Raw genomic sequence first — 72,089 nt, 5'->3', positions numbered from 1 at the left:
TAAAGGTTCTATTGGCTCTTAAAATACCCTTCCAAGATAATTAATTACCATTTCCCACTATGGCAATAAGCTGCAGCAGTCCCAAATCATGTGAAAGAATGCTCCCATGTAACTGCATCCCCTAAAACATTTATCTGGTTCACTTTGTCCTAACTTGATCCTTACTGCACTGGTGTAATAGATTCTGCATAGGATTTGTAAATACATAAGCCAAAGCATGCACCTGATCCCCATTCCTCTCTAACCCTCGAAGGCCTCAGCCCACACTTCATCAGGTAGCCCACACAAATCTGCCACTCACTTTTCACCAAGTCCAGTTAGTGCCCACTTCTGTAGTATTTTCTTTGCATACATAACGATATTGTTTTTCTTAAGAGTAGATCAGTTAATACCCTATCCTCCAAGGGACTGAGTTATATAACATAGCTGTCTTTGGATATGAAAGTTGCTAGAACATACCTCAGTTGCAGGTGTCTAAACACATCTGCTTCCTAAACAACCAGTAAATGCAGTAGGAGACCAAGCAAGGCAGCAGTCATGTCCACCACCCCAATGGCCAGCACAGGGGACAAGGGTCCCCTGGGCATGGCCATTGCACCCTGTGCCATGTATGGGGGCCATTTCAGGGCCCCCTATGGCATTAAAAAAATTAAAATGTAATACTTACCTGTATTTATCTGTACTGACCTGGGATGGTGTCTTCCATCCTCTGCAGTTCCTCTGGTGTGGGTGGGGATGCCCCTGGGGCCTCAGGAGGGCCCCCAGGCCCCCTAACACCCGCCCTGAGCCAGGAGTTAAAAACAGGGCAAATCAAGCTTTGCACCATTTTTTGACCCCCTCCTCCCTCTTGTGCACCATTTTTGCACGGGAGTATAAATATGGCGTTAAGGCCATAGAGTCATTTTTGCACGGGAACGCCTACCATGCATCTCATTAAGGCAAGGTAGGTTTCCACTTCCAAAAGCGGACTTTAACTCCATAAATTTGGCGCTAGATGGGTCTAGCACCAAAGTATAAATATGGAGTTAGTTTTGCACCTAATTAGAGTAAAACAATGACGCTAATTCGGTGCAGAGTATAAATATTCCCCCAAAGGTGTAGTTGGGTTCACGTTTGGGACTATAATAGAAACTGGAGTAGACAGTCCCAAGACAGTTTCTGTCACACCTGGTGGCATTGGCCTTGTCACCTTGGCTGGTTGTCCCCTTAACATGGATAAGTACAGGCAGTCAGTCTTAAAAAATGGTGTTGAGACCCAGGCCTACAGGGACACAGGTGCCAGTATCACTTTTGTGACTGAAAACCTGGTGTCACCTGCACAACACCTCCTTGGGCAGAAGTACCAAGCTACTGATGTCAAGAACTCCACTCAGTCTCTCCCTTTAGCTGTAGTTGAACTTGGTTGGGGTGGAGTTACTGGCCCTAAGCAGGTGGTGGTATCACCCAGCTTACCTGTAGATTGTCTCTTTTTTTTTGTAAATGTTTTATTGAAATTTAAGAAAAGATACAAAACAATATGAGATACTGTACGCAGTACAGGGCAACTTCCGTTTGGGTTTAACATAGGTTAAGGTCTCAGTTGACATGCCCATTGTTTTAGCAGAGATAAAACATATACATTGAATATATTGTATCTCAGAATACGAAACATAAAGCATAAAATAAGATAGAGTGAAGGGACGTGTGAGGGAGGGGAAAAAGAAAAGGGGAGGATTGAATTAGATGGAGGGGAAGCGTGATGGTAGAATGGGGGGTGGTAATGCGCAGGAGGGAGGGACGGAGGGAGGGAAGGGAGGGGGAGAGAAAGAGGGAGGGTTTGGTGAACAGAGAAGGGTTTGTACGTCAAAATGGCATAGAGAATGTGATACTAATTTCTGTTGATTTCTGTTGTGATGCAGGCTGACATAGTAATTATTATGTGAATGTAAATGTAGTTACTTAAGGTGTAGAAAAAAAAGAGAAAAATAGAAGTCGAAGTGGTGGAATAAAGTAATGATTGGAGAAGTAGTCGGGTAAAGCCTACATGTGTGTCTTCGAATCGTGCAAGGTTCAAATGTACTTGTGGATTAGTCCTATAGGTCAGTATTAATGTATCTACAAGTAGATTAAGTATGGGAAGGGGAGGGAATTGGGGAAGAGGGGGAAAGGGAGGGAGCGGGGGCTCTGCGATTCTGAGGGAAAAGAGGGGGTAGTAGGGTTATTGATTACAACTTAAAGTGTCTCCGAAACGGGGAAAAAACGCCCAATATGAGTCGGATGTCTGAGAAGAGAAGGGGATGGGAGAGATATCTTAGAGTTTGCTGTTCTGTATTTATATATATATAGAGGGGGAGAAGGGTGCGGGGGAGGGGGAATGTGAGGGGAGTAGGATATGCTGGCCTCCATCAGCCATCCAGGAGGAGGTAGTGCAGGCAGTGGGGACCCCTACAGTCCTGACAGGAAGGGATTCCAGACTTCCATGAATAGAGCCGCTTGATCTTGCAAATTGTAGATTACATGTTCAGGCATGGCAGTTTGTATCATAGCCATCATCCATTCTGCCGGTGTGGGGACAACGCTTGATCTCCAATGTCGAAGTATACAGATCTTGGCTGTGGCCAGCGCAGTGTGCAGTAATCTTTGTGGTGGACGCGATATAGGGGGGTACGGGCGCATGCCGTGGAGGAGGATAAGCGACGATGGAAACGGGTGTGGTATCTGGAGGGTATCCTTTAGAGCATGGCGCACAGTATCCCACAGGGGTTGCTTCGAGGGGCAAAGACATAATATGTGCACTAGGTCGCATTGAAGGTCCGTACATGTCCAACAGCTTGCCTGCAGCATTAGACCTGCCCTGAGTAGCCTCATAGGGGTCCAATACCAGTCCTGTAGGATTTTGAATAGACAAAACTTCAGCCGGGCTTCTCATACACCTCTGTCGAGTGATTCCAGTATGTCTGACCAGTCTTCCTCTGTGTATGTCATTCCCAGCTGGTCTTGCTATCTGCGGCGCAGACCGTTGAGGAGGGGTTGCGAATACAAATGATTGACTAGTACTCCGTACAAGCCTGCCATTATGCCTCTGTGCCGGCCCCACTTCTGCAGGTAGACGACAATTGGTGAGGTTTTGACTTCCCTTGAGGGGGTTCCCAGTATTTTGTGTAGACAATGTTTGAGCTGTAAGTATCGCCATTCCTGACTCTTATGTATGTCAAACTCAGTTCTTAGAGTGGCGGAGGATCGGAGTTGATCACCATTTACGGTTTGGGCTATATTGTTAATGCCAGCATTACTCCAATGGGACCATTTTAGGGTATTACCCCCAATTTTAATGGCTTTTTTCCCTTCTATAGGGGCTTGTGAGTATAGAAAGGGGTGTATTCCCAGAAGACGGTGGGCCCTGCGCCATGCCGCATTTGTTGCCGTGAGGACCAGATTTGGCCGTCTGGGGAGGTCTGCATACACTCCTTCCAGTCCTTCGCTGTTTCCTCGTAGGAGGTTCTCTATGATCACCCATTGTAGGGGGTCGGTAGTTCTGGGGAGTAAGTACGCCAGTTGTGACAGCTGTAAGACCAACGAGTAGTTCTCCACCGAGGGGACGAACAAACCTCCGTGGGACCTCCTTGCTAGTATTTTTGCTGGTGTCAATCTCGGGTGTATAGAGCCCCATACGAAGGTTCCTATTGAGGCGTCTATTTCCCGGAGCAGGGTTAGAGGGACATGTAGAGGAAGCATGCCTAACATGTATGTGAAGCGTGGAAAGGTGACCATCCTGACCGCCTGCGTCCTGCCCCACATAGAGAGTCCTAGTTGCGACCACTTGGCGAAGTCCTGTTTCATTCTGTATATAAGGGGGTCTAGGTTGTCCTTGATCATGTTTTCCAAGCCTCGGTTGACAAGTGTCCCCAAGTATTTGAGGTGTGACGGTGTCCATTTAAATGGTAGCCCGTGGATTGCAGCCCTCGTTGTCATTCGGGAGAGGGGTAGTGATTCGCTCTTGTCCCAGTTCACACGGTATTCTGACAGGGATGCAAAATCCCCTATGATCGAGAGTAGCGCTGGGAGAGAGCTATCCAAATCAGATAGGGTGAGCAAGATATCATCCGCATAAAGGTAGATTTTGGAGGTTCCTCCTGTTAAGGGGATGCCTTGTATCTGTTGAGAGTTTCGTATGGTGGCCGCTAGGGGTTCCATTGCCAGCAAAAACAATAGCGGTTTTAAGGGACAGCCCTGCCTCGTGCCTCTACTAATAGGAAATGGGTCCGACACGAACCCCCCGCAATTTACTTGTGCTGTGGGGTGGTCGTATAGTAGGCGGACTTTGGAAATGAACTGTTCTCCGAGGCAGGACTGCTTCTTGGTAGCGAAGAGATAAGGCCATTTGATGCGGTTGAACGCCTTCTCTGCATCCAGGGACAGGGCCAGGGCTTCAATCGGCATGTTGAGAGATTCGTGGAGAGTGTGGCAGAGGGTGCGCATATGATTTCTGGAGGTGCGGCCCGGTACAAATCCCACTTGTGTGTTATGGATCAGGGATGGTATTACTTTCCGTAAACGGGCTGCCAACACACTGGCCAGATGCTTGATGTCCCCGTTTAGGAGAGAGATAGGGCGGTAGCTACCACATAGTAATGGGTCCTTGCCTGGGCTTAGGTAGGACAGCAATGGTGGCCTTATTGGAGAGGGCACCGAAAGAGCCCTCCTCGCATGCTTCCATGAGAGCTTCATGCACTGCGGTGGTCGCCTTCTCTCCCTCCCATCTATAGAACTCGGCCGGGAAACCATCCTCACCTGGGGATTTGTGGTAAGGGAGGGTTTTGATAACTTGTGATATTTCTTCCCTGCTTATATCACCCTCCAGGAGAGCCCGGCCTGCCTCTGAAAGGTAAGGTAGGTTAGCCGCAGCAAGGAAGGCCACTGTTTGTTCCGTGGTAGTTGCTGTTTCGGAGGTATAGAGGTGGTGATAAAAGGCCACAAATTTATTTGCTATTTCTTTTGGTCGAGTTATCACCATTCCTGATGGGGACGTAATCGGCGGGATGCTGGAGGCAGCTTCTCCCTGTCGAAGTTGTGCCGCCAGGAGTCTGCCCGTTTTCTCGCCCTGCTCATAATGACGACCGCGCAATCTTTGTAGTGCATACTCCGCCTGCGAGGTATATAGCTCATTGTGATTCATGCGGGCTTGTTCAAGAGAACGACATAGTGCTAGGAATGGTTGTGCGGTGTATTGTCTCGTGAATCTACAGATGTCCTCCTCAAGGGTTCGTTGGCGCAGTTGCCTCTCTTTATTCCATCACGCATCATGCTACCTCTAAGGGTTGCTTTTGCCGCGGCCCATAGGACCCGTTTAGAGGACACAGTGCTGACATTGTCATCCATGTAGGTGGATATATAGGTCCTCAGGTGTTCTTTTCCTTGTGGGGAGTGGTACCTATCTACCGCAAATCGCCATGGTTTACGACCAGGGGAGGTGAGACCTGTCCGAATCTGAAAGAGGACAGGAGAATGGTCGGAGAGTCCGCTTTCAAGTGTTCTAGAATCGTGAAGTTGGGGGACTATATTTTGTGACACTAGAAAATAGCCCAGTCAGGATTTGGTGCCGTGGACTAAGGACAGGTATGTATATTCTTTGTCTTTTGGGTGCAACAATCTCCAATAGTCCGTCAAGCCTGCATCTGCGATGAGGTCTGTGAGCAGTGCTCGGTCATGATTATTGCCCGTGTCAAGAGGTCCCATTTTATCCAAAATGGCGTCTTGGGCTTGGTTCCAGTCCCCTCCTATAATATAACGGGTAGTCCTTATTTCCGTCAGGAGGTGGTTGAGCCATAGAAAAAAGGATCGCTTAAATCCAGTCGGGCATAGACTGAGCCTACATATAGGGATATGTCTCCTACCTTCAGTTTTGCACATACATACCTCCCCTCCGGATCATTCCATGTTTTCATAGTTGTAATCGGGAGGGCTTTTGGTATCAAAATCGCTACTGCGCATTTACGGGGATACCACCTCCGGGCTCTCATTCTGCTGCTGCGCAGCAACTGTAGGAGACCCTTCCCACCCAATCTCGGCGGAGCTTACTGGCTTCCTCGTTGTCCAAGTGGGTCTCCTGTATCAGGGCTATATCTGCTTTTTTTCGATTGAAGAAAGGACAGTACTTTTTTCCTCTTTATGTAATGCGTCATACCATGTACATTCCATGAGATGACTCACAGTGGGTGGTTCGTACCGGAAGCAGCTCCCGCCATATTAGATATGGCTGTACAGATTCACCAATGCAACATAGAATGTTGGGGGACGTTTAGGTCGCGCAGGGGCAAAGGGAAGGGGATGGCCGTAATATTAATATTTTAGGGGGAGGGAGGAGGGGAACAGCCGGTGGACACAGGTAAATCTCTCGGGAGGGGAGGGGAAGGGAAATGGAGGGATCGAAGAGGTTAAGCGGTAAGGAAAAAGGGATAAAGAAGATCTAAGTGAAGAGCTAAAGAAGAGGAAGTTTGGGGAAGAAGATAGAAGAGTTCCCCTAGGGAGGTTGATCTATAGGCTACGGGTTCCTTTCCTATAGGGGCTCCTGATGCTATCGGTCGGGCAACTAAGGGGAGGCGAGGGGGGCCAAGACGCAGCACTTCCGTCTTTTATTGGGAGGTCTGCTATATGGCACGCGGGGGAGGAGGATGGAGTGTGATAAGTGAAGCACGAATGGAGCATGTGGAGAGATGATCACGCTGGGGTCGCTGTTCGTTTGTTTGTTGATAGGGGCAATGGGAGGGGGGAGGGGAAGAAAGGAGAGGGGGAGAAAGTAGGGGGAAGGACCAGTGAAGGGAGGGGGGGCATATTCGTTTCTGGAAGCTATCTAATTAGGGCCTTTCAATATCAATGGCGAAGAGGGGGACAACAGCTAGGTGTGGTCGAAGATGAGATAGGAGAGCTATGCCAATGACGAAGGAAAACCTTTTCTATGTGAGTACATGCACCTTGGCCTGATTGTGTAATGTAGGATCTTCTTTTCGTCTTTATGTTATTTTTATATGAGTTCTATGTTGTGGAGGCAGTATGGCTGATGGGAGAGGGGGGAGGGAGCAGGAAAGAAAGGAGGGGGGGAGAGGGTCAGGGTGGGGAGAGTGAATCGGTCCAGCATTGGAACAAAGGAGGGGTTATAGGGTATTCAAACAGTCGCTTATATATATACATTGCAATACATCCCATGCCAATAACATTTGACTTTTGTTTCTTATTATCATAGCTTTGTGTGCATAGTATTGGGTTGAGTTTCGGGATCTGTAATAACTACAGACAACTCACGGGTTCTGCTTGGAAGATGTTCATTCATCAACTCCTCACAATCCAGTCGCAGAAACCCACTTCAACATTCTACCCCAAGCTCCCGGTGATTCCAAGTGTCTCAACATTCTAGCAAGAACGGAATGTCCCATATTATTACTCGTGGTTTAAATTTAGTATAAATTGATGACTAACTGTGTTTCTACGTTAACTGATATCATGTGAAATATATATATATACATATTTACATTGTCAGACAGTGTCTTATTAAATCACTGCTTATAACAGGATCTATCCGAGGTCCATAGGTAGATGAATGATCAGTGGAGGGCACATCATTTCTAAATCGTAATATAGACAATTTAAACAATGTAAACAACTTTGACTCCTCTATAGGACATAAATAAGTTTTAATACAGTATTACCTCATATATTGAGGGGAAAAAGTAGGGGCTAGCAAACAATAGTATCTCAGAGTCTGTGCCGAGTATAGTCCGTAAGCCTGTGCTGTATGTGGGTAACAGTTACCTCTATGATCTGACCTGGATATTGCAGAAGTGTACTTTCTTTTTAGGTCCGATCATACCCCAGTGCCTCATCCTATACTTGTAGTGTCTCCCTGGGTTTGCCCCATAAAGGTATTTAGAGAACCTTTTAGTGTGTATTTTAATGATGGTCTCTAATCTACATACAAGCTTTAAGGATCCCTATTTCGTTAGTTTAATATAAACAATAGGGGGTCAGGCTTAGGGTCACATTCAGCGTTTCCGTGCCTGACAAATCTCAGTCTATGTTTGAATAGTCAGTAGCTGGGAAGCTGAGCCTGTCTACTATTGATAATTTTACTAGGTCAGACCATGGATGGATACATTATGACATTCTAACATTCTAGCATTGCCCTGCAAGGCCTATTGGCTCACTAGACCAGGGAAAACGTATTAGCAACATGGTATCATTTGCATCAAAGGCTATGAGGGATATGCTGAATAACTACATAGGGTCCGAACAAATACTCATCTGTCCGCTGAGTAGGCGGCCATCTTGCTCCATGGCCCTTCTCGTTGTCTCAATGAGACCCCTCTGTTACCCCTGGGGTAAGACGAAAGTTCGTTCACGGGGGTGTAAGAGTCGGTTTCAATGGCGAACGGGATTTGTCTCTTTACGAGAGCTGAGTGTGTGTCACCACGGCGTGCAGGACTCGGCCTCTGTCGTCATGAGCCCTAGTTAGTCTTTCCAGGTCTCTGCCTCTGGGGCAAGTGGCTGGATCATGCCAGTCTGTGTTTCCCTTCTCAGACCCAGGGAAGGGTGCGTGTCCGTCTTCTTCCATAGTGTCCTGTGACCAGTTCGGGGCAGCTGGTTGTTTGGTCTGAGTTTGAAGGGAGTCCAGAAAGAGTCTTAGGTCCTCTGTGTTGCAGAAGTCTCTGGAGACCCCATTTTTGGTGATCCAGATTCTCGCGGGATCGAAAAGACCGTATTTTACCTCCAGCTGACGAAGTCGAGACCTTAAGGATAAGAAGGCCTTCCTGCATTCGGTGGTGTCTTTGGAGTAGTCGGCTGTTATGCGGACCTCGAGTTTGTCCGTCCGAAAGGGCCCGTGGGTTAGTGCTACTTGAAGGATCTGGCGGGTGTGACGTAACAAGCAGGCGATGATCGGTCAGGGTCTCAGGGCCCCGTCCTGGTGCTTCGGGCCCACTCTGTTTGCTCGTTGAAATTCCACTGGTGGTTCAAAGGCCAGTGATGTTAGTTTGGGTATAGCTGAGCTGAGGAAGGCCTGTATGTCTGTGCCTTCTTCATTTTCTGGGATTCCGAGGAGGCAAATATTGTCCCTCCTGCTTCTGTCTTCCAGGTCAGTCACTTTGCTTCGTAGATAAGAAAGGTCTCGGTCTCTATCCTGGGCTGTGGACATATGAGTTTGCAGAGTCTCCACGCAGTGCTCCAACTCCATCACCCGTGAGTGAAAGCCTGCGATGTCAGCCCGTATGGATTTGGTTTCCAGCATCAGAGAGGAGATGGAAGCATCCATCCCCTCTATCCTGTGGCTGACAGCAGTGATTTCCTGCAGTATCCGTTCAATAGTTGCAAGTTGGTCTCTGTCTGCCATCGCTGAAGTTGGGTTTGACTTTGGGGCCGTAGTCGGTCCTGCCGTTGGGGACACAATATGTTTGTGTTGGAGCGCTTCTGAGAATAATAGTTGACATGCCGGTTTACCTGCGGGTTTTTGACCAAATTTGTCTCCAGGCATCTCAGTGTTAGTCTGTGGGGCAGGCTTTGTGGATTCAGAGGCCCTTGTCCCCTCTGTTCTGTCTCTTTGGACGATTGATGGGGGTGAGGAAGCGTGATCTGACCCGGGTTCAGTCCCCCTATGGGCGTTGCAGATTTATGTTCTCCTTATTGGGACTGTTTTTAATATTGGGTTGTTTTTTCCATCTTACTTTGTGCAGCTACACAGGGCTATTCAGCAGGGTCCACGCCTTGCCTCGCTTTTAATTGACCTTAAGGATGGTGCTTTGCTCGCCGCGTAAGAGCCGTGACAATAACAACAGGGGTAAGGAACGGGGGCTCCGGTCGTGGGGTTGATATTCGTGCCCTTATAGTTGCGTGATGGGTTGAGATGCTGTGAGAAAAGATCAACGTTAGTCCAACTGGGCGGCTCCACTACCCCTTTGGGGGTATCCTTTCCCTCTCTAGTCGCCTTTTACAATTAACTGATGAGAGGGGGGTGTCAGATTATTGTGCTGGGATATGCAGCGCTGCTGGGCAGTTTACTGGTGCTGAGAGAGGGCAATGGTCCCCATTCTTGGAGAGTAAGTTTGTTCCAGCCTCTGGGATTGTGGCATTATCCTCTGTCCCAACCCCTCGTTTCAAGGCGTTGCGGCTCATTCTGGTCAGGGTCTGTGTCTCTTCACTCGAGGTCGGGACCTCCTAGGATGTAAGTAGTAGGAGCCTTTCCTCCCTCCTCTCTCCCCCCCCAAGTGTTTTTAGTTGTTCTTAGTTGTCCTTGTTTGTTTTGTTTTGTTTTGTTTTCCCCCCTTCCTGTAGGATTTCCAGTTATTGCCTTCTGTGTATGGAGGGAGCACCAGGGGTGATGCCATGTTGTTTTTTGCTAACTGCCATAAGTCCACCTTCCTCTACTCTCTGACTGGCGTTGATTGGCAAGCTCCCGGGGGGGGGGGGCAGCGCCAGGAGGAGAGAGCGAGCCGCAGATAAGAGAAGAAAGGGGGAGGGAAACTCTGTGTCCGGGGGGGGTCGTGCAGTGTGGCTTCTCAAAGCCTCGTAAAGGCGCTCCTCAGGCCCCAGGAGATGCACCTCTTTCCTCTGGGCAGAGCAGGCCCCGTCCGGAGAGACACGCGTCAGGCATTCCCGCTGCCCCTCGCTCCGTACCTCTCAGTCCAGTCCCATTGTAATCCCAGCGAGGCGGTGAGGCGGGTCCCCTCGCTAGGCCAACTCTCGCTGGGCCTCGCTGGATTCCAGGACGCGGCTCCTCCCCTGGCACAGGCCTCATAGTCCCGGTCGCACTACAGCCTCGGATCTCCCCCTCTGGTTCTGACTCTCCCCCTCCGATTCTCCAGATCCTGTTGCGGAGACATTCGAGGCACCCGTGCCTCAGGAAGCCTCCGGAGGACAATAGGTGTTCCCAGCTGCCGGTGCTCGGCCCCCGCCACCCCCTAGTGTCCGACCCGACGCGGAGCTCTGGGGTTAAGCAGCCATCTTCGATCTCGATCCGGCTACGCCCCCTGTAGATTGTCTCTTAAGGAATGACCTAGAGGCCTCAGTTTGGGCTGAGGTCGAGTTTAGTGCCCATACATCCATGCTGGGTATCCCTGAGTAATTGCTTCCTCTCATTTCTGGTTAAATGAAAAAGCAAAGGAGAGAAAAAGGCATGAAATCTCAGGATCCCTCTCCACCAACAGGTAAGTAGGGTATCAAAGTATCCCATCCCCACCCTGCCACTAAGGATACCATTCCTGTGGTGGGATACACCTCTCCTGGGGTGGAACATGTACCAAAGGAGCAATCAGCTAGCACAGCTGGACTCCCAGAGGTAAAAGTACCTCTCTGTGGAACTACTAAGCCAGATGGGCAACATTGCACCATTTTAGTAAATATGGAGCATCCCTCCAACCCTCCCAGAAAACTTTAGTGCAGCAGCCCTGCACTACCTCTAAACACTTAGGACAGTAGCCCTGTCCTAGTGTGGAGCTTATAGAACAGCAGCCCTGCCCTGCTCCAACTCAAGAGAAACAGCAACCTTGTTGTCTCTTACAGCATATGGACAACGTTTTGCCCAGCTAGGGCTTTATTGAGACAGCATCCCTGTCTAGCATTTACTGCATTTGACATAGGCCCAGTGGACCAATCCCTCCCACTGTTCAACTGTAAAACATACTAATAGGAACTCTGAGAATTTACACCCACACTGCTGGTTAGGTACAAATTTCCACACAGGGTAGTTTACATCCACAAAGGGAAGTAACCTTACAGTGGATGGTAAAGGGAGTAACCACTCTATTGCAGATATGCTCTCCACTTATCACCACTTAGACAATAAAGTCTCAACTGGCCAAGGTTAGCCTTATTGTCCTTCGTTTGGAGGGGGGTTTGTGTAGGAAAGTAACCTCTTTCTAGCAGGTTACCCCCACTTTTGGCCTGTTTGTGAGTGTGTGTCAGTGTTTTTATTGTGTCACTGAGATCCTGCTAGCCAGGACCCCAGTGCTCATAGATAAAAAACTATATGTCAGTGTGTTTTGCCTGTCTCATTGGGATGATGCTAACCAGGACCCCAGTGCTCATAGTTTGTGGCCTAATGTGTATGCCTGTATAGTGCCTAACTGTGTCACTGAGGCTCTGCTAATCAGAACCTCAGTGCTTATGCTCTCTCTGCTTTTGAATGTGTCACTGTAGGCCAGTGACTACATTCACCAATTTCAATTGGCAATCAGGACCCCCCTTATAAGTCCCTAGTATATGGTACCTAGGTACCCAGGGCATTGTGGCTCCAGGAGATCCATATGAGCTGCAACATTTCTTTTGCCACCCATAGGAAGCTCAGACAAACCCTTACACAGGACTGCCTCTGCAGCCTGTGTGAAATAGTGCACATACTATTTCACAGCCATTTTCACTGCGCTTAAGTAACTTATAAGTCACCTATATGTCTAACCTTCACTTGCTGAAGGTTAGGTGCAAAGTTACTAAGGGTGAGGGCACCCTTGCACTAGCAAAGATGCCCCCACATAGTTCAGGGACATTTCCCCGGGACTTTGTGAGTGCGGGGATGCTATTATACGAGTGCACTACATATAGGCTGTTAGACCTGACAGCCTTAGGGTAGTCACCCCTAACTTTTTGCCTGCCTCCCTCCACTTTGTGGACACTGTTTTTGCTGGTTTTTAGACTCTGCGCACTTTACCACTGCTAACCAGTGCTAAAGTGCATATGCTCTCTCCCTTAAAACATGGTAACCTTGAATCATACCTGATTGGACTATTAATCTACTTATAAGTCCCTAGTAAGGTGCACTTTATGTGCATAGGGCTGGTAAATTAAATGCTACTAGTGGGCCAGCAGCACTGGTTGTGCCACCCACTTAAGTAGCCCCTTTTCCTTGTCTCAGGCCTGCCATTGTAAGGCCTGTGTGTGCAGTTTCACTGCCACCTCAACTTGGCATTTAAAAGTACTTGCCAAGCCTAGAACTCCCCTTTTTCTACATATAAGTCACCCTTAATGTGTGCCCTAGTTAACCCCTAGAGCAGGGTGCTGTGTAGGTAAAAGGCAGGACATGTACCTGTGTAGTTATATGTCCTGGTAGTGTAAAACTCCTAAATTTGTTTTTACACTACTGTGAGGCCTGCTCCCTTCATAGGCTAACATTGGGGCTGCCCTCCTACACTGTTGAAGTGGCAGCTGCTGATCTGAAAGGAGCAGGAAGGTCATATTTAGTATGGCCAGAATGGTAATACAAAATCCTGCTGACTGGTGAAGTCGGATTTAATATTACTATTCTAGAAATGCCACTTTTAGAAAGTGAGCATTTCTTTGCACTTAAATCCTTCTGTGCCTTACAATCCACGTCTGGCTGGGCTTGGTTGACAGCTCCTTGTGCATTCGCTCAGACACACCCCAAACACAGGGTACTCAGCCTCACTTGCATACATCTGCATTTTGAATGGGTCTTCCTGGGCTGGGAGGGTGGAGGGCCTGCTCTCACACAAAGGACTGCCACACCCCCTACTGGGACCCTGGCAGACAGGATTGAACTGAAAGGGGACCTGGTGCACTTCTTAGCCACTCTTTGAAGTCTCCCCCACTTCAAAGGCACATTTGGGTATAAAATAGGGCCTCTGCCCTACCTCATCAGACACTTGCTGGAGAAGAAACCTGAACCAGAAACTACATCCTGCCAAGAAGAACTGCCTGGCTGCTCAAAGGACTCACCTGTCTGCTTTCTACAAAGGACTGCTGCCTTGCTGTTGGCCTGCTGCCTTGCTCAACTCTTGTCTGGCTGTGAAAGTGCTCTCCAAGGGCTTGGATAGAGCTTGCCTCCTGTTCCCTGAAGTCTCAGGACCAAAAAGACTTCTCTCTTTCACTTGGACGCTCCGTGCGCCGAAAATTTTGACGCACAGCTTGTTCCGCGGCGAGAAAAACGCTGCACACCGACGCTGATCGACGCGACGCTCTTGGGACAACCGAAAATCCAACGCACGGCTTCGCAAGGACAACGCCGCCCGACCTCTAGAGGAGAAATCGACGCGACGTCTGCCGTGAGATCGTAATTTCGACGCGCAGCCCCGCAGAACGACGTGCAGCCGGAAAACAAGCAGGAAAATCCACGCACAGACACATGACATCTGGTAATCCCCGCGATCCACGAAAAGAGACTGTCCGCGCGCCGGAAAACGACGCACGACTTCCCTGCGTGGAAAATAACGACGCAAGTCCGTGTGTGCTGGGGAGAAATCGACGCACACACCCTTTTTCCACGCACCTCTTCTTTTGTGGCCCTCTGAGGAGATTTTTCCACTCCAAACCAGGTACTTGTGCTTGAAAGAGACTTTGTTTATATTCTAAAGACTTAAGACACTGTATATCACTTTTCAGTGATATCCCTACAATTTCCCATTGCAAACTTTATTCTTTTTGACCTACAATTATCCAGATAAATATTATATATTTTTCTAAACACTGTGTGGTGTATTTTTGTGGTGCTATATGGTGGTATTGTATGATTTATTGCACAAATACTTTACACATTGCCTTCTAAGTTAAGCCTGACTGCTCGTGCCAAGCTACCAGAGGGTGCGCACAGGATAATCTTGGATTGTGTGTGACTTACCCTGACTAGAGTGAGGGCTTTTGCTTGGACAGGGGGTAACCTGACTGCCAACCAAAAACCCGATTTCTAACATAGGCCAATACCTATAAGTAGCTTCACAATTGTAACTCCAAATATGGTCATGTAACATGTCTAAGACTATGGAATTGTCCCCCATTCCAAATCTGGTATTGGGGAGCCAATTCCATGCATCCTGGGGGCTCCAACATGGACCCCCAGTTCTGCCAAACCAGCTCTCTGAGGCTAGCACTGCAGCTACAGCTGCTGCCACCTCACAGACATGGTTCTGCCCTCCTGGGGTATTGGCACCCCAGTCCCAGGAAGGCAGAATACATCATTTCCTCTGAGAGAAGGGTGTTACACCCTCTCTCTTTGGAAATAGGCATTACAGGCTGGGGAGGGGTAGCCTCCCCCAGCCTCTGGAAATGCTTTGAAACGCACAGATGGTACCCTCCTTGCATAACCCAGTCTACACCAGTTCAGGGACCCCTTCTCCCTTGCTCTGGTGGGCAACTGGACAAAGGAAAGGGGAGTGACCACTCCCCTGTCCATTACCACCCCAGGGGTGGTGCCCAGAGCTCCTCCAGTGTGTCCCAGACTTCAGCCATCTTGCTTTGCAAGGTGTGGGGGCACTCTGGAGGGCTCTGAGTGGCCAGTGTCAGCAGGTGACATCTTATCCTGATCGGTCCATACCTGATAAGGTAGACAATCCCCCTCTTAGGGCTACTTAGGGTCTCTCCTGTGGGTTCTCTTCAGATTCTGCTGGCAAGTTTCCTCTAGGAATCCTCTGCAACAACTTCAGCATCCTCTGACTGCGGATCAACCGCAGCCTGCTCCAAGAAAAGCTGTAACTGCAACAAAGTGTGTACAAGAGACACTTTTCTTCAGCAACCTCAACTCCAAGTGAGCAACTGCAACAGTTTCCATTGTGTGCATGCTCTGGGGACTCCATTTCTTCATCCTGCACCAGAAGGACTGAGGAAATCTACTGTGGAGTGACAGACTCACTCCCCTGATCCAAGCAGGCCCCTTCTAAGGCAACGACTGGTACCATGGGACTCCACTCACGGCAACGAGCATGCTCCTAAGGACACAGACGGTGGACATCATCGACATAGACTGTCCTGATGACTAGCTGACACAATTTTGAGGAGGTAAGACCTTACCTTCCCCGAGAATGACGGTACCCCTTTGTTTTGTGTCTGCTTCACCTCCTGAGGCCTCTGTGTAGTCTTTGCAAAATTCCTTTGTGCACAGCCTGGCCCAGGTCTCCAGCATTGCACCCTGTGACGCTCGACTTGCTGAGTTGTTCTCCGGCAGCGTGAGACCTTCTTTTGTTGTGCTGCATCAACCACATTTTGCACCTCCTTTGAATATGGATCCTCCGGCTTCTGGGGTTGCTGGCTGGCATCCAGAGGGCTCTCTAAAGTGCAGGTACAGAGTTGAGGCCCCCAGGTCCCTCCTGGGTCCATCCAGCACCATTTTGATGAAAAATGCACTTTTGCCATAGCCAAGGCTTGTTGGTGCCTTCCAACACGAAATCTCATCTGAAACAATCCTCATGTCGTGGGACATCTTTTGTATCATGCAGGAACCCGCTGGCATCTTCCTAGGGTGCATTTCTGCAGTCTTCAACTAACCGGGGACTCTTCTTTTGCACCCTCTTCTGGGTTGGCAGGGGCTCCTTTCCTTCCTGGAACTTCTTCAGACTTCTGTACTTGGTCCCCTTCCTTTGCAGGTCTTCAGGTCCAATAATCCAGCAGTTGTGCTTTGCAGACTTGGTTGGTTGCTGCAAAATCCCCAAAATGAGGTGTAGTGTCTCCTAAGGAACCTTGCAGACTTTAGTCCTGCTTTTCTGGGCTCTGGGGTGGGGTAATTTATTTTACTGTGTTCTTTTACTGTATTCTTACTCTCCCAGCGATTCTGCACACACTACTCTAGGGGGGAATTTGTGATTCACATTCCACTTTTTTAGTATATGGTTTGTGTTGCTCCTAGACCTATGTTCTCCCATTGCATTCTATAGGATTTCCCACTGTTTGCATTATTCTATGACTATTTACTTGTCTGATGTTGGTGTCTAGTGTATATATTGTGTATATTACTTGCCTCCAGAAGGACTATTGTCTCTAAGATATTTTTGGTACTGTGTTACCCAAACAAATACCTTTTTGGTAACACTGAGTATTGTCTTTACTTGTGTATCAGTACTGTGTAACTATAAGTGGTATTGCATGAGCTTTGCATGTCTCCTAATTCAGCCTAAGTTTCTCTGCTATAGCTACCTCTATCAGCCTAAGCTGTTAGAACACTCCTACATTCACTAACAAGGGATAACTGGACCTGGTGTAAGGTGTAAGAACCCACGGTACCCACTACAAACCGGGCCAGTCTCCTACAGTAGACTACAGAGGTCTAAATGCAGTCACTAAGACTGATGTTCACCCCATACCAGATTGCCCTAAATCCAGGAGCTAAGGAGAGATCATTTTTTTCCACTCCAGAGCGTCACTTTCAGTTCAAAGTGCTGGCCCTTGGCTTGAGAACTGCCCCTGCCTCCTTCCAATGGTTGGTGAACAGAGTCTAGTCTGGGTTGGTATCTTTCAGTGCAGATTATCTAGATAAAATAGCTGTATTCATTTCCACCTGGGGAGATCACCTGGTCCACCTGAAGGAAGTGCTTCAGGCTCTGCTGCAAGCTGGCCTAACTATCAAGGAAAGCAAGTGCCAGATAGGGCAAAGTTCAGTAATGTACCTGGGCCACTTGTTGGTGGAGGCCATGTACAGCCTTTCCAGCCCAAGATCCAGATTATCCTTGATTGGGAGGCTCCTAAGGCCAGAATCAAGTCAGGGCCTTTTTTGGTCAGACTGGGTCTTACCAGAGGTTTGTTCAGAATTATGGGACCACAGTGGCACCTCTGACAGAACTCACCTCAAAGAAACAGCCCAAGAAATTAATGTGGATCCCAGAGTGTCAAAATGCCTTTGCCACTCTGAAAAAGCCTATATGTTCAGCACCAGTGTTACTGCCCCCTGACTACAGCAAATAGTTCATAGTGCAATTAGGTGCTTCAGAGGAAAGGATTGGGGAATGTATGAAAGTAGCCTCTTTCTAGCATGGTTAGTACTGCTTTTTGGCCAGTTTGTCAGTGTGTTTGCCTGAGTTCACTGGGATCCCAGTGATTATACTCTCTCCTTTAAACTTGGTTGCTCGAACATTTTTCACCCCACATTTGGCCTAATGATAACCCCCATGTAAGTCCCTATTGTATGGTACATAGGTACCCAGGGCATTGGGGTTCCAGGGGAACCCTATGGGCTGCAGCATGTATTATGCCACCCATAGTGAGCCCATGCAAAATGTTCTGCAGCTTGCATGAAAAGATACCTGTGTGTGAGGTCACTAGCAGAGGTACCACCCACAAATTCCAGATCTATTTTCCTGGACTTTGTGAGTGCGGGGATGTCATTTTACACATGCACTGGACATAGGTCACTACCCAGAGATCTAGACATGTTTGGTATCAAGTGTTGGTTGCATGATTTCATGCACTCTGGGGGCTCCTTAGAGGAGCACAAGCATTGCTTCTACAGCCTTCTGAGGTTTTCCAGGCAGCCCAAGCTGCAGCCACCTCACAGACAGGTCTCTGTCCTCCTGTTGCTTGAGCAGCTCAAGCCCAGAAAGGCAGAGCAAATGATTTCCTTTGGAAGAGGGGTGTTACACCCTCTCCCTTTGGAAATTGGTATTACATGGCTTGGGAGGGGTAGCCTCCCCAAGCCACTGGTATGCTTTGAAGGGCACATTTGGTGCCATACGTGCATAAAGCAGTCTACACCAGTTCAGGGACATCCAGTCCCTTCTCTGGCATGAAACTGGACAATGGAAAGGGGAATGACTACTAACCTGTCCATCACCAACCCAGGGGTAGTGCAGAGCTCCTTCAGAAGGTCTCTGGGTTTTGCAAACTTGAATCCAAGGTTGGCAGAGAACTGTAGGAGCAGTTGAGTGGCCAGGTTGTCTCGTAGGGTCTCATTATTCTAATGAGACTACTGGATTTGAGCAGCAGAATCGCCTGCGGGGTGGGGGATTTAGTCTAACCCACTACAGGTGATACCTGTCGGCCTAATCCGGGGTTTGCTCCAGCTAACTATCAGTGCCTCATCTCCACCCAAGAGAAGGGATGATTGGGCAGCCGAGGACATGACACAATTGACTCCTCAGGGAAATCGTGGTCACTCAGATCGCATCCGTTTCTCCCATTTACATTAGTCTCACATATGCCAGGTGTGAGAAAGTAGCCTCTTTTTAGCATGGTTACCCCCATATTTGGCCTGTTTGTGAGTGTAGGTCAGTGTGTTTTTGCAGTCTCACTGGGATCCTGCTAGCCAGGACCCCAGGTTAAAGTGCACAGCTGCAGGCCTGGTTTCGCTAAAATAACGTGCATGGAGCTATAACTAAAATGGCTACACACCACTCTCCCCTTGCTGGTTTAAAGGTGGTTCAAAGCCTAATAATGTATAAAAGCTGCTAAAGTTCAACCTAAGACATATATGTAAGGATGTTGATAATGACAAGTTAAAAGACACTTGAGCATATCTAAAAGGGCAATTTAAAAATGTTAACTTGTGGTGTAAAAAAAGGCCGGATTTCAAGAGTCAGATTCATTTTGGAAGTTGGCAATCGAATCCGGGATAATTGCAAACAGAAAATCTTCCACTTCGGCAGGTGGTAAAGTAAGAAATTCATTGCCAAGAAGAACCAGGGAGCATTCGTGTTCCAAAGCCTGAGCGTTAGCCAAACCACCAGCATTCCGTGGTGTGCCCAATAATGAGTACAGTGCTGCATCCTCCATGAATGGCAACTCATAAGCATCTTTCCGTAGCAAACACACTCTCAATGCACATGTCTGGTATAGAGCCCTGAGTGAGAACATCAACAGATCAGCGTCCAATGAAAGCAAGCGCTGTGTAGAAAGACAAACTTTCAGTGCATGTGCGAATGAGCACCAGAGGAACTGAAACACGGGCTGCACACAGTGCAAAACTAGCCTGAATGACAGAGATCAGCCCCACTCCAATTGCTCCAGGAGTGTTGCTCTGAAGTACTGCATTATGCATTCAAGACCCAGCTGTGCTGGTGGGAGTGTTTTCAGTCCTCCTTGTTACGCGGGACAGACATTGCACAGAAAAAATAGCAATAGCGAAATGCCACCTATTATAACCAAAGTTATCAGATATCCCCCGAAAATACTGGAGAATATTGAGTGCATGGCTGATGATATGAAACTGAATATAGAGAAGAACGTGTGAACGAAACCAGAACCAACAGCCTTAAAGAAATTTGCGATTCCAATATTACTGGACACATTAAATAGTCTTCCCACAACTCACCAAAGTGTCTTGAAAAGTTAGAACTTAAAAAGGACTGTATCTCTGCTGATAACATTGCCACCTGAAGTGCGTAGGTCTTACGTGCAGATGTGACCCCCACATGTTTTTGGAACAATAAAGCCTTGAGTCTGCTCAACTTGTCAAAATTCACATTGGAAGTAGCAATATGGGGCCAAATCTCAGCTACTTCCCTCTGTCTTGTTGGAGGAAAAAAGTATGTTCCCACAGCATGTAACAATCTTAGAGACAGAAACAACATAAACTATTTCAGCTTGCATCCCATAGCAATTTTCACTATTGAGGAGGACATAGCTGCCATTTGAGAGCACCTAGAATCTAGGTCTAATCAAGGGGACTGGAACTCCTTTCAGATAACAAGCCAAGTTCGCTGCTGAAGCGTTGCACGCCCCGTGCAAGGACAGCTGTTTACAAACCATTGAATGGATGACAGAAGTCTTGAGCTCACTACCGCTTAGAAAGACCTCTTTCATGCCACTGAGACATTTGTACGAGAAGGGCAGTTCCCACACCTCATGGATGTAACTATCTCCCAAACTTTCATATCTGCCTACTGGAATGTGTTTTTAAGCAAGATGTGAATTGGAGTTTTGAGATAGGCAGATTAATGACCCCGTGTATTAACAACTCACCAGATGGGACTGCTGCCACTGTATAAGTCAACTTTTCTAACTTTTCACTATTTAACATGACATCTGTCATTTCTTTCTTAGCCATTAGTTGTTGTTGCTGTGTTAAATTAAATTTAGAAAATATGTCCCTTGTGCTAACGTGTTGCCAGGGAATGCGACCTGCCTTCAATGTTTGAAGTGTCCAACCCATCTGCATAATGGACCTTCGTTGACTCTGGCCATGGTGTAAAGAAGACATATCACTTTGTATTATGTCTATCGCAGAAGAGACAATGTTATTTAAGGTGTGTATCCGGTCGGACAGGGTATTAATCCCATTGTCTACAACAGCTAATGCCTTCTTTAAATGTTCCTAGTCTATTTGCATTACCTGGGCAGCAACTTCTTTTTGGGAAAGCTTCCAAATGTCATTATATACTGCGTATAAGAAGCGCTTTCTGCATTGTTTTCTGGGGCTAACAGGAATTCCTGTAAGTCAGTGTTATTAAACAGGAGACTGAGGTATTCCCTAACAGCATCTAGTGAGGAGCTCTACAACCATTGCTGGCACAGTTTCCCTACACTGTATGTTGTGACTATACCCGCATGTTCAGATGACACATAGCGAGGGTCCGACCTACTAGTTGTAAAACCCCGTGGAGTTTATAAAACGTTTATGACACCCATTGGTATCTATTGGCCACAATACCCACCCTCCATGACGTGACAGTGAAGCATGCCATTCTGGACCCATTCATCGAGCTGATCTTCAATTGCATTTATATTCCTTTGTCATTTGTTAAATTTTGTAGGGGCAGGAATACTGGGAGCATTCAATTCCTTAATTTTTGCTAAGCCTAGACAACTAGTTTGTTGTACAGTTTCATTTAAAAATATCATTTGAACAGGTATCAGGCATGCTCTGAATAAAGCTTCCGTCTCCTTTATTTGCCAATTTCTAGTTCCCTACAGACTTTTAAAGTCAATCGACTTCTGCCAATATTCATAGCCTTCTATAGCCAACAGGGAAACAAAGAAATCCAAATAAATGAATTTCGTATCTGTCAACACTGTGGTGGTAATTTTGACCTCGGCGGTCTTTTTCCAACACCGCCGAGGGACCGTCATGCGGAAGACCGCCAGTGGTGGCGGTTTGCCGCTCGGCCTATTATGACCGTTGGCAGCTCTCCATCCTTTTACGGACGGAGAGTCGCCAACAGCCATACTGGCGGGAGGCGGGGAAGTGGAGGTTGCTCCACCGCCACGCCAACAGAACACCGCCCAGCGAATCATGTCCTGTGATTCGCCGTGGCGGTGTTCTGTAGACAGTGTGGTGTCGGCGGAGCTGCCCCATGGCTCCTGTCCCCTCCCAGAGGATCGTCGGACCAGGTAAGTCGATCGGCCGTGAGGGGAGTGGGGTGGAGGGGGGTATTGTGTGTTGTGTGCGTGCATGGGGGTGTGCGTGTGTGTATGAAGAGGTGGTGTGTGAGTGCGTGTATGCTTGCCGGGGTGTTGTGTGTTTGGGAATGAGTGCGTGTATGTCTGGAGGTATGTCTGTATGGATGTGTGCGTGTATGTTTGAATGTGGGTGTGCGTGTCTGACTGTGAGTGTGGATGTTGGCATGTATGTCGGTGTGTGTGCGTGTATGTGTGTTGGTGGTGCCTGCGTGCATGTCGTGTGTGTATGGATGATGTTATGTTGGGGGTCGGGGTGGGGAGGGGGATCCTGCCACCTTTGGGAGGTGGCAGGGGTGGTGGGGGGGTAGGGGAGGGAGTCGGGATGGGGGAGACCCCTATCAGTGCCAGGGAAGGAATTCCCTGGCACTGATAGTGCTTACCGCCATGGATTTCATGGCGGTTCCAACCGCAGGAAATCCACAGAGGTAAGCCGGGTCAAAATAGCGCCGGCGGTATAGTGACGGCCACCGGGCTGGAGACCCAGGTCTCCAGCCCGGCGGTCGTCTCTGCCCTGGCGGGCGGAACGGAGAAGAGGCGGATGACCATGGCGGTAACCGCCATTGTCATAGTACAAAAAAAAGACCGCCAGCCTGTTGGCGGTCTTACCGCCGCTTCTCCGCCTTCCGCCAGGGTCATAATGACCCCCTATATGTACATTTTACATTGATGGCAATTTAATATAATATGACTCAGCATTTTTAACATTCTGTCCATAAAAATATGTAAACTTTTCGAAATATGTTTTAGAACTGCCCTGTGGTGGAGTTGGACAATGTTCCCATTGTGGGTAATTAAAAATAGTCTTCGGGTTACTTGCTCTGTGAATGAAATGGTGCCCATAATAATTATAGCAAAACATATCACCATAATTCTCTTAGGATTGATAAACATCCTCATTTTCAAATACAGTATAATACTGCAATTCACTCATCATAGAATCAACTGTGTTCACATCCCAGTCATCAGAAACATCTCCGGGTATTATTACGTTGTTCATTGAAAGTATAAACACATATGGTATTTGAATGACCTCCATAGGGCCATGTCTATCGAATGTGACTTGTGAATTGGTTTAGCAGGAATGTTCACGAAAGACAAGTCTCTGTGGACCTTGTGAGAAGAAAAATTGGGTTTTGGGACCTCATCCACCAGTTCAACTGCTGATCTTCAGGAAGAAAACAACCATATATCAATAAAAAGAACGTTATAACAAAGCCAATCCGAAGAAAGAAAGCTACTGCAGTCAAGGAAAGCCACAGATAGTGCCATGGGAAAATAAAGTTATTTGTTTTAAGTCAGTTTATCAGCTTGCATGTTTTTGGCAGTTCAGGTATAGAATAGGCAAATGTGTCCAAAAAAGTGTTGTTGACGTCGGCAAAGTATCCAGAATTAGCTTGTGCACAAGCTGGATCTGTGTTTGTAGGAGGAGAACTAGTAAGTGTCTCCTGCGGTGGTTCATAGTAAATGACGCCATCCGGCTATGTTGAAGTTGTGTCAAATTGATCAGTGATTTCTGTATTGTTTGTTGTAACAGATGTTAGTGGAACTAATGCAAGAGCATTTTCCACCCTCCCCAAGCTCGGAGACCGGTGCACCATAAGAAGGATCAAACTCCTTTTTCACAGCTACAAGATCCCCGACTTTATGAATCCAGCCGGGAGGTGTCATTGATACTTCCTTAATTCCTGTGGAGGCAGCACTGGCAGAAGCGTTGTTGTCATGGAACTGTTGTAATTCCTGTAAGGCAGTGACATGTTCATTTATGTCAAAAGGTGTTTCTGCCGCCTCCACGCCAGGACCATCAAGATCTGGAACATACATTGGAGTTCCAAACAGGCACTCATATGAAGTACGACTCCCCCAGGGACCTTCTAGGCAAATTGTTAAGTGCTTTCTGGACTCCATACAGGTGATTAAGCCAACTACAACTTGTACTTAAGACTCTGGCTGTTAAGGACTGCTTTTAATCATGGTTTCGTCACTCCACGACACTATTTCCCTCTGGATGAAATAGAGACGAGTAATGGAGTTGGACACCTAACAAAGCCATGGCATCCCCGAATGCCCTTGAGGCAAAAGCAGGGCCCTCGTCAAAGTGGAAAGCCGCAACTGCATATGTACCGATAAAGGCTCGCAAATCTTTCATAACAGTCCAAGCGTCAGCTAAGTGTTGTGGCCACACCCATTGAAATCTGGAGCAAGAGTCAAACGCGACCAAAATGTATTTGTATGCACTGTCTGGTGTTAGGGGACCACAATGGTCTAAGTACACACATTGTAATGGTTTGTTGGAAATTAGGAGTGGTGTCTCCGGTGGGTGTTTGACAGTGGAACCCTTGATTTGTTGGCAGATGTCACAAAAAGGACACACTGCTTGGCCTGTTTGTTTAGACCTGGCCACCAATAACGTGCTTGCAATAATGATATTGTATCTGCCACACCAGCATGGGCAGATGCTTTAATCAACTCTGATGTCATGTCTTTGTTGGGAATTACTCAAACCCCCACGTCTGGTATTTTTACTTCGGCGTCTAGGAAGCCTCCCATTCGGTAGGAATATTTAGTAGGAAATGCCATTGGATAGGGCGTGCCTTCAGCCGTGGCTTTCACGGCAGCCCACATGTCATTGTCTGGTTTAGTTTTAGAATGAGTTACTGTAGCAACAGCAGGCGTAGCTGCTGCAGATTAGGCAGCTTCATCAGCCAGTGTATTCCCAGCAATGTGTATTCCAACCTGCTGGTGTCCAAGTGCATGTACAACATGGACGTTTGGTAGCGTTTCCTTCAGATCCGCTACTTTCCCCCACAGAAATCTGTGTTTGATGGTGTTGCCTTTAGAATCTCTGAACCCATTCTGGCCCCAGTAATGCAGGTATTCATTAAAGGACAGGACACAATAGGACAAATCACAGACAATCAGTGATAGCTGTGCATGATCCATGTGTTCCAGTGTCATCACCAGAGCCTCTAGATCTGCCAGTTGTGCTGTGCAATCCCCTAGGGTTTGAGTGAATGTATGTTGGGGAAAAAATTTATTATCCTCCATGTAGCCACTTAGGACTGTGCAAGCAGCGGAGTATTGATGTTTTGTGCCAATTGCAGGTTGTGCTGAGCCATCGGTGTGCATGACTCTTTGATATTTATCAATAGGCAGTGTATTTGCTCTGGAACTGGGTATTCTAGTTCATATTGCAAACATTTTTGAGTTTGTAATTTCGGGTAAAAAATATAGTCAACATCAGTGGCTGCCAAAGACGTTGCCCATTGAATCCAATGTGGATGTAATGCTTTAGCGTTTGGAACGTTGGCTTTGGTATCAGCCTCAAGGGCTTCGAATTGGAAAGTTGACAATAATGCGTTTGCCTTGGGTTAGTGGTCTTTCTTTAATGACGGCCAACTGAACAGCAGTGAGAATTTTCTCAGTGGGAGCAAAGCGTTGTTCTGCTGCTGAATATAAATGTGATTTGTGTGCAATCGGGACTGTCTCACCCTCATTGAAAGTTACATTGGTGAAACCAATGGCACCAGCATTTACTCTGATGACCAGATGTTTTTTGTTGTCCCTCATGTGTTAGTGTTGTGCTACAAGCATGTCTGTTTGCAAAGCCCTGAGAATGCATGTGTGTTCGACTGTCCAAAATTTACTTGAAAAGTTAGGACGTATTAAGTCATATAATGGTTTTATGCATGATGCATAATCTGGAATGTAAGTTCTGCCAAAATTTAGGAAACCCAATAGGGATTGGAGTTTTTTAAAAGTATTTGGAAGTTGTAACTGTGCAAATTTTTCCAAGAATTGTGGCCCTAGGCTCTTTCCTTCACTTGATAGCTCAAATGGCAAAAACAGGACACTAAGGCCTTATTCTGACCTTGGCGGTCTTTTCGCAAGACCGCCGAGTTACCGCCGCGGTAAAGACCGCCGACCGCGGCGGTATGCCGCTGCGCGTATTCCGACCGCTGGGAGCGTTCCGCCGGAATACCGCCAGCAGCCACACTGGCAGTCAGCGGGAAAGTGGAGACTGGTCAACCTCCACCGCCACGCCAGCAGAACACCGCCCCCAGAATTACGACCCACATTTCTGTGTGGCGGTCTTCTGTTGGCGTTCTTCTGTTGGCGGTCACGTCCCTATGGCTCCCGTCGCCTCCCGGAGGACCAACGCACAAGGTAAGTTGATCGTCCGTGAGGGGAGGGGGTGGGGGGGTGTTGTGTGATGTGTGCGTGCATGGGGGTGTGCGTGTGAGTGTGTAGAGGGGGTGTGTGAGTGCGTGCATGCGGGCGGGGAGTGCTGCTGTGCCTATGGGCGATGTGTGTAGTTCGGCGGGTGCGCATGTCGGCATGTATGTGTGCGGGTATGTGTCCCCGTTGTGTATGTGTGTGTGTAGGGGGTGTGTATATGTGCATGTTGGGGGTGTGTGCATGTCGGGGTGCGTGTATGTGCATGTCGGGGTGGGGGTGGGGAGGGGGTTCGTACCACCTCTGGGGGGTGGCAGGGGGGTGGAGGGTGTGGGGGGAGGACTCGGGGGGGCAGTGGGGGGTGGGGGAGACCCCTATCAGTGCCAGGGAAGGAATTCCCTGGCCCCGATAGTGCCTACCGCCATGGTTCGCATGGCGGTTCCCGAACGCCAGAAACCGCGGCGGTAAGCAGGGTCATGATACCGTTGGCGGTCTTGGGTCGACCGCCGGACCGGAGTGCGCAGACTCCAGCCCGTCGGTCATGACCGCCGTGGCTGTCGGAGTGGGGAAGTGGCGGTCGGTCGCGGCGGTGACCGCCGCGGTCAGAATGCCATTTTTAATACCGCCGGTCTGTTCGCGGTCCGACCGCCGCCTCTCCGCCGACCGCCAAGGTCAGAATGAGGGCCTAAGTAAGGCTATTTTAGTTTTTTATAAATTGGATTTGTAGCCGAACTCTGCAAATCCCACAACAATGTGGGCTACCCGTTTTAAATGTTGCAGTTATTCATCATCCGTGAGATAAATGTCATCTACATATGACAATGCTTTCTTTTTGAACTGGGGTTTTTATTGGGGAAGTTTCTCTTCTTTTCTAACAGAAACTTCTGTTGAGCGTTGTGATTCCTGTCTCGATTCCACATACTCAGTTCTTTGCTCTGACCAACCACTTCTCTCACTGAGTTTTTCCGATGAGTCCTGAAAGGAACGTGACTAGCATGTATCAGTATATTGATATCTGTCAGGCATTTTTATATTATCTCTATTCCTGAGATTATATCTATTCTGAGGGGTCTCCACATGCGGAGATTCTCCCCTTTCTTTTTTTAGGTGTTTGTTGTTTTTTTATCCCAGCATTTCTTAGTATCCTCCGGAGCTTGCTTGGTAGAATCTTTATTAGATTTACCCTTGTAGGTCTGGCTCCCAGAGTATCTCGACCAATGCTAGAGTAGATTACTGCAATAATGCTTTGCAGTTCACGTTCTTGATCCTGTGTAGGAACATCCCGGAGCCGCATGTGCAACGCTAGTGAAACTGCTTCCCCTTTAAGGGTACTTACTATAATTGAGAATACTGTGGCAAAGTTGACCATTAATTGCATCCCCAAGTTCAGGGCAGGGGCAGCCCGTACTTCTGGTAAATTGGCAAGTGTCAGTGTATTGTGTGCCGTAGTAGAGAGCATGGCAAATACCGTGACCCAAGTATTACAGTTATCTACCATGGGAACCATCCCAAATGGAAAGCACATAGTTAATATTCTGTGTTTATCCTGAGGTCCCGTATGGGTAAATACTACTTCCAGTGCATTTATTTTTTGAGCTAACCAAAATGGAATTTCTTCTTGTTTGGCGGGTACCTTACCTATGATCAAATGTTCAGTTGCAGGATTAATGTCTGGCGTCTCTGCATGTGGTTGTGCCGGAGCAGCACGTGCTGGGTTTGTATTTAATGTTTGCATTACAAATTATTAATCGTCTATATATTGCCATCAGCTCAACATAGAAGCGACAGACTTCAGCTGCCGTTTAGTTCACTGCGGCAGGGTGAGGTGTATAAGTGGCCAATAAAGACCAGGTAGGACCATCATTACTTAGAGGACCCAACCTAGCGTGTAAAATTGTGTGTGGTAGGGTGTCATCAAGCCAATTATTATGTTCTCAATAAGATAGAGGTATTTCTAGATATGCATATGCTCTGTATTTTGCTGGTTCACTAGCAGGTATATAGTGATGAAATATAGTGGTGTTCCCATCAGCTGCTCGAAATGTGACCCAAGAATAAAAATTCTCTGTTCTATCGGCTGGATGGGCCCCAACAACAAATGTGACTGGACCCCCTGGGCCATTAGGCAATGTTCTAGTAAATGTTCAGTTAGAGGTGTTCGCATATTGACTGCAATTGCTACCTGTTGTTGTAGGAAAGTACCATCTTGCCTGGCATGTTACCCCCATATTTCACTGTATATATGTTGTTTTAGTTGTGTGTGTCACTGGGACCCTGCCAGCCAGGGCCCCAGTGCTCATAAGTGTGCCCTGTATGTGTTACCTGTGTTATGACTAACTGTCTCACTGAGGCTCTGCTATTTAGAACCTCAGTGGTTATGCTCTCTCATTTCTTTCCAAATTGTCACTAACAGGCTAGTGACCAATTTCACCAATTTACATTGGCATACTGGAACACCCTTATAATTCCCTAGTATATGGTACTGAGGTACCCAGGGTATTGGGGTTCCAGGAGATCCCTATGGGCTGCAGCATTTCTTTTGCCACCCATAGGGAGCTCTGACAATTCTTACACAGGCCTGCCACTGCAGCCTGAGTGAAATAACATCCACGTTATTTCACAGCCATTTACCACTGCACTAAAGTAACTTATAAGTCACCTATATGTCTAACCTTTACCTGGTAAAGGTTAGGTGCTAAGTTACTTAGTGTGTGGGCACCCTGGCACTAGCCAAGGTGCTCCCACATTGTTCAGGGCAAAGTCCCCGGACTTTGTGAGTGCGGGGACACCATTACACGCGTGCACTACACATAGGTCACTACCTATGTGTAGCTTCACAATGGTAACTCCGAACATGGCCATGTAACATATCTAAGATCATGGAATTGCCCCCCCAGTGCCACCCTGGTATTGGGGAGACAATCCCATGATTCCCTGGGTCTCTAGCACAGACCCGGGTACTGCCAAACTGCCTTTTCAAGGGTTTCACTGCAGCTGATGCTGCTGCCAACCCCTCAGACAGGTTTCTGCCCTCCTGGGTTCCAGCCAGGCTTGGCCCAGGAAGGCAGAACAAAGGACTTCCTCAGAGAGAGGGTGTTACACCCTCTCCCTTTGGAAAAAGGTGTTAAGGCAGGGGAGGAGTAGCCTCCCCCAGCCTCTGGAAATGCTTTCATGGGCACAGATGGTGCCCATTTCTGCATAAGCCAGTCTACACCGGTTCAGGGACCCCTCAGCCCTGCTCTGGCGCGAAACTGGACAAAGGAAAGGGGAGTGACCACTCCCCTGACCTGCACCTCCCCTGGGAGGTGCCCAGAGCTCCTCCAGTGTGGTCCAGACCTCTGCCATCTTGAAAACAGAGGTGCTGCTGGCACACTGGACTGCTCTGAGTGGCCAGGGCCAGCAGGTGACGTCAGAGACTCCTTCTGATAGGCTCCTTCAGGTGTTGCTAGCCTATCCTCTCTCCTTAGTAGCCAAACCCTCTTTTCTGGTTATTTAGGGTCTCTGCTTTGGGGAATTCCTTAGATAACGAATGCAAGTGCTCATCAGAGTTCCTCTGCATCTCTCTCTTCACCTTCTGCCAAGGAATCGACTGCTGACCGCGCTGGAAGCCTGCAAAACTGCAACAAAGTAGCAAAGACGACTACTGCGACCTTGTAACGCTGATCCTGCCGCCTTCTCGACTGTTTTCCTGGTGGTGCATGATGTGGGGGTAGTCTGCCTCCTCTCTGCACTAGAAGTTCCGAAGAAATCTCCTGTGGGTCGTGGAATCTTCCCCCTGCAACCGCAGGCACCAAAAGAGGTGCCAGGGCCTGTAAATCAAATGCTACTAGTGGGCCTGCAGCACTGGTTGTGCCACCCACACAAGTAGCTCTGTAATCATGTCTCAGACCTGCCATTGCAGTGTTTGTGTTTGCAGGTTTAACTGTAAATTCGACTTGGCAAGTGTACCCACTTGTCAGGTCTAAACCTTCCCTTTACTTACATGTCACACACCCCTAAGGTAGGCCCTAGGTAGCCCCAAAGGCTGGGTGCAGTGTATGGTTAAGGTAGGACATATAGTGATGTTTGTTGTATGTTCTGACAGTGAAACAATGCTAAATTTGTTTTTCACTGTTGCAAGGCCTGTCCATCTCATAGGTTAACATGGAGGCTACCTTTAAATCTGATTAAAAGTGTAGATCCCCTTTTGGAGCAGATGGAAATGTGGAGTGTGGGGTCTCTGAACTCAAAATTTAGAATTTCTTTTTTTAGTAAAGTTGATTTTAAGATAGTGTGTTTGAAAATGCTGCTTTTAGAAAGTGAGCATGTTCTTGCTTATACCATTTCTGTGACTCTGCCTGTTTGTGGATTCCCTGTCTGGGTCATTTCGACAGTTGGGCTGATTGCACCTCACACTAGACAGTGGCACAAAGGGAGCTGGGGTGTAGTCTGCAGAGCCATCTGTGCTAGGAGGGAGGGGAGGAGTGGTCACTTACACCTGATAGGGCTGTGCCTGTCCTCACACAATGCAGTCTCCAACCCCCTGATGAGTGTCTGGGGCCTGGCCTGGGCAAGGCAGGATTTCACATTCAAAAGAGACTTAATTTGAAGTAGGCCTACTTCAAAGGAGAGATTTTGAATAAGAAGGGCACCCAAAACCACAGACTTTAGAACACTTCTGGAAACCAAGAGGAACTTCTGCCTGGAGAAGAGCTGAAAAGCTGAGGAAGAATAGCTGCCCTGCCTGTGACTGTGCTTTGTGGAGCTATCCTGCAGTTGCTGCTTATGGCAGAGTAAGAGGGCAAAAACTGTACATTATCTGTCTTCTATCTTCAGAAGAAATCTCCAAGTGCTTGATTTAGAGCTTGCCTCCTGTTGTTTGAAGTCTCAGGGACAGCAAAGACTTCTCTCTGGAATCACTTGGAGTCTCTGGAGAGACTCCTACGCTGCCCTGTGGTGCTTATCCAGTTCCTTGGACCCTGAAAGGAGAAGCTGGCAGCCTAAGAGGGGGAAATCCACGCACAGAGCGCCGTGCAGGGAAAAGATCAACGCAACTCCGATCTGTGGCTGAAGAAACGACACGCTGCCGGCTCTGCGACTGAAAATCGACGCTCACCGGAAACGCGACTGAAGAATCGATGAATGGAGCTGGAGAAACGACGCGCAGCATCGCTGACGGAGGCTGGGAGATCACAACCCATGCTGCGTGGCTTTCGGATCATCATGCAGCTGGATTTCTGATGCAAACACCGCTGGCCAGCCCGGACCCGAGAGTGCTGACCGTATCGACGAATCGCTCTCCTGCAGAGAGAAGAAACGACACAGCGCGACCCGACGAAAGGAGAAATGATGCAAGGTCCCGCTTGTGAGTGGAATTGACGCATTGTAAGCCCTTTTTGACACACACTTTCCCGTGTGGGGTTATTTTTGATGTTCCCAAGGTACATTTTCTCACTAACTGTGATAGTGGGTGTTTACAACTACTTAAAGACTCTTTTTGATTTTTAATTGATAACTTGACTTGTGTATTGTGGATTTTTGTCGTTTTGGTCTTGTTTTGTTTAGATTAATATTTTCTATTTTTCTAAACCTGTGTTGTGTCATTTTGTAGTGTTTTCATTAAGTTACTGTGTGTGTTAGTACAAATAGTTTACACCTAGCACTCTGAAGTTAAGCATACTGCTCTGCCAAGCTACCAAGGAGGTAAGCAGGGGCTAGCTGAGGGTGATTCTCTTTTACCAAGACTAGAGTGAAGGTCCCTGCTTGAACAGGGGGTAAACTGACTGTCAACCAAAGACCCCATTTCTAACAGTTGGTCACTTATATCTGAATGGACTGTGCATGCCCTCACACAATGCAGTCTCCAATGCCCTGGTGTGTGTCTGGCCCTGGCCTGGGCTAGGCAGAATTTTGTGAACAACAGATACTTTCCTTTGAGGTTTGCCTACGTCAAAGGCAGAATGGGGTATAAGTAATGGACCCAAAACTCCAGACTTCTGGAACGAAGGGAAACCTCTTCCAAGGAGATGATCTGAAGAGCTGAGGAGAAGTGCTGCCCATGCCTGTGACTGTGCTTTGTTGGGATATCTTGCAGTTGCTTCATCTGCCTGTGAAAAGGGACAAAGATTGGACTTTGTTGTGCATTCCTGCTTGCGAAGAATCTCCAAGGGCTTGAACTGAGATTGCCTCCTGTTTTGAAGTCTCTGGGCCATCAAAGACTTCTCCTACCAGTACCAGGACTTTCTGCTGAGACTCTTGCCCTGCCAAGTGATGCCCTATACAGTCCCTGGGCCCTTGAAAGGTGAAGTTGGCAGAACAAGGACTGAAATCCATGCCGTGCGGGGACATTTTCGATGCATCATCTGCAAATCGACTGATAAACGGCATGCCACCAGCTTCACAGCTGAAATTGATGATCCACCTGCATCACTGCTGGGAGATTGATGCATTGCGGCTGGAGAAATGGTGCAACACCCGCTTGCGGCTGCTGATAATGACGCAAACTCCATGCAGCATGGTTTTCTGACACTGTGCATCCAGATTTCTCACGCATTGTCCCTGGGCATCAAAGTCATCATGAACCATCGTGGATCCGAGGTGCCCTGTCCTGAAATCGACAAATCGCTCTCTTGCGGAGGAGAAAAATGATGCATTGCTAACCTCATTGGAGAGTAAGGTATCAACGCATCACTGACTTTTCCAACGCGCGCTCAACTGTGCAACTTTATTTTTTATGCTAACCAGGTACTGTAGGAGGCTGGCCTGGTGTGTGGTGGGTACTTATGGTACTTACACCTTATACCAGGTCCAGTTATCCCTTATTAGTGTTGTGTAGTCAGTGTCTAGAAGCTAGGCTCTCTAGTGGTAGCTGTGGATGAGCATCCCAGGTTTATCTAGGAGACATGCAAAGCTCATGCAATATCTCTCAGTACTCACATACATGGAAGAAATCACTCAGTGTTACAAAAATAAAGGTAATTTATTTTGGTGACACAAATACCAAAAATACCATAGAGACTATACTCCCTTAGGAGGTAAGTGATACACAAATTCTATACACTAGTATGCAGAAATAGGCATACAAACTGTTAGAAAACAGTGCAATTAGTTAAAATCACAATAGTTAGAAATGGGCTTGGGGGAGCACAAACCATATACTAAGAAAGTGGAAAGAAAAAGTTGGTCTCCCACCTAGGCAAGTGTAGTGTGTAGAGGGGAGGTGGGAGTACTAGGGAAACCCAAAGGTAAGTGCCCGAGCCCACCCTGGTGCCCAGAAAAACAGGAGTAAATCACAGTAAGCTTCTCAGAACACACAAAGAGAAGTAAAGAAGAATAATGCAAGAACTAGAAGAGACTGCAAGACACCAACAGTGGATTCCTGGACAAGACGACCTATGGAAGAAGGGGACCAAGTCGTAGAAGCACAGAAGAATCCAAGAAGAGCAGGAGCCCCTGCTAACCCAGATGAAGGTGCCAAATGTGAACCACTGGTGAAGAAGAAAAGTCAGCACTGCACCCAGGATGACGGAGTCAGGTTTCTAGAGGGTGCAAGTGATTTACCACTCTGGATGGAAGATTGCAGTCGGTTTGCATCGTCAGTGTCCGTATACAAGGCTTGGCACACTCAAAGCTCACAATTAGCAGAAAAGGGAGCTGCCGGGGACCAGGTGGACTCTACACAGAAGGCGGAGTTAGAGGGGGCCATCAGCGACACAGAGAGCTGATAGAAGACCAAGCAGCGCACCCAGGAGTCCCACAGGACAGGGACAAGAAAGTTGCAAAAGAGGCCCACACAGCACTACAATAAAGGCTCCCACGCCTCCGGAGAACCACTAGGAATCACTGCGTCACACAATAGATTGCTGAGGGCCAGAGCTTCAAATTGCATGAAGATTTAGAAGGAATGACGCCAACAAGCCTTGGCAGCTGCAAAGGACGCGGTGTACAGAGGTACTGTCTTGCATGGGGAGGCAAGCTCTCACCTCCACCAAAGGTGGACAGTGGGAAGAGAGGACTATCAGGACCACTTCAGTCCACCACCTGTGATGCAGGATCAACACAGCTCAGCAGAAGGAGGGATCCACGCGGCCAGTCGTCGTTGGAGTTGGAGTTGGTCACTGTAGAAGCAGGGGAGTGACTGCTTCACCCCAAGGGAGATTCCTTTGCCCTTCTGATGCAGGCTGAAGATGGGCTGTCCTCAGAGGATGCATGACCAGGGAAATGTTGCTGTTGCTTGAAGGAGCCGGAGATACAATGTTGCGGAAGGCATCTTGCTAGTTTGTTGCCAGCTTCTAGGTTCCTGAATAGTCTAGATGCAGTTTCTTCGGTGAGAAAGTTGAGGATGCTGAGGATTTCTGCTGGAGTCTTGCAATCCGAAATCTGAGGAACCACCCAAAGAAGAGACCCTAAATAGCCCTAAAAGGGGAATGTCACCTAGCCAGGTGAGGGCTCTGATTTCATCTGCTGGCATTTGCCTCTCAGATGCTCCTAGTGTTCTCTGCCAAGATGGCAAAGCCCAGGGACCCTCTGGAGGAGTTCTGAGCACCACCCATAGGTTGGTGATGGACAGGGGAGTGGTCACTCCCCTTTCCTTTGTCCAGTTTTGTGCCAGAGCAGGGACTAGAGGGGGCACCAGTATGCCAATTGTGGGTGAAATACCAAGTTTTGGGAGAGAGAGCATAATCACTGTGGTCCTGGTTAGCAGAATCCCACTGAACACAGTAAAGCACATTGACATCAGGCAGAAAAAGGGGGTAACCATGCCAAGACAGAAGGTACTTTCCTACCGGTACTTTGTGTAAAATCAAGTTTTCCATTATTTTGAATGGAGTAAGACTGTTATACTTTTGAAAATGTATATCTTGCCTTGTGCATGTAAAATTTTTGTTGCTTTGGTCTTATTTGATTTAGATAAATATTACCTATTTTTCTAAACCAGTGTGGCGTCTATTTTGTAGTGTTTTCACCATATCACTGTGTGTGTTGGTACACATACTTTACACATTACTTCTGAGATAAGTCTGACTGTGTGCCAAGCTACCAAGGGGGTGTGCAGGGGTTATCTAAATGTGTATCTCCATTGCCCTGACTAGAGTGAGGGCCCCTGCTTGGACGGAGTACCAACTGACTGCCAACCAGAGGCCCCATTTCTAACAGCTCCTCATCTGAGGGCTCCTCACCGGTTCCCTGCCCAGCAAAGATGCCTCTTGAAGCTGCACAGACATGCCTACAAAGCCCTCTACAACTCCAGACCTGCCTATATCAATATTGACCAGAGAATTCTGCACATCTTCCCTCGCCCTGCCCCACATCCCCAGCATCTTTTACAAGTGCTTCGGCTGACGATCCTTCTCTGACCTCACCACCAAGTCGTAGAATGACCTCCCCCTTTATCTGCGCACCTCTCCATTTCTGATGGAGTTCAGAAAGCAGCTCAAGACTTGGCCCTTTGACTTCCATCACCATCGGCTGAGGCTCAGACAAACCCCTGAGCACCTGGAGATCTCCCGGAGTGACGAGTTATGCTATACAAGACCCCTTGAGTGAGTGCTTACTGCTTTCATCTCCCCAGTAGGTACTTCTCAATTTAGAAGGATGCCATTTGGATTGGCCTTAGTGGCTGCCGTGTTTCAGCGTGTCATGGAGAATATTTTGGAAGGGATGGGAGGTACTGTAGTATTTCAGGATGATTTTTTAGTGTTAGGGAAGAAAAAAGGGGAACACAATCATAATCTTGAGATTTTGTTGAAAAAGTTACAGGACACAGGCATAATGGCTAATAAACTGAAGTGTGTGCTAAAAGTTAGTTCCATTAAGTATTTAGGGCATCTGCTTTTTCTGGATAGAGTTGGCAAGCACCCGGATTTGATAGAAGCTTTTTTAAAGGGCCCACTCCCACTAGCAGAGACCATGTCTCATCATTTTTAGAGGTTTGCAAATTTTATTCAACGTTTATGTAGAAGTTTGCTGCCAAATCCGAAGGTATAAGATCACTATTATGGAGGGGGACAACGTTCCGTGAAATGAAGGAATGTCAAAAAGAATTTGATCAAATTGAGGAATAACTTTCTTTGAGGAAAAATCTAATGCCATTTGATCCAAACAAATAATGCTTTGTTCCTATAGATACAAGTCTTTCTAGGTTGGGTGTTATGATTACCCAAGTGAGTCAAGGCAAAGAATGCTCTATAGGTTTTTCTTCTCACACTTTATGCCCTAGAGAGAAAAAAGTATTCTGTTATCGAACAAGAGCTGTTAGCCTGCTGTTGGGTGGTTGAAAGATTTGAGAGTTTTTTCTGAGGCAGGTCATTTATGTTGCTAACAGATCCCAAATTCCTCATTTATATTCTCAATTGCATTATGGTAAAGGGCCATACTCCCAGAATCACTAGATTGGTCTCCAAATTACTTCAATATCATTTTAAGACACAATTTATACCTAGTGGGAAAAATATCAAGACACCTTTGCCCCTAGGAATAGAGAACATAGTCATGCCTTATGATGATGAAGAGTGTGTAATAGTGGCTGTAGATGTATATTTGGCAGGAAGGTTCTCTGAAGAGGAATAGGCAGTTTTGCACCAAAAAGTTTTGCACCGCTTGCACTATTTTTTAGCACCAGCTGGGCACCATATTTATGGAATGGTGAAAGCCGGTGCAAAGGGTAGGCTAGCTTAAAAAAAAGGACGTTAGGCAGGTTTGAGTCAAAATAAATCAATCTGACCAGATCAGCATCATTTTTTGACGCTAAGGGGCATATTTATGCTCTGTTTGCACTGAATTAGCGACATTTTTTTTACTCTAATTGAGTGCAAAACTAACTCCATATTTAATATAGAGTCATTTTTTGCACGGGAACGCCTACCTTGCATCTTATTAAGGCAAGATAGGTCTCCACTTTCAAAAAATGACTTTAACTCCATAAATTTGGCGCTAGAGGGGTCTAGCACCAAAGTATAAATATGGAGTTTGTTTTGCACCGAATTAGAGTAAAAAAAGAAGGACACTAATTCAGTGCAAACAGAGTATAAGTATGCCCCTGAATATTTTAGTTGAATGCGTAGTACATGGGTGTCCCAATGAAAAAAATTGCTAGGTTAAATATAAAACATTCAATATTATGCACTGTGAAAAATCCATTCCACCGGAGAGTGCACATAGTTAAAGTAGGTCTTGAGGTCAAACCGTGACTAAAAGAAGAATTTGTGGGATTGTCTAGTGGCTGTCAATGGATGCATAGATATCTGAAGTGGTCAAGAAATATGTAATTTGTTGCACCAGTGACAAAGTAAGTAAACAGTCAGGCCGCTTTGTTAGTCCGTGGAATTACCTGAAGGACCTTGGAAAAACTAGCAGTGTATTTCATTGGGTAATTCTACGTTTTGCATACTAAGTACAAATTTGCTGTGGTGGTGGCAGATTATCACAGTACATGGTGGGAGATACAGTTTATGACAAATACCAACACAGACCGTGTTGTGAACTTTTTCCAAAACATTTTGCCAGGGAAAGTTTTCAGAAAGAAATAGTATATGATAACCAAGTTAATTTTTTTTCAATCCCCAACCAATGGTTTTGTTGAATGAATTAACCACATGTTGGTGGAGTATATACAGTTTGCTGCAACAAGATGGATGTTATGAAGGTGATACAAAGTATGCTGTAGGCACATTGCACCACACCAAATTATCTACATTTGAGATGTTGAGAGGGAGTGTAGCTGAGTTTGAGATATGTTCCGCTTGGAAAGCGTGGGGTTCATGGATAACCTCTAAAGAACACATTGATTTCAAGAATAGATCCAAAGAATTATCAGACAGTAAGCGAGAAAAGGAAGGCTTTTAAAAGTGTTGAAAGTACTACATTTCTAAGACCCAGGGTGCAAGTGGGTGATTGGGTTGAAATTAAGCATACATATAAAGTTCCAAAAGGATTGTCAAAATGTGGCCCACCTGTATAGGTTGATTCCATGTCTTGTAATGATATCAGAGTCAAAGTGAAAGATGGTAGAATTGATCAAGAGTGTATAGGGTGCCGCATCAGGTAGCACCCAGGATGAATGGTCAAGAGGAGGTTATAAATAATGATGACTGCAAAACAATTGAACCACGCAGAGGTGGTTGAAAAGTAAATGCTCTACAAAGGTTTGGATAGTGTCATTTCTCAGACGAAAAGTCATGTGTCAGGTCAATCTATATTTTTTTCTTAGAACCTTTAGAAGTATACATTTATTATCTTTTAAGCTTTTTTTTGTTATTCTTTATATAATTTTTTTGTGTGTTTCCAATATAGAAATGTATACGTGTTAGATTGTTAAATAGTAATCTTGTATAAATATGTATATATGTAATATTTATTTTGTTTGCAAAGAAAGAAGGTGTATAATGTTGTACACTGCCAAAGGGGGCTGCATTTTGACATCCTGCGTTCTTTTAGAATACTTCGGCTTAAACTGACTGTGGTAGTTCATTCTCATTAAAGAGGGTATTACACTTTCCTACATTCTTCTGTGCTTGCTATACTTCTCCTTGCTTTTCCCTTGTTTTCACTGCTTTCTTCTTGCTTTTCCCCCTTTTTTGTGTACCTTCTCATTGCTTTTCCCTTGTTTTCACTGCTTTCTCCTTGCTTATTCTCCCATTTTTAGTGTGCCTTCCCTTAGTTTTTTACCAATTTTCTGCATGTCTTCTCCTTGTTCTCTCCCATTTTTGTGTGCATTATCCTTGCGTGTTCCTCATTTTCACTTCTTTCTCCTTGCTTTTCTTCTCATTGTGTGCTTTTTTCATGCTTTTTCCTTGTTTTCAATGCTTTCTCCTTGCTTTTTCACCAGCTTTTTGATTGACTTCTCCTTGGTTTTCCCTTATTTTCACTGCTTTCTCCTTGCTTTTTCCCTCATTACTGCACCTGCATGCCACTAGGCATTCCTGCCTCCCACTAAGCCACATCCATGGCCTTCCAGTGCCTCTCCTTTCTCCCAGAATCTACTTAATGGAGGCCACAGTGGGACCTCATTAAAGCAGGTCTCATGCCCAGCTCTCACCATGTGCTGCATCGTTTTTGCTCCTGTCTTCTTGCTTTTCCCCTCATTTTTTTAGTGCCTTCTCCTTGTTTTCCTTTGCTCCCCCTGCTTTCTCCTTGCTTTTCTCCCAGTTTTTGTGTGCTTTCTTTTTGCTTTTTCCTTGCTTTTTTTACAATACGGTGCACCATGGCGCACGTTAGGACAATACCATCAAAATATTTGACTCTACTGTGGCACTTTGCTGCACTAGCATTAAAACTTTTGACGCTAATGCAGCAAAGGTGAAGGAGGCCCAATGAGTTCAGTGGGTGCATCCATTTAAGACCTGCTCTGTGCAGAAATGAAAAATGATGCCAAAAATGGCATAGTGAAAACTTTTAGGCATAATGAGGCGCACATCGGAAATGTCCTCGTTGAGCAACATTAGCGTAACAAATGATGCTAATGTGGTGCAAGGTGGCAATAGGGCCCTGTAAATCTGTCCCAATATTTTATAAAATAACCAGCATTTTTTAAGACTGTCAAAGCAGAGAGGGAGATAGAGTGTGTGCATTTTTGTCTGCGTTTATGTAAAAATTCCTTGTGAATCTAACGGCCATCTCACCATACCCAACTGAAAACACCTGCTCCCAACTGTTTTCCAGAAATTACATTATTTAGGGGGGTGTAACACCCCAAACACCCCTCCGAAGCTGCACCTGTGAATGAGTCTGATACCTGGATGAGATGGCCATGGCAGGTATGTGCTGGTTGTATGAGTGAAAAGTGTTTTCATATTGTTAAAACATCTCCAGCCCAAGTTAATAGTCTAAGAAAATGAAAGTCTGAACAATCATGCTTGGCTAAAACTTGTTTTTAGTAAGTAAAAGTGAATGCACTGGAGTGAAGTGAATGGAACTATGATGAATGAAATTCATTGTTAAAGAACAGTTCTTAGCTGTGAGGCACAGGGTGCGAGGTGAATGGATTGATGTAACTTGCATGCTTGAGAATTCATAACATTACTTCCATTAGGAATTTTTGCTGCAAACATATGAAACATTTGTTGGTGCTATGATAAATCAGTAAAATGTGGTACAAACCTAAAATAGAACTTTTCATAATCCATTAAAGAATAAAATGTAAACTTTGCATGTGTGCAATTAAGCTAGCTAATTCTGTACGTTGTTGTCTGTCTCCAGAATCCCTCAGCCTTTGCAATTGTTGGGCAGCATTAGAGGTCCATTCCTATTTCTAGAATGTTATGCTTCACCGCAGAAATATTATATTTTACAAAACACTTTTTGTATCATAACACATCATAAATTTCAATTGATAAAACCTAGAAATAAGGCGGTAGTCACAAACATAACCTTATAGAAGAGTAAATCTACATGTGTAAATTAACTCTTACACTTTTGTATAGTTTTACTACTACTGCTACTACTGCTATTCACAATTTACAAGTGTAAAAGTGCACAAATGCATAGACTTTCATCTCACTAACCCTTAAAGCGCCCTGCTCTCCCCATGCTGCTGCATCTCTCTTGCTCCTGTCTTCTCCTTCCTTTTCCCTTGTTCTCACTGCTTTCTTCTAGCTTTTGCCTCTTTTATTGTGTGCATTCTCATTGCTCTCCCCTTGTTTTCACTGTTTTTTTCCTTGCTTTTCCCCTGTTTTTTTGGTGCATTCTCCTTGCTTTTCCATTGTTCCTACAGTTTTTGTCTTGCTTTTTCTTCTGTCTTTTGTGTGTGTTCTTCTTGCCTTTCCCTTGTTTTCACTGCTTTCTCTTGCCATCATTTTTGTGTGCCTTCTCCTTGCTTTCCCTTTGTTTTTTGAGTGCCTTCTCCATGGTTTTCCCCCACTTTACTCTGTGCCTTCTCCTTTCGTTTCACCTTGTTTTCACTGTTTTTTCCTTGATTTTTCCCTGTTTTTTTGTGCATTCTCCTTGCTTTTCCCTTGCTCCCACTTTTTTGTCTTGCTTTTTCTGCTGTCTTTTGGGTGCTTTCTTCTTGCCTTTCCCTTGTTTTCACTGCTTTCCTTGCCATCATTTTTTGTGTGCCTGCTACTTGCTTTTCCCTTGTTTTTTGAGTGCCTTCTCCTTGCTTTTTCCCCCACTTTGTTTTGTGCCTTCACCTTTCGTTTCACCTGCCGCCCTGCATGCCACCTGTTATTTCCCACCTGCTGCCTACCCACCTTCTCCCTTCTCTTAGGGCCTAACTCTCTTCGTGCTGCTGCATTGTTCTTGCTCCTGTCTGCCCCTTGCTTTTACCCCTTTTTTAAAGTGCCTTCTCATACTTTTTCCCTTGATCTCACTGCTTTCATCTTGCTTTTCCCCCTGTTTTTTGTGAGCCTTATCTTCACTTTTCCTCCGTTTTTTTGTGCCTTCTTCTTGCTTTTCCCTAATTCACCCTGCATTTTCCCTTGATATTTTGTGTGCTTTCTCCTTGCTTTGCTCACTGTCACCGTTTTTCCCTTGCTTTTTCCCTGTTTTTTTGTGTACCCTCTCCTTGATTTTTCCTCTTTTTACTACTTTCTCCTTGTTTTTCCCTTGCAGCTACAGCTTGCCACCCATTATTTCCTGCCTCCTGTCTAGCCCTGCCACCCAGCTCCCCTTCCTCCTTCCTTGAACTACTTAATGGAGGAAAACGCATGACCCCATTGAGTACGTCCCAGGCCTAGCTCTCCCCATGCTGCTGCATCTGTCTTGCTCCTGTCTTCACTTTACTTTTTCAACATCTTGATACACTCAAAGGTGATTTGCTGCACTTTAGGCAACCTTGATTGATTACTTGTTTGAGAAAATAGGAAGTGTGGTCAGTAAAAACATCAAATATGACTGTGAAGTAACTAATATTAGTGTATTATTTTTTTTCAGACAATTAAAACCTTTACTAACAGTACCACTTGAAGGAAACTTTTAAAAAAATAGTAACATACAATCTTGTACAACCGATGCTTAAAAACTTTGCAAAACATAATAACTCTGACGCATCATCAGTATTTTAACACTAACTTAGGATGCCCTTGCATATCATAATGTCCCACTTTAAAAAAAAAAACAGGTTTAAAAACTTCTGTCTCTCATTTTTAACTCCTGGGAAGCAGCATATGAGGTGAATTCTAGACTCCCAATTGTATGTGTAAAGACTGCAATGATATGCTTCTTGTGAGTGTGTAACCCAATGTCTTTTTTACTCTTTAATTAGAAACAGCTGAAATCACATTTGTATGATGGTATTCCAATTGGCCCATTTCCTCTAACAATTTAGGCAGTTTTGACATGTAAGTTTGTGTAGCAAATTGGGTTGCTAATTGATGTGGGTAGAACTCTTCTAAAGCAGAAACTCACCAACCTCAAATGAACCTGTGCTCAACCCCCTGGTAGCTTGGCACAGAGAAGTGAGGTTCAACTTAGATTCACTGTATAAATTATTTGTGGAGACTTCAAAAAGTAGCACAGTGAAATGACACCCCAAAAGGATCCCATATCAAATTTAGAATAACAGAATGTTCTTTAATAAATAAAACAAGATCAAAATGACAAAAGTCCAATCAGTTGAACTGAAAATATGCAATTTTAAAAGTTTCATTGAAAATAGTGACAAAAAGAACAAAGCACAACTGTGGAGCTGGTAACACCAGAGCGGGACAAAGTCACAAGTTCAGGCCTACCATGATGGAGTACGAGCTGGCTGCAGGAACCCAGTTAGACCCACTGAAATAGAGGACCTTAAATACTGGTTGCGGAGCATTGTGGGATTTCTTGTTGAGTATGTGTCGCAAAGACAAGGCTATGTGTTAGTCACGAAGAGCTGCACATCTATGATGTGATGTCCTGCTTCATCATCAAGGATTCCATTGATGAAGTCATGTCGCGTGAAGTCTGGTGTCAAGGACATGTCACGCTGTTGTGGCGATGCAGGGGTTCCGAGGTCCTGTGAGGTTGATGTAAGGACATTCACCATGGTCGAGACCTGCAGATGAAGAGAGATTTGAGATGCGAGTGAACGCTAGCAGTAGAGGAGATTCATTGGTTCTTCTCAGTAATGTGCTGTGCAATGGAGGAGATGTGTTGGTTCTGTAGGGTCCACAGATTGGTTGGCAGAGCACCTTCAGGCCTGTACTGGGGAGGTACCACTTGCAGGGTACGACTCACAGATGGCAGCATCCAGGTGCTGGGTTCAATGTTATTTGAGGCTTCTGTCCCTGAGGCTCTAGTCTGAAGGCCAGTCAACTTGCTTGTGGAGTCGCACTGAGGGGGCTTCACTTTTTAGATACTGTTTTTGCTAGTTTTCGGACTCGGCACACTTTACCACTGCTAACCAGTGCTAAAGTGCATACGCTCTCTCCCTTAAAACATGGTGACATTGGTTCATATCCAATTGGCTTATTTAATCTACTTGTAAGTCCCCAGTAAAGTGTAGTACATGTGCCATGGGCCTGTAGATTAAATACTACTAGTGGGCCTGCAGCACTGAGTGTGCCATCCACATAAGTAGCTCCTTAACCATGCCTCAGGCCTGCCATTGCAAGGCCTGTGTATGCAGTTCATTGCCACTTCAACTTGGCATTTAAAAGTAATTGTCAAGCCTTAAACTCCCCTTTTTCAACATATAAGTCACCCCTAAGGTAGGCCCTAAGTAACCCATTGGGCAGGGTGCTATGTAGGTAGAAGGCAGGAGATATACCTGTGTAGTTTATATCTCCTGGTAGTGTAGAACTCCCACATTCGTTTTACACTACTGTGAGGCCTGCTCCTTTCATAGGCTAACATTAGGGCTACCCTCACATACTGTTTGAGTAGTAGATTCTGATCTGAAAGGAGTAACAAGGACATATATAGTTTGGTGAGAATGGTAATGCAAAATCCTGCTGACTGGTGAAGTTGGATTTAATATTACTATTTTAGAAATGCCACTTTTAGAAAGTAAGCATTTCTCTGCACTTAAATCCTTCTGTGCCTTACACTCCACATCTTCTGGGTTACTTGACAGCTCCCTTATGCATTTCACTCAGACAACCCCAAACACGGGATGCTCAGTCACATCTGCACACATCTGCATACTGAATGAGTTTTCCTGGGCTGGGAGGGTGGAGGGCCTGACACTTACATGTCAAAGGACAGTGGCCTGCTCTCACACAATGGAATGCCGAACCCCCTAGCTGGACCCAGGCAGACAGGATGGAACTGAAAGTGGACCTTGTGCACTTCTAAGCCACTCTTTGAAGTATCCCCACTTCAAAGGCACATTTGGGTATTTAAAAGGGCCCTCTGACCCTACCAACTCAGACACTTCTGGACAAGATACTATTGATGAAGAAACTCTGAACCAGACCCTGCAACCTGCCAGGAGAAACTCCCTGGCTGCCCACAGGACTCACCTGACTGCTTTTCTGCGAAGGACTGCGGCCATGCTGTTGCCCTGCTGCCTTGCTGCCCTCTGGCTCTGCTGAGAAGTGCATGGATAGAGCTTGCCTCCTGTTCCTTGAAGTCTCAGGACCAAAAAGACTTCCTCCTGCAAAGAACTCCTTGTGCAGCAAAAATTTGAAGCACAGCCTGCCAGAAATGACGCACAGCCTGTATTGTGGTGAGAAAATCACCGCACGCTGAACCAGAACGACCCAGTCTGGCTCCCTGAGAAGACATCGAGGTAGCGCCAGCATTGTGACCGGAACTTCGATGAACGGCCCACTGAATCGACGCAAAGCTGAACCGGAATGACGCAGCCCAAGTTCCTGTGAGAAGAATTGACACAGCACCTGCCGTGCAACAGAAATTTCCTCGCATCGCCCACCGGATCGACGCAGCTGCTGTGACTTCATCCTGCACGACCAGGATTTCTCAACATCATCCCCGGGGTGTCCGAAAACTCCGCAACCCAAAGAGGATCCAAGGCAGCACGCCGGAAATCAGTGTAAAGCCTTCCCTGAGTGGAAAATTATCAACGCATCATCTGTGTGCACCCAGAGAAACTGACGCACACCTCCCCGTTTTCCATGCATCGCCTACTCTGCGATTCCTTGCAGAGAATTTGAATGCAAACCAGGTACTTTGTGCTTGCAAGAAACACTTTTTGCTTTTTGAAGACTAAAGACTACTTTTATCATTCTCTAAAGTGATATTTTAACGTGTACTTATGAAATCTTGATTGTTTTGACCCGCATTTACCCAGATAAATATTATATAATTTGTGTGGTGTATTTTTGTGGTGTTATACTGTGTTATTGTATGAGTTATTGCACAAATACCTTACACATTGCCTTCTAAGTTAAGCCTGACTGCTCAGTGCCAAGCTACCAGAGGGTGGGCACAGGATAATTTGGATTGTGTGTGACTTACCCTGATTAGAGTGAGGGTCCTTGCTTGGGCAGGGGGTAACCTGACTGAGACCCAAAGACCCCATTTCTAACAGGTATTATTTGTTTCTCCATAGCCCACTTTTCAAGAGCTTCTAAATCAATTCAGGATCATTTTTTGCTGAAGCTTCTAAAAGGGCTATTAGAGGGCTGGAAGAGGTTTCCCTGTCACCATTTTCATGAATTTGGAAAAAAGTGTATGTGCCAGTTGGGAAGAACAGTAGAAAAGAGGATACACTTTATTTTCTCAACTGTCAGTATCTGACTTATTTACTGAGGCAGGATTTGCATTTAGGCCTGGGGTACCATCTGAGTTACAGCACCTTGATGCTTGCTTGAGCTGAGATAAAGTAATAGTCTCTTACCTTTGTGCGCTGTTGGACAAACTAAAGGGGATTGAGGTTTCTACGTTGGCTGTTGAAGCATTATCATTAGTGACTTTCTGTGAGTAGTATTGTGTGTTAATATGTTTTACCCCATTTCTAGCTTTTGAATCTTGGCTGTTTTCAGGTTATTGATGAACTTTCAGAAGTTGGCTTAGTCCCTTGGTGACATAAGCTTGTGTAGAGCCATTGTTGATCATTACCTTTCCTTTTTGCTTCCTAAACAAGGTTTTCTTTCATTTTTCATATCACTAGTGTTAGAGGTGTCCAGTTAAGCAAGTCCAGATTTCTTCTTATTTCTTTTAATGGAACAAAGTTCATGTGAACAGTGAACATGAGAGAGCTTAAGGGTGCAAAAAAGGCAGTCGTGTCCATCACTTGATCATCAAGAATTGCACTCTCAGCCTCCTGAAATATTGTGTCTACCAGAAACACAGAGGAATCTCCTTTCACAGCAAGGTTTACAAGTAGTGATTTGAACATCACAATTATTAACAATTCTGCTGGTAGATTCTATGGTTCACATTCAGGGAGATGTCAACCAATTAGCACAGCTTCGGGCCCACAATATTCTAGGTGCCTTTTATAACGCTATTATCAAAGATCTTTGTTCTTTATCATACTTCAAGTATAAGCCTATCTAAATTGTTTTCTCAACCTACTTTTAGGTACTACTAATGACAGTACCTCACTAAGATGAGCAGGGTCAGAAATAACATTATTTTCATCTTGCTAATGCAAGATTCAAATGAAGTGTTGCAGTAGAACATTAGTACATGGAGATGACCAACATTTTACTCTCCCTTACACAATGCTGTTATATTTACGTTTCCTTATTTGTAGGCACCTGGTGACCAGATCACTGGTGTCTGTTCTACCAAATGTGGTCAAGTTTCACTGTGTGCATTGTATGGTGTGTTTTTAGATTATGGGACATTTTTCATCTCGGACTCCTTTATGCTTGTTTTTATATTTCAGATTAAAGTTCCTGGCCGAACCCGAAGCAGACTTTGAGGATGGATTAGGAAGAGGGGTGACCTTTGTTGGTGCTACTGGCTTTGGAACTAACTATCCGAACATGAAACAATTTCAGGAGAAGTTACCACCCTGCATTTTGAGGCCTACTGATATCTGCCCACTCATCCTTGATTTCACACCAAAACAAAACATAGCCTGTCAAATGTTAAAGACGTTGAGAGATCTTAATGAGTTGACTGGTATGTATGGGTTTTCATGTGTACATTTTAAAACGTTTAATATATATAGAACGGTTAAATATTTATTTCAGTAGATTCACCTCTTATTGATAGAAAATGCCTGGGAGGGTGCTATTAGTAGGGCTATTTTATTTATTTATTTTATTATTATTATTTTTTACCTCAGTTTATGCTCATGAGGAATTCCTGAAGGAATCATGGTAGGTTTCTGCATTAGGAGTGCCACAAAATCAGAAGCTGCAAATTCAACTCAAGGAATGGGAAGAGGAGGTCCCAAGGCATGTGTGCATCAGAAGTCTGAAACCTCCCAAAACCAAGGGGCATTCTCAGTCTGCAATTAAAACATATGCCACTCTGGCAATGCTCATAAGGTTACCCTAGCCGAGGGTTTCCAGAATGCAAATGAAAATAGACCACCCACCACAGATGATGGCAATGTAGACACAGCAGCATATTTACTAGAAAGTGGAGCAGCGCAGCACTGCACACGACTGACTTTCATGCTCACCCACAACTCCAGGATGCCAAGATGTACTGTAAATACGACTGGCAATAAAAAGCTTAGGACTTTTGACATGAAAACTGAGGGATCTTTGATCTAAATGCTGTTTATGAGTAATGGTAAAAAAACACTAGTGTCTGGATACTTTAACAGGTACAAAACACTGAGGCAAACTTGCACACAACTGGCTATGATTAGGAAGCAGACACAATCATGGGAAAATCTGCACCTCCCAAAGAAGGCATGCATGGCATATGTGGAGCAGTGTGGAGCGCACACCCGATGCATGGCATATGTGAAGCAGTGTGGAGTGTACCCGATGCATGGCATGTGTGGAGCAGTGTGGAGCGCACACCCGATGCATGGCATGTGTGGAGCAGTGTGGAGCGCACACCCGATGCATGGCATGTGTGAAGCAGTGTGGAGTGCACCCGATGCATGGCATGTGTGGAGCAGTGTGGAGCATACCTGATGCATGGTATGTGTGGAGCAGTGTGTAGCGCACACCAGATGCATGGCATGTGGGAAGCAGTGTGGAGTGCACCCGATGCATGGCATGTGTGGAGCAGTGTGGAGCACACCTGATGCATGGTATGTGTGGAGCAGTGTGTAGCGCACACCAGATGCATGGCATGTGTGAAGCAGTGTGGAGTGCATCCGATGCATGGCATGTGTGGAGCAGTGTGGAGCACACCTGATGCATGGTATGTGTGGAGCGAGCGCACACCAGATGCATGGCATGTGTGGAGCAGTGTGTAGCACACCTGATGCATGGCATGTGTGGAGCGGTGTGTAGCGCACACCAGATGCATGGCATGTGTGGAGCAGTGTGGAGCACACCTGATGCATGGTATGTGTGGAGCAATGTGTAGCGCACACCAGATGCATGGCATGTGTGGAGCAGTGTGGAGCACACCTGATGCATGGCATGTGTGGAGCAGTGTGGAGCGCACACCCGATGCTTGGCAAAAGCAGGAACTTCTCCACATACAGGACATTGTACTAGAAGGGAATGACCGTAGTGGACATCCTGTACTAGACAGCATGCACCTGCCAAAATACATTTAGTGTGTGGTTAATTGAAACCATTACAATTAACAATAGCATTTACAATATTCAGAGTCAAGAATAAAATAAAACATCACAACACGTTTACAATTAAGGTGCTACCATTACATACAATAGACTCACAAACTGAGTAGGGGGACCGGCCTAAGTAACACACAAACTTGCGGCAATTGACAAAACCATGTTTCACACCATTGATCCAGTGCCGAATGGGAACAACGTGCAACATGTGATAAAAGAGAACAGCTTCTGTCAACCAGTAAAAGGTACACGGAGCCTGATCCTCACACCTAACCCATCAGCATCGTTAGAGCTGGTAAATACATGACAACAGGCAGCAACTGTGAAAAAGACTAAAAACAAAGTGCAACATGTGATATCGAAAAACAGCCGCCGATTCACCTGTAAACAAGAGAAGCAGAGAGCGGCCACGAGTCCGCCAAATTGTGTGAACCAGCAACCAGCGCTAGGAAGCCCTGCGGTTGCTGAAAGAAAGTGCAAAGCGCTGTATGAAGGGCAGAAGAGGTGCATTATAAAGGGCATTGAACAGTGGATAGATCATGCAACCAAAGTGCATTTGAAGGCAGCAACAGACGTCATCCATGGGGGGGTGTGCACAGCGGCTAAACCCTCATGCCTCAGGCAAGCCTTGGCTAGGACTCTGCAACCAGGGAGAAGACTGTTGTCACCGTAGCTCCGATGCCTGAGTGCAAAATACACTTATTAAAGTATCAGCAAAGTTGCGATAAGATGTCATAAGCAAACACAGAGGTAGACAGATAAAAAGGTAAAAATCACTGTAACCAAGGAGCAGAATTTCATGAGCAAACACAGGTGTGAAGAGGTGAAAATATAAATATCTCTGTAACCAGGGACACTTTCTTAGTCACTGAGGGGCAGATTTATGGAAAGTGCAGCACCACTTTCCCTGTGCCCTTTAGCACCCCCCTACCGCCGACATGTGTGCGCCATATTTAAAATATTAGGGGGCAATAGCGTCATTTCTCATGACACTATTGATGTACTCCGCAGGAATAGTGCCAAAATATTGGCGCTACTCATGCAGAGTACATAGGGCTCCATTCTAAAGAATGGAAGCCCCCTTTTAATACCTGCTCTTGAGCAGGGGTTAAAAGTGCCGTAAAAAAAGGCGCAAGGAAATCTTATAGATTTCCTTACGCCATTTTTCCGGCTCCCCTAACGGCTCCCCTGCGCAGGCATAATGTAGCGCAAGGGGTTGCAGAGTGGCACAATGCATGCATTACGCCACTCTGTAAATACGAAATGGGAATTTCAGCCTCGTTGGGCCACATTAGCGTATGACCTTAATGTGATGCAAGATGGCGCTAGGGCATTATAAATATGCCCCTCTTTATTTCAGACAGAAGGGGAGCCTTTATGGAGGAGGCACCTGGTGAGATATTGCAGGAATTTTTCAGGAACAGCCAATCACTAAGCCTGGGGGCCATGAATCTTTTTTGATGTTTTGAGTACCTGCAAAAAAAATAGGATAATAGTTGCAGTTGCTAGTAGGACCTGATGACAGCCTATGTATGCTTGCACTTTTCTAGGACATCCATGTCCGCCTGGCATGAGAGGAGGCATAGACGCTTCTCAATGCATTGTGTGAAGGCATGTTGAGGTCTTCAGCATTTAGAATACTATGGCAGCCTTGAGGTACAGAAAATGAGGTTGTCTGGGACTGCCGGGTTGAATTTCATTCCACAGTAGGGTCTCTAGGCTTCCTTTCCTGGCAAGCCGAAGTTTGTGGCAAAAGTTTAAAAACACACCAGTCCCAGCAACCCCCTTGGATGAAGAGGTTGAATTTCAGCCACATCTGGGTAGCTGAGGATAATCTCCTCAGACTGAGTGCAAACTTATATATCATAGTGATCAGTTTGTTCACAAATTTGCAGTCTCTCCCCAACAGAATTTCACTACCACAATAGAGGGATGCAGGGGTGGGATGTTTTTCACCCTCCTTACCTTCAAAACTGGGAGAAGGCTTTTCCCCAACAAGCTTGACACTTTTGAGAATGATGACTGAAGAGCCAAACTTTGATTTTAACTGCCTTCATATGTCGATAAAAGGATGACCCCCCCCCCAGGTATTTGTGATTGTATTCTTGTTAAAGTTCCAGCAACCCTACTTGTTGATTTTCCTTTCCAGTGTTACTGTTTTGGTTTTCCTTAGGTGGACCTCCAAACAGTTAGCGATAAGAGTCACTGAACAACGCAAAGTCAGTTACATAAATCATATTGCTGATGTGTTCACTTCCTATCTTGGGAGGGGCGACTGTTGATAGGGTCAAGGGCGCTGGGCAAGTCAGAGATGAACAAGCTGAAATGCAGGGGAGCCAACACCCCCCCCCCCCCGTTTTGCCCCCCATGAGGTTGCAATTTTCCTGGTAACACAGGAACAATCACCCAATGTGATGCAAGTCCATGTGTTAGTTTGCAATTCAATAATAGCCACCAGGAGGTTTGGTGGTATGCCACAGTTCCTTAACACACAGTCAAATGCAGCCCTGAAATAAACTAAACAACAGTGCAACAAGATTTACAATGTTATTGACTTTTCCGAAAGCAAGGACATAGCCAGCAGGTTTATCAGTGTGCCAGATTTTTTGATAACCCAGTTTGGTTCTTCAGGATGACCCCCCTTGACTCCACCCATTGTAGCAGGACCTGTAAAAGTAAGCTAGCAAAGAATGCTGCTTCTTTATGCAGGAAAGTTATCAATATGCAGCTGCTGGGGTTAGATCTGAAACCACCCTTAAAGATGGGTTGAATGATGGCCACACGCCAGGAATCCAGTATTACCGAGCTATGTACGCAGTGATTAAAAGTGGGGTGAGGTTTTAGGCTCAAAAAGAAACGCCCTGGTTTAAAAGGGGCCGTGGAAGGCTGTTTGGCCCAGGGGCCCTGTCTGACCTGGCATTGGTCAACCACTGGTGACACTGGCTGGTCAGAGATGGTAAGCCTATAATGGAAGGGTTTGGGTCTTTGGAGCCTTTGAAGGTAAAGGGGATGGTAATCTTGGTTGTACTTATAGGGCAAAGCTTGATTTCTTGCTGAGTGACATAGCAGTTCTGGCTGTCAGAATCACTAGACATAAAGGGCCAGATGTATCAAGCCTTTTTGCATTCGCAAACTGTGCGAATCCCCGTTTGCGAATGCAAAAATGCGTTTCAGTATTTATGAAAGGCTTGCGCAGCGCAAATTTAAGGACCTATGTCTAGCTAAATAATGGTAACTCTGAATATGGCCATGTTTGGTATCAAACATGTTGGAATCATACCCCAAGGCTTTTCTAAGCATTGGTTGTATGATTCCATGCACAATGGAGGCTACTTAGAGCACCCCCAGTATTGCCATTCCAGCTCTCTGAAGTTTTCCAAGCAGCCCCAGCTGCCGCCATCCCTCAGACACGTTTCTGCCCTCTTGCTGCTTGTTCAGCTTGAGCTCATGAAGGCAGGTGTTACACCCTCTCCCTTTGGAAATAGGTATTACAGACATGGGAGGGGTAGCTTCCCAGAGCCTCTGGAAATGCTTTGAAGGACACAAATGGTGTCCTCCTTGCATAATCCAGTCTACACCAGTTCAGGGACCCCCTCTCCCTGCTCTGGCGCAAAACTGGACATTGGAAAGGGGAGTGACCCCTGTCCATCACCACCCCAGAGGGGGTGCTCAGAGATCCTTCAGAGGGTCGCTGGGTTCTGCCATCTTGTTTTCAGGATGGGCATGGAACTCTGGGAGCATCTGAGGGGCCAGTGGCAGCAGGTGAGCCCTCCCCTAATAGGTGCTTACCTGTTTAGGTTGCCAATCCTCCTTTCAGGGCTACTTAGTGTCTCTACTCTGGGTGGTTCTTCAGATTCGGATTGAAAGAATCCAGCAGGAATCCTCTGAGTCTTTACTTCAGTTTCTCACTGAAGAGACTGCATCCTGACTTGCAGGAACTCAACAAAACTGCGACAAAGAACCCTGGACGACTTCTGCAACATTGTATTGTTTGCTCCTGCCAGCAACTGCAACTATTTCCCGGTTGTGCACCCTTAGAGGTGTCGGTGAAGGCTCCCTTGCTGTTAACACAGGCCGAGACATGTAGTGCCAGAGACAGCATACACTCACGTCTTCCCATAGTGGAAGGCTATGTGTTGGGCAGGGTAGCCTTGAGTGCCAACACATGAGAAGAATCCAGCAGAAAAGCCACTATTAGTATATATGGCTCTATGCTGAGCTTTCCTTCTTGCAAAAATTGTGTAGGTTTAATGGATGGTGCATTGCGTGCCATAAAGAATTAGTAAAACTGCCCAGCAGTGTTCAACAAAGCAACCGGCATTTCTAATGCTGCCTCTGCCACCCTAGGTCTTTGGATTTAAGTACTATCACCTTTCTCACTCTGATATTTCCAAGACCTATGACCAATCTTAGAAACACCCTGCAGAAGCTGTGCGGCAGGGCCAGCAGCACAGCTAGACCCCTACCTGAGTGATCTCTAGATTCTATTAAGGGCACGGAGGTGAGTATTATCCTTTCTCTATCTTTACTACTCCAAAATAGCAGCAAATTAAAAAACAGTAAACATATTAATAAACCACATGTTCTATGAGGTTTTGAACCACGTCTCCATGATCATCTACCAATAGTGGTGAGGCATAACCTACAAAACAGTGAAACACCATCTTGACTGCCTCTTTCTTTGCAGCGAAATAGTCCAACATCATCTGGAATCAATATTAACAGGAACTATAGGATCAAAAGCAATTTTCACACCAGAGGATGCATACCTACCTGATTAACATCAATGAGATCATGACCAGCTCATAGCGCAGATATGAAGTTATTTACTGACCAGTAACATGAACCAGATTATGCACAGTCTGAAAGAAAATTTAGCACATCTTTTATCTCTGATCCCACGTTATCCAGATCCCGTTGAAGGCACCAGTCTACCCAACTCTTCCATGCCAAAGAATATTGTTTGTGGGTGGAAGGAGCAGAAGCTTGTTGTGTAAATGCGGTTGCTGCCTCTGAAATGCCCTCCAGTTGGCCAAATCCTAATACTTTCCATGCCATGAGAAGCCAATGGCGAAGAGGATGTGGAGAGCCCACCAGATCTAGGAGCAGCTGCGGAAAAACTGGAAGAAGGATGGGGCGAGCAATTCTCCAGAAGAACTGTGAACCAAGCTTGTGTATTCCACAGCGAGGTAATCAAAATTATCGATGCCAATTGCCACCTGACTTGTGCATTAGTCCTCGGAATCATGTAAAAGGGAGGGAACGCATGATTCAGATGACCTGACCAATCTTTTAGAAATGTATCCGTGGCCAAAATCTTTGAGCTAAGAGTTCAGGTGAGATGCAAAAAGATCTGTATGACATTGATCCAGAGACAGTATTATTGTCCAGAAGATGCATGGATGGAGTTTCCATTTGCTGTAATCCACAAGAAACCTGGGATTCCAATCCACCACCTTGTTGTTCTTGCCTTGAATATATTCTGCTTTTGCAGTAATTTTCTGACTGAGGCAGAAGTGCCAAAACTCCCTTTCTATGTTCGATAAGACCCGAGATCTGGTGCCCCCCAAGCAATTGATGTATCTGACTGAGGATGCATTGCCCATTGAAGGATGCTCTTCGTGGGAGAAAGGGATTTTATGGTGAAGTACCCCACCAGTAGCTCTAGACAATTTATGTGAAGCCCTAATTTTTCTGATGACCATTGACCTCCTGTAGAAAAGTCCCTACACCTTGCACCCCCAGCCCAGTGACTGTCATCTGATTCTATGGTGACATCTGGGACTGCCCCAATAATGGTCTTGCCATTCCAAGCATCCATATGGAGGAGACACCATTGAAGCTCCTCTCGCGCCTCTGTAGATAAAGGAGCCGGAGTATCATAAGATAGACCTTTCTGGAGATAATGGATTTTTAGCCTCTGTAAAGCTCTGTAATACAGGGGACCTGGGAAGATCGCCTGAATAGAAGAAGCTAACATACCCATAATCAGTGATAGGGATCTCAAAGACAACATCCGACTAAACAGAAACAATGTTAATTCTCTCTGAATGGATTTCACCTTTGCATGGGGAAGTGGGAGTTGAGATTTGACAGAATCTATCTGAAAACCAAACAATTATACCTGTTGCGACGGACTCATCTTTGATTTCTTGGAACTGATTACAATTCCCAAATTTTGAAGCAGTGACACTGCCTAGGACAGATCCATCTACGGTTGAGCTTTGTCTTGAGCCATCAGAATTATGGAGTTTAAGTAGACGATTATGCAGACTCCAATCTCTCTTAGATGTTCTACTACTGGTTTCATCAACTTTGTGAATGCCTAAGGAGCTGACGCCAGCCCGAACGGGAGAGATAGATATTCATACCATTGATTTCTCTACTGAAACTGAAGAAAATGCCTGTGAGGGGGGTAAATAGAAACTGACAGGTAAGTATCTTTTCAAATCTAGGCGTAATATCCAATATTGATCCTGAAACAAGACTCATAGAACATGGATGCCCTCCATCTTGAAATGACAATAGATATCCTACGGATTGAAATCACTGAAATTGAGAACCAATCTTTGACCTCCACCTTTTTTCTGTACCAGGAATACATTGCTGCAAAAACCTTTTGGGTGAGGGGAGGTTAGTGTAGTAGCTTGTTTTATCAAGAGTTCTTTAATCTCTGAGTCTATGAAGTTCATGTTTAGTTGGGAAAAAAGGAGAGGGGGAGAGGACTAGACAGGGTGTTGAGTGAGCTCTGAAGATTTGAAAGCTGAAGAACCATTACTTGTAGATTGAGAGGAGGAGGCTTGGTTACACCTCTGTTTAATCTCCCACAGACACCTCTGGACCTTGAGGGGAAGAAGCCTGCTTGGGCTGGATCCTGCCAAAATCACATATAATTGTAAACAAATCCTCATGGAGGGCCTTGCTGGTTGAAGCGGTCAGTCCTCCTCGGACGTCCTCTGCCATGACTGGCTCTGCCAAAAAGGAGATTCAATGCTTTCTTTACTTATTGTGCTTTGTCCAAAGAAGGAAATACATTCACATACTTGCCAAGAGCCTTGACAAAAATATCCCCAAACAATTATCCTTCAGCTAAAGGAGCAGGTTCAGCGGTGGCCAATTCCACTAATTGTGGGCCAATTCCTATAAAAACTGATTTCCTTAACACCGGCTAGCGCCATCCCATAGCAGCAGCCATGGAATGGCGCATGCCGGCGCTAAGGATAGGCTAGCATCTAAAACAAAGATGCTAGCCGAGGGGGGGTGGCAGTGGGTCAGAAATGACGCTTGGCTGGTTAGCAGCAATAAATATGCCGCTAACCAGCCTAGTGTCATTTTCTGACGCACTAGCACCCAAAAATTAGTCATGCCCACCACCCCAATGGCCAGCACAGGGGACCGGTGTTCCCTGGACAAGGCCAAAGGACCCAGTGCCAGGCAGGGGGGGCACTGTGTAAGGGCCCCCCAATGACACATAAAAAAAAAAAAATACTTACCTAAACTTACCCAGGATGGGATCCTATAGTGTTCCTCTGGTGTGGGTGGGGGTGTTGTCAGGGCTTGGGGTGGGCATCTGTGGGCCCATTCCATGGTGTTTGGCCATGGAAATGGGTCCACAGGTACCCTAATGCCTGGTCTGACCTGGGTGTTAAATAATGGCGCTAAGCATGCTTAGTGCCATTATTTGGGTCTGTCTACTTCGTGCATATCGTTTCTGCGCCGGAGTATAAATAAGGCGGTAGGGGGATAGCATCATATTGTGGACGGGGCTGCCTACCTTGCATCTAATTAGCGTAAGGTTGTTTGTTGCATCCACAACATGACGCTAAATCCAACATTTTTACGCTAGAGGGGTCTAGTGTCAAAATATAAATATGGAGTTAGCTCAGCACTGTTTTAGCATCAAAATTATTTACACTAAAATGTATAAATATGTCCCTGACTGCCATGTTTGCAATGATGAAAAAAAGGAGGAGGAATCAGTATCTGTATCAGTATGTGTTGAGGTGGAAGGATATTTTGAGCTCTTCTTACAGCTATAAGTGTGCTCCCCTGAAACCTCTTGTTATAATTTACTGCCGGTTATGGAACTGGCCAAGTAGGTTCATTGGGTACTTCTGGTGGATTGGAGGGGCCAGCAGGAGGGGTAGGGGAAGGATCTGAGGAAAGGCCAGAAAGTTTATCAAGTTTTTTAGTAATGGGTTTAAGGGCAGAGGAAAGAGCTTTGTCCAGAAACCGCTGAACTGAGTGATCAATAACTTCAACAAAACTACCATGGTAATAATAGTCTTCATCTTCATTAGGGCCAAAAAGCCTCAGGGCCCTGTTCATACTGGTCATATTTAGACATGGTAGCAAGAGGAAGAAACTTCCAAATCAAAGGTCCCATGTGGGAAGTAAGGACAAGTGAGAATGAAAAAGAAAGGGGAGGAAAACTTATCCAGAAGCCTAATATATTTATTACAGCCCCAGACTCAAAGTGAAGGGCATCAAGGGAGCTAGCTGGAGGCAGGCTAAGAGGTTAGTTAGAATGAGTTTCCAAAAATTATGGCCCTCATTACAACTTTGGCGGTCTTTTCCTAAGACCGCCAAAGCCACAGGCGCCAGAAGACTGACCAGCATATTACGAGTACTGAAGGATTTTCGCCACAATTTATGCGGAAATCCTCCAGTAGTTGTGCTGGAGGTCGGAGGTGCAGGGGCAGTTCCACCACCGTCCCCGCCATGTCAAAATGACTCCACCAGCCGTATTAAGACCTGTAATACGGTCTGGCGGTGTCCTGATGGCGGGGTGCTGCCCGAGTTTGAAATGCTTGTTCATGTTCCCTACCAGACGACCCCCTCGCTAGACAAGGTAAGTCAATCGTCTGACAGGGGAGGTGGGTGGGTTGAATGGGGGTTGTTGTGTGTACGTGTTTGAGTGGGTGGTGTCTGCATGTGTGAATGTGAGTGTGTATGCATGTGTGTATGGGTGTTTGAAAGCGATTGCGTGTTGGAATGTTTGTGTGAATGTGAGTATAGATGCGTGTGAGTAAATGCATGCATGGATGCTTGTGAGTGAATGCGAGTATGGATACGTGTGAGTGAATGTGTGTATGGATGCTTGTGAGTGAATGCATGTATGTAAGTGTGGGTGAATGAGTGTATGTAAGTATGGGTGCTGTACTGGAAGGGGGTGGGGGTGTGGGTGCTATACTGGAAGAGGGGATGCAGGGTTCTGGTATTGAAGAGGGTGGGGAGTTATTTGGTTGTAGGGAGGGTTGGGGGAGTCATCTGCCCGTGACAGTGAAGAAATTTAATGTCACCTGTAACTTTTCTGCCAGGGTTTTCGTGGCAGTGCTACTGCCACGCAAACCCTGGTGGAAAGCTGACTTCTGATACCGCTGGCGGTCTTAAGTGGACCGCTGGGTCGGAGATGCTAATCTCCGGCCTGGCTGTCCAACTGCCCTGGCGGTACAGGTGGGGATGTGGCGGTTGCCAGAGGCCAACCCGCCACACTCATAATATGGCGGTCTTCACCGTCGGTCCATCGGCAGTGGGACTGCCACCACAAGTCTGGTGGACAGTAACCCTCCAGACTCGTAATGAGGACCTATGTCTCCATCAGGAGATCACTTTAAATGCAGCAGAAAAACTTCAATCATTAGCATTTTTATCAATATATGCCCCAATAACAAAAAATTGCCTGCAGTTTTCACCTTGTTGGTGCAGCCCACACCGGGTGGCACAGCGATATTATCAGCGAGGTTGTTGAACGGAAAGTGCTCTCTGCATCGCTAAGTCACAGAGTATGTGCACACAGCTGAAAAGCTATGTGAACGCACATGCTCCCAGGGACTGACGCTTAGATGGTAGGAGCGTGACCAACGTGTACTGGTTAAATGAACAGGGTAGGAGGGAGGCACAACATGCGCCCAAGATAAAAGGAGAAAAGGAAGCAGACCAGAGAGCAGACCCATGACACAGACAAGGAGCAATTAAAAGACCACAAAAATGTGAAATGGCACAGACCAGTTGATTGGTAGTAGCGTAAAGCACACAGCTTTAAATAAAATATATACACATATGTACATTTACCAAAGCAATTACAAGCAGTTATGCAAAATAGTGATACACTTATCTTGACTGTGGAGCAGCAAAGAAAGAGGCAGTCAATGTGGTGTTTCACTGTTTTGTATGTCATGCCTTGCTGCTATTGGTAGATGATTATGGAGGCATGGTTCAAAGCCTCATGTAGAATGTGGTTTATTAATATGTTTACTGTTTGTTTATTGGCTACTGTTTTGGAGTAGTAAGGATAGAGAAAGCATAATCAGAGCCTCTGATCCTGACAGAATCAAGTTCTGCGAGGTTGATTGAAGCTATCCATTTGCCATCTAATCTAACATTACTGCATATAGTTGCCATAATTAAGGCAATGCTCAACTTTCACAGAGACTTAAAGGCTTTAACAGCTACTGCACAGTTTAAGGAACTCTAGAAATTCTCTTCAGCTAGAAAGCAGACAGAAAGTAAAATATGCTAGCTGCCATACTTGTTGACACTAGGTGGGCAGCCCAACAGCCGCCACATCACCACTTTGTTCCCTCCCTTTAATCCTAACCTCCCTGAGCGTGATGCGCTATCTGTGCTTGGAGCCCTGATTGGGGTCTTGATTGTTTGTAACAAAATTTGCTGTTGGGTTAGCATACAGTACTTTTTCCATGTTACAGTTTGTTATGTGATACAAATACTGTGTCATGCTCACTGTAACACAATTGCGGGCAGAGTATATGGACTGTGTAGACAGGCTACAGTGCAGCAAACCAAAGTTAAATCATAGGCTGCTGCAGTGGGTGCCTCTACTTTACCAACTGCACCTTACCGACCACAGATTGGGCTTCAGTTGTGAAAAGGAGAGAGGCATGGTCTGAACTTTTGCAGTTTACTGGAGTACAGCTGTGGAAGCTTCCACTACTGCTGCAAATGATACACTTTAAAAAACGGTCTTGTGTCACTGGACAATTCACTAACATTCTCATCCACTGTCTTAGCATTTCCTGCATCCTGTAATAGGCTGTTGGAAATCTAATTCAATACATTCATGCTGCCTCTAAACTCCATTAAAATTGCTCTTGTGCACACAGTCCTGCTCGTGGTACACATCTTCCACTCACCTCACACACAGCAGGAGACTCAGCCCTAACCCAAAGCATGGGCACAAAGTATGTTGCCCACCCACCAAGAAATGCACTCACCTCTCCAAATCCTCTGCTCTGCCCTCACCCTCATTCCTGCTAGCATGACAGGAGGCAGGAGAGCCCCTGTTAGGTTTCACAACTGGCTCATGCTGGATTCAGGCAGCAGCTAATCTTTACTCCCAAAAAATTTAATTTCAGAAAAGTGCTGCCACATATGCAAAGTCAGTAGCAGTGGTTTAGTAAAACTTGATGGGCCCCCCTGCTAAGTATATGAAGGGACTCCACCCTGACTCACTCAGGAGCTCTCAGGCTAGTACTGAGGTGCCCCTTTGGAGCTCTGGGGCTGCAGGTCTTTTTTTGTGCCACTGATCAAGATGTTGTGTGCATCTCTGGTCACGGAATTGTTATGAAAGGGAGTTATACACTTTAATTTATATTAAGCTTACAAAGCATAATATAGCATAGGTGACACACTTGTTTGAACTACCAGACAATACTACCTTCACCTGTGATAATGTGTTATTATTTATAACAGACTGAGACCCAGATTTAAGAAAAGTGACGCTTCATGTCATGAAGCACCACTTTTCTTGCGGCTAATCGCGCCCACACTAATGTCACCATGTGTACGCCGTATTTAATATACGGCGCACAATGGCACAGGTTAGGGACAATAGCGTCATCATTTGTTATGCTGTTGTTGTACGTTGCAGGACTTTTGGTGCTAATCCTGCAAAGTACATAGAGGCCAATTATAAATCATATATATAATCTCATAGATTCTACTGTGCCATTTTTGTAGGCCCCCTAATGGGTAATGCCCCCCTTGCATACCTTGTGCTTGGCGCAGGCATACTGTGATGCAAGAGTTTACAAAGTGGCACAATGCGTTCATTGCGCCGCTTTGTAAATATGGCACTGCTTTTTTGCCACACCATCGCCACATTAGCGTCAAAACAATTACGCTAATGTGGCGATAGTTGGCATTATGCCCTTCATAAATCTGGGCCTGAATTTCGTATTGTTGATGAAACACAGACCTTCCAAGTGTCACTCATCAGAAGTTAGCCTAACGCAAAATTGTCAATGTTCACACCTTCCAGCACTTAACTAAAGTGCCATGTGAAGTGAAGTCCTGTTTCCGAGCTCAGGGAGCTTGCTCAAGACAATTTGAAGTTTACATCACACTTCAAGGCTCCCCATAGGTTAAAATGATCATGTGCTGGTATGTATATATACAATTGAAGGCTTGTTTGAGTAGAGGAACAAACACATCATGGTCCTTCAAGGTGGTAACAATACTTTAACAGCAAAACGTAAAAGTGCTGATACATTTCAGAGACAGAAATCTCCTTGGTTATGGGTCGAGGAGATAACAACCAAATTCCATGCTTAAACACTACGTTAACAGTGCAGATTGGATCAAAAGCAGGGGCCATATTGTTAAGGTGTAATACGCATCTATTGATGCCTTAATACATCTCCAATCAATGTAACAAGTTTTGGGGGAGCATTCAATAATAATACATATTGAAAAAAGAGAAACAATATAGCAATTTAGGCTAGCCCAAAGGCCATCACAAAGTAACACTGTAAGCCATACAGTTATCCAATGGCTCCTGGTGTTGATGTCCCCCCAATAACTGTACATGATTTTCTTCTATTCAATTTGAATGTCCAACCAAATTGAGCTTGTTAAAAGACAATTAATGGAAATAACCCACAATCTGCTAATTGACATGAATTAAACTGAACGTATTTGCAGGTCATTTATGAAAACGAAGTGAGGGATTATGGTAGGTAAGTTAACAAAGTACAACAGTTTGAGGGTAGTATCACCATTTTCACTACTGCCACATGTCCTGTGACCAAAAGAGAGAATGCTGACCAGAAAGCAAACTGTACCTTGATGGTTTCATACGCTCTACCCAAGTTTCCATACCATTGATCAGCAGCTGAATGATAGACGGTAATACCTAGAAAGTTAAAAGTATCCATACTGGTTTGCAGTCTAGGAGAACCAGCATTGAGAGTCATAATCTTGGTTAGAAGAAGAAAATACAAGTTTTTTTTCCAATTAACCCTTAGGCCAGATATAGTAGCTAAGTCATTGAGTGTTCGATTTATAGGGGTAAAGTCAATGGAGGCATCTCTGAAACACCGAATCTCATCATCTGAATATACAGAAATGGCATGATGGATGCCATGCAATTGAATACTCCACTGTAGGCTGTGGAGGTTAAGTCGGGGTGTTATAACAAAGAGCAAGGGTGACAGGGGCCAGCCTTCCCTCTTACCTCTATGTATCGGCCAGGAGGCTGAGATAAATTTTCCTGTTTTCACGTTTGCCTTCGGGGCTGAGTAAAAGATTTGTATTCATTTCCCTGCAATACACGGTCTGTTATGAACGGCTGCATGTTAGACCTGGCATCCTTGGTGTGGTTTCCCCTGTCTTTTTGTCTTCTGATCTCCTTTTTTTGCTCACATTGATTCTGATGGCTTTAGGACTCTGGGAACTCAGTCACTGCTAACCAGTGCTTTAGTTCATGTGCTCTCGCCCTAAAGCATGTTAGTATTGGCTCATCCACAATGGGTGTATATAATTTACCTATAAGTCCCTAGTAAAGTAAACTACATGTGCCTAGGGCCTATAAATTAAATGCTACCTAGTGGGCCTGCAGCACTGTTTGTGCCACCCAGTTTAGTAGCCCTTCAAACATATCTCGGGTCTGCCACTGAAGAACCTGTGGGTGCAGTTTAAACTGCCATTTCAACCTGGCAAATTAACCCTCTTGCCAGACCCAATCCTTCCTTTTTAATATATGTAAGTAACCCTTAAGTTAGCCTCTGGGCAGCCCCAAGAACAGGGTGCAGTGTATTTAAAACGTTTAACATGTACCGTTTAGTTTTACATGTTCAGGTAGTAAACAACTATTAAATTCATTTTTCACTACTGCAAGGCCTATCTCCCCCATAGATTAACATTAAGAATGCCTTATTACATTTTATAAGTATAACTTCCAAAGGGTAAGAGATAGGATCACAACGTTTTGTGTCTCTGAAAACACCACTTAAAATCCAAACTTATGGAGGCAGATGTATGTAGATTTTGCTTTATGCTTTCCTAATAGTGAATCTTAGCGATTCACTATTAGGAAATTGCAAACTGGGATGCATAACAGTGTGTTTAACACTGTCTACAATTCCCAATGGGGTCACAATTGACCTACCTCATCAATATCCATGAGGTAGGTCAAGATTTGCAACCCCATTGGGAATGGCTGCACTCACACGGATCATGGCCAGCTAAGGACAGCAGGCCACCTTGTCTGTTGCTGCTTTCTAAATAAAGCAGAGTTTTTTTTTAAATGCAGCCCATTTTATTTAAAAGAAAATGGGCTGCATTTCAAACAAAAAATTAAAAGTGTTCTTTTCATTTTTTCAGAGTAGGCAGTGGACCGTGGGACCACTACCTGCTCTGAAAAAATATTTTCTCTTCCTTTCACAAAGGAGAAGTTTGTGGTAACTACGATTGTTTTGCGACCAGATTCACAGTTGCAAAACAATATTACATCCCCCTGCAACTCACTTTGAGGAAGGGACGCACTTGGCACTCCCCTTCCTAATAGCGACTTGCAAACCTATTTTGTGAGTCGGTAACACGTTGGACCATTTGTGACCGGTAAAAGGCTTTCATACATCTAGCCCCAGGTGACATCTGATTTTAAATTGTAATTCTGAGAATGGCACTTTTAGAATGTTAAAAAAATAGATGATGGACGGAATGCTGAACAATGCAATATTCACCCCTAGTCCAAAGATCTGGGTTTAATCCATCATTTTTTTGCCCACCACACCATCCCAGTTTGGACTCTGACATATGCGAACCAGTTTTGACCCTGCACCCCATGGGAACAGCCCAGCCCAAACTGCCATGCCAAATCCTCCCTGGACCTGAAACAAGCATCCTGGAACCAGTTCTGGTGTATCACCCAAGCTAGCTTGAATCCAGTGGCACAGTGAGCGTGGAACCCAGGTCTGTGCATATCCTTCCCACTTAGGGCAAAAAAACTAAAATAACAGATGATGGATGAAATGCTGACCAATGCATAGATTCACCCTCAGTCACAGAGCTAATGGAGATTATTCAATATATTATGGCCTGGGATAAATCCCTCTTGGTCCTCATTGATAATGTTTGGCAGAACTGAAAAAAGCCTATAGGCTAAAAGCTTGTTTAATATTTTGTAATACAAATTCAACTTGGGGATTGTGTGATATGATTCTACATCAGAAGGGTCCTTGCAGGGTTTTGAACCAATACAATATAACATTTTGCAGGGAAACCATTTGTTCCTTGGGGTCCATCAGCATGGAGATAATCTCCTGTTGGGACAGTGTTATTAGAAAGGGGCGTTGATCGAACATCACCCTCTGTTTTTATTAAATATATGTCACCTGAGTGCAAACAGTAGAGAAGCATCAGAGTCTATCCAGCCTCAAGTTCAGTTTATGACCAAGGGTTTAAAAAGTGGTTTCACAATGACAGGGTGTTTAAAGTTCCATGTGTCACCTAAGATCCATTGTAAAATCCATTGTTTTACATGAGAAGCATTAAGGTTAAAGAGAGAATGCGGTGAGGGGTGTTGACCTGTCTTTGTCTTTGTTCCAGTCCTATGATCGACACATCTGCATTCGAAGCAACTATCAGGGGGGGATAGATGGGACAAAAAGGCTAGCTGGTCTGTGTGAGGAGCATAAATTGTTCCTATATTCAAGAGAGCACCATCTAAGGTGCCTTTCATTAGCACGATGTGGCCTCCCTACACTCCCTCAGTTTGGACCACCTTCATTTTAAAAAGGATGCGTGCACAAATCCTTGCAGCTACTCCCATAGCATAGGTAGAGAAGCCTGGGCCATAAACTTGACCCCGCCATTTAGTTTGTAATTTAGTGACCTCAGTCCTGATCAAGTGGGTTTCCTGTAAAAAAAAGCAATGTGGGTGTTCTAGTGTATCTCGCTCCATGACATTTGTAATGTTTTTTTGGTGAGTTCAATCCCAAGGCATTCCATGTAGTATGTGAAATGTGGAGTGTACGGCAGGCTATGTGTACTGAAGTTGCTACCACAGGGGCAGTGGAGTGTGGAGAGCAGAGCATTGAAGGTTGAGGGGCAGCTTCAAGCGAGACATAACCCAAAGTATAATGGGAAGAGACATCCATCACAATTCAACTGTGCAGGGGCATCCAGCCCCTGCCTGGCAGAACCCAACTTCTACATCCAATAAACAGAGTCAAAAAAATACCCCTCCTTGAAAACATAATTATAGAAAAAATAACAACAATGATATATCCTCCTAAGATTAGATGCCCAGGAATAAATAGGAAAGTGTGGGAACTGCACAGAAGAGTTGTCACCCCCCTGAAGAGTCGATAGCATTGTAGGAACTAGACTTAGGGGCTCATTCTGACCCCCGCGGGCGGCGGTAGCCGCCCGCCTGGCAGGAACCGCCAGAAGACCGTACCGCGGTCAAAAGACCGCGGCGGTCATTGTGACTTTCCCGCTGGGTGGGCGGGCGACCGCCAAAAGGCCGCCCGCCCGCCCAGCGGGAAAGCCACAGCAACGATGATGCCGGGCCCCTGCAGTGCCCATGCCATTGGCATGGGCACTGCAGGGGCCCCCAGGGGCCCCACGACACCCGTTCCCCCCAGCCTGGTTCTGGCGGTGAAAACCGACAGAACCAGGCTGGCGGGAAGGGGGTCGGAATCCTCATGGCGGCGCTGCTTGCAGCGCCGCCGTGGAGGAGTCACAGGGGCAGGGGAAAACCGGCGGGAAACCGCCAGTTTCCCTTTTCTGACCGCGGCTTTACCGCCGTGGTCAGAATTGCCCTTGATGAACCGCCAGCCTGTTGGCGGTGCATCCTCCGACCCCGGCCCTGGCGGTCCATGACCGCCAGGGTCGGAATTACCCCCTTAGTCATCAAAGGCACTGTGCCGCCTAGATACCATTTACTTTACAGCAATCTGCCCTTTCATTTCCCTTTCAGAGTCTGAGTATTGTAGGGTGGTGGTTGTAGCCATTTGTGAAAGGCAGTCGGTACTCAGCCCACAGTTCCAACTATGTCCTCAATTGATTGTGCTGTGAAAAAACAAGGGAGTGAGAGACATTGAGCTCATGTTTCCATATACTTAATCATCCCGATGCCGTAGAGTCAATTGAAAATAAGCAGGGTGTAGTTGCAAGTTCCAATAAGGAGGCTGCAGCTTCCACTGATTCACCATTGCTCTTTATGACTCTTTAAGACTTTGATCCAGAGTAAGGAGATTGGCGATGCACAGCGTGGTGCAAATTGTTAACTGTGGTTGAGATATAGTCTATCTTGGATGCTGGAGGAGAGGCCCCCAGAAATCAAGGGTTTAGATCAAAACTCAAGCTGCTCGGACTATGTAAAGAAATGCCGGCCTTCTGATATGTGCAGCTTTGCTGAAAACAGCAGAACATATTGAAGACCAAGGTCTCTAAGTTTCTTCTTACCTGAATAAAAGATGCTCTTTGCTTTTGGACTACCAGTGCGTACTCTGGGAACAGCAACACTTTTGTGTTATTGAAACACCTTTCTCTCGGGGTACTATGAGGAAGATATTGCAGTCTCTGTAGTTCAGAATTCTTGTCACCATGGGTCTGGGCGGCGCTTCTGTGGGTGGCTGCCTTACTGGTACTTGGCATGATTGTTTGATCAAAAAATGGAGGAATAAAGCATTAGGAGCGATCAATTGCATCCATCAAGTTTTTAGGAATGCAGTGAGATCTTTGTCCTCTGCTCCTTCTGGCAGACCCACTATGTGGCCATTGTTGTGACGGGAACATCCCTCCATATACTCCAACTTAGTTTTAACTGTCTGTAAATGTTCCAGCAATAACGTTGACTGCTTAGAAAGCTCTGTAGTGCAGGGAGTGAGTTCTTCATTAGTTTTAGTATTGATGGCTATTTTTTTCTGATAGCTTGTGCTGAATGTCTCTAAGAATTTCCAGCTCATAAGACAGAGAGTCTAATTTAGCCAGAATTTTGCTATGAGTCTGCAATTGCTACCAAAATTGTGAACAGCTTACCCTGGGGGTCAGCTGGCTCAGTCCAGGGGGCCTATAGTAAGTGTAGATTGGAGTGGAGGGAGTGGCGTGCAGTCTTAGAGCAGTGTTTTTATGAAGCTTTATGTGCAACCTTTAACTTATCCATATGGATATGTAACTCCTGTTATAAATATGGCACCAATGAAGGGGTCCTGAGTCGGCCTGACTCATCAACAATTGTGGGGGGCCACAAGCAACCCAACCTGGAACAGTACTTAGACCTGACCTCTATGTAGGCCAGGGGCACCTGCTGTACAGGTCCTGGCCTGGAACTGTCAAGGCAGGCAGTCTATAGTCCAGAATGTTTTGGGCTCTCACTTCAGGTCAGCAGGGAGGTGCAGATCCTGGCTCTGTGCTCCTCGGGCCCATTCCAGAGTTCCATGGCCAGGTGGAACCCCTCTAGCCTCGTTATGGTGGTGGCAATTAACTTCTGTCCCCTCCACCACTTATGTCTCAAAACACAGTCCAATGGGCAAAGCAGCACTCAACAGAGGACACAACCCCTCAGGCCATGCAGACGAACTTGGCCCCCTATATTTCTGATGTCTGACGATCGTTGTGTGTGTTTTTTGGGGGGGCACACTAGGCCCGGGGGGCTGCCATGAACCTGCTCAGCAAACCTCATAGTCTGCTGCCTCAGTGGGGCCCCCCTGTTGTTCCCACCATCACTGACCGGCTGGGTAAGGTACCCTGTACGTTGTCTGCTGGAGCATGGAAGACATGCAGCATCCGCTGAACCCACCAGTGTCACAAATATGGTCCCCTGGCCAGTGATCGCAGCCCCAGGTTCTCCCAGGTGTAGAGGTGGAGTCTTCTTGAGGCAGAAGTCCAATAAACTGCCCCGACTCCAGCAGCATGTCATCAGATGGAGCATGGACACAGATCTCCTCTAAATAGTGTCTGCCATGTTTGGCAGTTAAGCCACGCACCCCTGTCACTTTCAGTCACACAGCTCCAGTATACAACCTCTGTGTTGGTATGGAGGTCCTTTCATTAACTAGTTATGTTAGAATATGACTATAATACTAGATCAATTGACACAGTTCTGTCAGTCGCAACATCTGTTCCTTTACAGCACACTCAGCTTTGCAGGGATTCAGTCAGTTTAGTACTTTGTAATGGGAAAATGTTAAGTGTCCCAAGATATATTATGATCGATAATATTAAATGTTTTTAAAGCTCAGACTTAAACCTTGATGTTTCTTGTCACTGAAAGTAATAAGGAGACATCAGAAAACAGACGAAAATTACTGGCAGCCTCAATTATACTTTGCCGCATTTGGTGTAATTTTTCGGCAATTGTTCACTAACGTGGAGACAATGATTCTGCATAAGCAAACCATTGACATTAGCAGTATTTTTTAAAAAAAGCATCTTCACAAAAAGATCAGATTTCTTTAGTGGTTTCGGAAAATGCACTGATTTAGCAGCTGGCTCCCGCATCCAGAGCTCATTTAACCAAGTGCTCATGTGTTTTTTTTAATTGCTTACATTTCTTCCATTTGTGCTGATATTTTGATGAAAGATAGTGGATAGAGGTTAAGATCGAGCCAATCAGAAGCTTTAAGTATGGCCTGGTCCCACATACCCTATGACATCATGTTGTTTATTTTTTGCTACTATGAGCATATTGCTCAAAATAGAAAGACAAAGGAATTTCTTGTGACACATTTCGGGATGTGCCCATGTTATGCCTGGACTTAATCTTTGCACGTCTGTGTGCAGTGATTTACGAATTAAAGTTTTACTGAAAAAGCCTGCGTGAAAATGTGCATGCAACCTTTCACTGCCATTTACACTGGACTAGGTCACTTATAAGTCACCCCTATAGCAGGCCCTCCAGCCCTGAGGGCAGGGTGCAGAGTGCCTGAGTGTGAGGACTCCCCTGCACTAGCAGAGGTGCTCCCAGGACCATTTTCCCAGACTTCGTGAGTGCGGGTACGCCATTTTACGAGTGTACTGGACATAGGTCACTACCTATCTCCAGCTACATAATGGTAACTCTGAACAAAGGCATATTTGGTATCAAACATGTTGGAATAATACAGCAATGCTTCTTCAAGCATTGTTTGTATGATTCCATGCACTCTGGGGGCTCCTTAGAGGACCCCATTATTGCCATTCCAGCCTTCTGAGGTTTTCCAGGCAGCCCCAGATGCTGCCACCTCTCAGACAGGTTTCTTCCACACTGTTCCTTGAGCAGCTCAAGCCCAGGAAGGCAGAACAAATGATTTCCTTTGGAAAAGAGGTGTTACACCCTCTCCCTTTAGAAATAGGTGTTACAGGCTTCAAAGGGGTAGCCTCCCCCAGCCTCTGGAAATGCTTTGAAGGGCACAGATGGTGCCCTCCTTGCATAAGCCAGTCTACACCCGTTTAGGGAACCCCCAGTCCCTGCTCTGGCATGAAACTGGACAAAGGAAAGGGGAGTGACCACTCCTCTGTCCATCACCACCCCTAGGGGTGGTGCCCAGAGCTCCTCCAGTGTGTCCCAGACTTCAGCCATCTTGTTCTCCAAGGTGTGGGGGCACTCTGGAGGCCTCTGAGAGGCCAGTGCCAGCAGGTGACTCAGAGACCCCTCCTGATAGGTGCAAACCTGATGCGGTAGCCAATCCCCCTCTCAGGGCTATTTAGGGTCTCTCCTATCGGTTTCTCTTCAGATTCTGCTGGCAAGTTTCCATCAGGAATCCTCTGCAACCACTGCTTTATCCTCTGACCTCCGATCGACTGCAGTCTGCTCCAGGAACTGCTGTAACAGCAACAAAGTATCCAGAAGGGATACTTTTCCTCTGCAATTTCTGCTCCTACCAGCTACTGCAACAGTTTCCGCTGTGTGTATGCTCTGATGACACTTTGTCTTCATCTTGTACCAGTAGGACCGAAGAACTCTACCGTGAAGTGACAAAGTCACTTCCCTGCTCCAGCAGGCACCTTCTAAGACGGTGACCGGTTCTCTTGGACTCCTCTCCCGTCGACGAGCATTCTCCTTGGAACATAGGCGGTGGACCCCTTTGACACAGACTGTCCTAAGGTCCAGCTGTCCAAATTTGGCAGAGGTAAGAGCTTGCCTTCCCGGTTTGCGACAATACCCCGTGCACAGCGTCATCTCTTCCTCCTGAGGTCTCTGTGCACTATTTGCAGGAATCCTTTGTGCACAGTGTGGCCCAGGTCCCCAGCACTCCTTCCTGCAATTCTTAACTTGCTGAGTTGTTCTGCGGCGGCCTGGGACCTTCCTTTCTTGTGCTGCACCAACCGCGATTTGCACCTACTTTGTCCTCACGTCCTGGGACTTCTGAGTGGGCTGCCTGTTCTTCTGTGTCTCTCTCCAGTGTTGAGCACCCCCTCTGCCTCCTCAGTCTGAGTTGGAGCCCCCAGGTCCCTCCTGGGTCGGGGAAGCCCCAACTTGACACAAACCACGACTTTGCTTGAACCAAGGCTTGTTTGACGAATCCCACACTGAAACTTGCCTGCATCCAGCATCTCTTCGTGGGACATCCTTTTGCATCATGCAGTAACCCACTTGCATCTTTCTTGGGTGCATTTCTGCAATCTTCATCCATCCAGGGACTCTTCTTCTGCTCCCTCTTCTGGGTTGGCAGGGGCTCCTGTCCTTCCTGGGACTTCTTCTGACTTCTGGACTTGGTCTCCTTCTTTTGCAAGTCTTCAGGTCCAGGAATCCACCAGTTGTTGTTTGCAGTCTTGCTTGGTTCTTCCAATAACTCTATTCACAACTTGTAGTGTTTCCTAAGGAAGCTTGCAGTACTTTACTACTACTTTTGTGGGCACTGGGGTGGGGTACTTTACTTACCTTTGTGGGTTTCTTACACTCCCAGCGATTCTCTACCCACTACACTTGTCTAGGGGGGAATTTGTGATGCACATTCCACTTTCTTAGTATATGGTTTGTGTTGCCCCTAGACCTATTTTCTCCTATTGCATTCTAAAGCATTTTCCTATTGTATGCACTATTCCGTGACTAATTACTTTCCTTATTTTGGTGTCTGGTGTATATATTGTGAATAATACTTACCTCCAGAAGGAGTATTGCCTCTAAGATAGTTTTGGCCTTGTGTCACCCAAACAAACTACCTTTATTTTTGGAAACACTGACTATTGTCTTTACTTGTGTATACGTACTGTGTAACTCTAAGTGGTATTGCAGGAGCTTTGCATGTCTCCTAGTTCAGCCTATGCTGCTCTGCTATAGCTACCTCTATCAGCCTAAGCTGCTAGAACATCACTACATTCACTAATAAGGGATAACTGGACCTGGTATAAGGTGTAAGTACCTAGGGTACCCACTACAAACCAGGCCAGCCTCCTACAATCTCCCAAACACAATGTGCCTTTCATTAACTGTAGACTTGTCCAGCCCATCTGCAAATATAGAAAAATGCAATACAAGCAAAACTCTATGTTGAAGGTTAAGCAAAGGATAACATTTCAGGCCTTTACTTTAGTCACTTTAATCATTTTTTCGATGCACAGTCAAATACACGGCTATACATACCATTCTCCTCATAAGTGAAATAAATGATGAATAACTGTAGTGATAGAACTTTTAACTATAATATCATAATCCCAATACATTGAATATTAATGCATGCATGTATTACATTTCAGTCAATAAATGTCATTGCAGTAACCCATATATAACTCTTCTACATTTCTATTTGTGAGTGCACCTTGATTCATACAATTTCAATGCACGACGTTAACATTAATATATTGAAACACATGTTATATATCCATTGATTAATTTTTTTTGTCACCTCTGTATTATATACCGGCAGAGCCAAGCTATGCTCTTTCAATCTCAATTAGATGTAATTTTGTAACTGATATATACAACACATACATCTGATGAAATACAAGAGTGACTCCTCCATTGGTGTCTTCCAGAAAGTTTCCAGTTATTGCACTTATTTCTTATGAGTTTCATTTAGATATTCTGAAAACAGTGTGAATACTCAATAAATTATAACCATGTAGGTGTTTGCCACATTTGTACTGGTTACTAATT

The sequence above is a fragment of the Pleurodeles waltl genome, chromosome 5 (assembly GCF_031143425.1).
Source record: "Pleurodeles waltl isolate 20211129_DDA chromosome 5, aPleWal1.hap1.20221129, whole genome shotgun sequence".
Lineage (NCBI taxonomy): Eukaryota > Metazoa > Chordata > Amphibia > Caudata > Salamandridae > Pleurodeles > Pleurodeles waltl.
Note: the sequence above shows the minus strand (reverse complement) of the source record.